General features: G+C 35.9%; 7 protein-coding genes across 37 annotated transcripts; 2 read left to right on the forward strand and 5 right to left on the reverse strand.

Moving 5' to 3' along the window:
- Positions 1-9,447: 9,447 nt before the first annotated feature.
- On the reverse strand, positions 9,448-14,299 carry CLPP5 (nuclear encoded CLP protease 5). The gene is made up of 8 exons (XM_086589301.1): positions 13,986-14,299; positions 13,821-13,920; positions 13,649-13,741; positions 11,449-11,494; positions 11,278-11,350; positions 10,219-10,253; positions 10,018-10,106; positions 9,448-9,861 (listed from the first exon to the last, which is right to left on the reverse strand). The coding sequence occupies exons 1-8, from the start codon at positions 14,180-14,182 to the stop codon at positions 9,658-9,660; spliced, it is 837 nt and encodes a 278-aa protein (XP_086445427.1). The 5' UTR covers positions 14,183-14,299; the 3' UTR covers positions 9,448-9,657.
- Positions 14,300-15,140: 841 nt separating this feature from the next.
- On the forward strand, positions 15,141-26,362 carry LOC147516821 (uncharacterized). 27 transcript variants are annotated; one of them, XR_015211194.1, is made up of 6 exons: positions 15,209-15,483; positions 15,592-16,044; positions 20,039-20,093; positions 20,219-21,185; positions 22,559-22,623; positions 25,676-26,362. XR_015211194.1 is itself a non-coding variant. In XM_086589303.1 (4 exons), the coding sequence occupies exons 2-4, from the start codon at positions 15,844-15,846 to the stop codon at positions 20,302-20,304; spliced, it is 342 nt and encodes a 113-aa protein (XP_086445429.1). In that variant the 5' UTR covers positions 15,209-15,483; positions 15,592-15,843; the 3' UTR covers positions 20,305-26,362. The 27 variants fall into 27 exon arrangements, 1 of the variants encoding a protein (XP_086445429.1); XR_015211196.1 differs by having other exon boundaries at positions 25,682-26,362; XR_015211195.1 differs by having other exon boundaries at positions 22,577-22,623.
- Positions 26,363-32,260: 5,898 nt separating this feature from the next.
- LOC147516822 (protein SEMI-ROLLED LEAF 2) lies at positions 32,261-45,145 on the reverse strand. Of its 3 annotated transcripts, none has more exons than XM_086589304.1 (20): positions 44,996-45,145; positions 44,675-44,811; positions 44,311-44,385; positions 44,111-44,226; positions 43,702-43,816; positions 42,951-43,079; positions 42,757-42,804; positions 42,481-42,674; positions 42,126-42,322; positions 40,462-40,745; positions 40,215-40,364; positions 39,671-40,081; positions 39,408-39,554; positions 38,376-38,451; positions 38,141-38,262; positions 34,767-34,958; positions 34,542-34,682; positions 33,595-33,732; positions 33,156-33,362; positions 32,261-32,782 (listed from the first exon to the last, which is right to left on the reverse strand). In XM_086589304.1, the coding sequence occupies exons 2-20, from the start codon at positions 44,807-44,809 to the stop codon at positions 32,627-32,629; spliced, it is 3,033 nt and encodes a 1,010-aa protein (XP_086445430.1). In that variant the 5' UTR covers positions 44,810-44,811; positions 44,996-45,145; the 3' UTR covers positions 32,261-32,626. The 3 variants fall into 3 exon arrangements, with proteins under 3 accessions (XP_086445430.1, XP_086445432.1, XP_086445433.1); XM_086589306.1 differs by having other exon boundaries at positions 44,941-45,080; XM_086589307.1 differs by lacking the exons at positions 44,311-44,385; positions 44,675-44,811; positions 44,996-45,145 and having other exon boundaries at positions 44,124-44,226.
- Positions 45,146-47,085: 1,940 nt separating this feature from the next.
- On the reverse strand, positions 47,086-53,077 carry LOC147516823 (uncharacterized). Of its 2 annotated transcripts, none has more exons than XM_086589309.1 (12): positions 52,922-53,077; positions 52,758-52,844; positions 52,599-52,649; positions 52,393-52,517; positions 51,673-51,794; positions 51,473-51,555; positions 50,042-50,125; positions 49,678-49,782; positions 48,983-49,165; positions 48,546-48,640; positions 48,364-48,461; positions 47,086-47,564 (listed from the first exon to the last, which is right to left on the reverse strand). In XM_086589309.1, exons 1-12 carry the CDS (start codon positions 52,952-52,954, stop codon positions 47,467-47,469), a joined length of 1,164 nt encoding a protein of 387 aa, XP_086445435.1. In that variant the 5' UTR covers positions 52,955-53,077; the 3' UTR covers positions 47,086-47,466. The 2 variants fall into 2 exon arrangements, with proteins under 2 accessions (XP_086445435.1, XP_086445434.1); XM_086589308.1 differs by having other exon boundaries at positions 52,599-52,679.
- A 578-nt stretch (positions 53,078-53,655) lies between these two features.
- On the reverse strand, positions 53,656-54,966 carry LOC147516824 (F-box protein At4g35733-like). Of its 2 annotated transcripts, XR_015211208.1 has the most exons (3): positions 54,829-54,966; positions 53,825-53,877; positions 53,656-53,709 (listed from the first exon to the last, which is right to left on the reverse strand). XR_015211208.1 is itself a non-coding variant. In XM_086589310.1 (2 exons), the coding sequence occupies exons 1-2, from the start codon at positions 54,725-54,727 to the stop codon at positions 53,668-53,670; spliced, it is 945 nt and encodes a 314-aa protein (XP_086445436.1). In that variant the 5' UTR covers positions 54,728-54,862; the 3' UTR covers positions 53,656-53,667. The 2 variants fall into 2 exon arrangements, 1 of the variants encoding a protein (XP_086445436.1); XM_086589310.1 differs by having other exon boundaries at positions 53,825-54,862.
- A 1,322-nt stretch (positions 54,967-56,288) lies between these two features.
- Positions 56,289-57,071, forward strand: LOC147516825 (importin subunit beta-3-like). Its single transcript, XM_086594632.1, has 3 exons — positions 56,289-56,373; positions 56,454-56,588; positions 56,714-57,071. The coding sequence occupies exons 2-3, from the start codon at positions 56,493-56,495 to the stop codon at positions 56,981-56,983; spliced, it is 366 nt and encodes a 121-aa protein (XP_086450758.1). The 5' UTR covers positions 56,289-56,373; positions 56,454-56,492; the 3' UTR covers positions 56,984-57,071.
- Positions 57,072-58,520: 1,449 nt separating this feature from the next.
- On the reverse strand, positions 58,521-62,054 carry LOC147516826 (uncharacterized). The gene is made up of 7 exons (XM_086589311.1): positions 61,762-62,054; positions 60,642-61,337; positions 59,696-60,371; positions 59,483-59,583; positions 59,311-59,400; positions 59,042-59,169; positions 58,521-58,852 (listed from the first exon to the last, which is right to left on the reverse strand). Exons 2-7 carry the CDS (start codon positions 61,257-61,259, stop codon positions 58,708-58,710), a joined length of 1,758 nt encoding a protein of 585 aa, XP_086445437.1. The 5' UTR covers positions 61,260-61,337; positions 61,762-62,054; the 3' UTR covers positions 58,521-58,707.
- Positions 62,055-70,708: the final 8,654 nt, after the last annotated feature.

Below are 70,708 nucleotides of genomic sequence, written 5' to 3' on the forward strand. Positions count from 1 at the left end.
GGGCCTGTGGTCAGCCACTACAAGTTCGCGGATGCTCTTGCTCTTCTTCTGTTCTTTGTGTGGTTCCATGATTTGGTACCTCATCATGATCTAACCGGTCATCTGGCAGATCGGACAACTCGAAGCTTAGTAGCTTGAACTTCTATAGACTTCTCACCACCATTCGCCGGCCTACTCGGGCTTATCGAAAGATAACACGGAAGTCTCATCAAAGGTAACATCTCTGCTGACCAGGAACTTGTGGTCTTCTAGACACCATAATCTGTATCCCTTTACCCCATTTGCGAAGCTTAAGAATATGACATTCTTAGCTCTAGGATCTAGCTTGTTTTCCCTCACATGGTAGTAAGCTGTCGATCCAAACACTCGCAAAATACTATAATTAGCTAGGTTACCTGACCACACCTCATAAGGTGTCCTACAATCTATAGCTGGTACTGGTGACCTATTGTACAGGTAACACACCATGGACACTGCATTTGCCCAATACTCTTTGCCTAGACTAGCATTAGACAACAAACATCTCGCTCTTTCAAGCAAAGTTCTATTCATCCTCTCTGCCATTCCATTCTCATTTGTGGCCCCTCCGATCACGGTTGTCGGCGTCGGCAATTCCCTGTTAGCGCCTTTAACTCTTGGAAAGGTCCATAAGTATGCTCAATACCATTGTCAGAACGTAATGTTTTTACCTTCCTATCTGTGCGATTCTCAACCCTTGCCTTCCACTTCTTAAATGTCTCAAACACTTCATCTTTCGATTTCATCATATACACCCACACATAGCGAGTATGATCATCAATGAATGAGACATAATAGCGGTTACCTCCCTTGGAAGCCACCCTGGAGGGTCCCCAAACATCTATATGCACATAGTCAAGGATGCCTGTTGTCGTGTGCTTGCTTGACTTGAACTTGACTCTGCGATCGCTTCCCATAGACCTTAATGCTCAAATTCTTCAAGAAACCCTCACCAGCTTTCGGACAAACCCTTTTCACTCATATGCCCTAAACGCATATGCCATATCTTAGTGCACTCATAATCATTACTACATGCACCCACTGCTACATCGCCTATCACTGTACTACCTATCAGAGTATACAAGGTTCCATGTTTTTTACCCTTCATAACAACTAAAGAGCCATTAACAATATTTAGGACTCCACCTTCGCCCACAAACTTGTGGCCTTTGGAATCCAAGGTACCAAGAGAAATAAGACTTTTCTTTAGCTCAGGAACATGTCTCACATCGTGTAAAGACTCAAATTCTTGTTAAGGGTATTTTAGTAAATTACATAGCAAACCTAGGGACATTTAGGTAATTGGTCGGTCGGGTTTACATTTCAAACTTACGTAACTTAATGAAACTTAACTCAGACTCATAATCCACGTTAGATAAGCAAATCATATGAGAAAAATTTGACAAAATGTCAGTTAGCGGCTTTCTGCATTCGAAGCTGACACGAGTTAACAGCTTACATGCATGAATGGGTTATCATTATAGCCTGCGGTGGGATAGAATGTAGGAGATTAAAGTAAGCTGGATGGGCCGAAAAATAATTTCGACGCTAAGTCAAATTAGTTAGGGGTTAGGAGTGAATTATGCTTTAGGCCTAATTTAAACAATTGGGCTTGGGCCTTAATAACTAAAACATCGCACGAAACAATATCGCACCCAAATTTTTTCCCCAATTTCGCAACCACTAAAACCTAAGAAAGAGAAAATTCAAATTCACCAAATTTCATCGATCCAAACCCAAAATTCAAACACCCATCTCTTGTAAACACTAGATTCAAGTGGGAAGATTCAAAAATTGATTTGAATTGCGTCGTATATCCGCGAAAGGTGAGTAATTTCGTTTCAAACAAATAGTTTAAACTCGATTTAGATGGAATTGGTTGTAGTTAATGAAAAATAATTGGAATGAGGTGTTTTAAATGTTGGCAGTAGCTAATTGGAGGGAGATATCTTAGCGGATTGGTGGAGAAGAAAACTAAAGGAGCTACTCGTACTGATTTGGTAAGAATTATGGTTTACCCATTCCATTTTGAGCAATTCATGTTGGGTTATAATTGTTTAAGAGTAGATTGAGTAATGAACGATTGATAAGGAGTACAACAGTAAATGTTGCAAGAATTAATGTAAATGGAAGGGTGTGGAAATTGTTGTAGTTGTAATTTGGAAGAGATATAATTGGTGTTGACGTGAGGTACAGCGCTAGAAATGGCATGTAGCTCTGTTAACTGTAGTTAGAGGAAAAATTTCCTGAAACCAAATTCGTAGCGTCGAGATTCTTCTCGACTTACGTTAGATAAGAATTCTCATTCGTTCGATAGCTTCTAATAGTCGACGTATATGTATATGATATTATAGGAGTCAAATAAGAGTGGATTCAGTTAAGCAGGCTCGATTCGGCTAAGTGGGTTTGAGGAGAACGGAGCTTGCTAAGGTAGGAACCTACATACTAATATATAGTCCGCTTATTTTCATGCATGATTTGAGTTGTTTAAAATGATAAGAGATAGTTTGCGTATCAACCATGCATGTATATGTGATATTCATGTTATACATTGTATTTCCTCGATATAAACTAAATATATGAATAGCTTTCGTGTGAAATGGTTTTGCGAAATTTAGGTAGCGGGGATTTATTTTCTTTGTTAAAAGAGCAAAACTGGTTTTGGGAAAGGTTCTCGTCTCTTGTCTCAGTAAGGAGACAGAGAGATGGATTTTGTAATGCGGATAAGGATTACCTGGTTGTTTGTAACTATATGTGAGGTTCTGGATTGTTCCACAGATGGTTCGTTGTTATTTACAATGATTCACCGTTTGGGAATCATCGGTTGTCATTTACTATGACTGGCCCGTTTGGGAGTCATAGGTTGCATTACTCGATTGTTGGAAATCCAGGAACTCACACATACAGAACCAACAGTTTTAAAAGAAAAACTAAATATGTAACTATAGTATTTTGAAATAATCGGTAATACGAGTATATATATTACTATGCTTATCACGAGAGGATTTGGAAAAAAATTGGTGAATTCCTATAAAGAATGAATTGTTGTCGCATTTCCGGAGACGGCAGTTCGCTCTAGGATTCCAACTGTGGTGTATACCTTTTGAGGTGGTGGGCCACCTTTAAAGGGATGTATCACAGGATGTAGTCTAGGAATTTTCTTTCTACTTTTCTAGATAACCATGCTTGTACGTGTCACACTGTATGGTGCTTAGCTTGTGTGAGGTTACATGTTACCTCGATGAGGTTTAGACGCGAGGAGTGAGAGTTTAGTCCACTCCTGGATGTGTGTCGAGGATCCGAAAGCGATCTGCGAATCGTCGAACGGTTGACCACCGTAAGTTAGGTGACAGCCCGTATGGGGGTCGTGGTCACAGGGCCCACTTGAGCCCTAAAAGCTTTGGAGATTTTGTGTGTACGAACACAACAATGGCATTTCAACTTCCTGCCGGTAAAATCAGGAAAACAACGGTGCATAGTTCACACTGGAAAGTACTGAACCGAGATTGCCACGTGGATCGGGCCGAAAAGTACCGGTCATTACCCTCACCATTCTAATAGGATGCAGCGGCCACAATAGTTGTTTGATGTTTGTGAAAACTATATTTTGAATATTAACGAAGCATGTTGAAATGATTTTTGCTAGTTAGTGATGTACTATATAGTCACGATATTTGGATATTATTATGGAAACCTGCATGTTTTAAATGTTTTACTATAAGTAGTCTATTTATTGGTTATGTGTGTTTCTACTGGGCATAATTGTTTTACTCATCCTACATTAACCTTTCAGCCGAGCCCGTTGCGGAGAAGACTTTCCCTACCACTGGGGATGATGGTTTTGGGGTTTCCCTTATGCTTGACGAGGGACAGAGTCGAGTGATTTTGGTTGTATAGAGAGAGACTAGTTTCTTTTGTTGTATATATAGAGAGCTAGGTCATTTTGATGTACTAAACGATATATTGGAGTAATAGTTACACTCAATCATTTTGTGGATATGTATATATATCTTTCTGTTGTTTAGAAAGTAGGTTTTATATGGAAATGGTTGTTGGAAGATTTTTTTTATGCGATGTCCAGGTTATGACAGGTTTTTCGTATACGAAATGTCGATTAAACAAAGGAGGTTCTGCCGAAATTTCGATAGAATCAGGATAGCGACCGCCTCGAGATTCATCTTCGTGTCCTCGGGATGTGTGTTGGGTCTCGGAGTGTGACACATCAGTTAAAGTCCTCACTACACCATCATACATCTTGACCCGTATAGTTCCAATTCCTACCGTCTTTACAAGCAACGTTATTACCCATTAAAATGGAACCACCATCAATGCTCTCATAAGAAGTAAACCACTTTCTATTCGGGCACATATGATAGGAACATCCGGAATCAAGAATCCACTTTTCGGTCATATAGTCTTGTGTGGACACACAGAGACTGAACTCATCCTCTTCGGAGCCTAAAGCATAACTTGCCTCAATTTTTGCCTTACCTTTCTTCTGACCATCTCTCTTGTTCTCTTTCTTCGGGTGAAGACAATTACTTGCGTAATGTCCCTTTTCATTGCAATTGTAGCACTGTACATGTTTTAAAGGCTTCTTTGACTTGGACCTAGAATTCTCATTACTTTAATAATTACGTTCATACTGAATTTCCTCTTGCCACTAGCCCTCGACTGCATCAATGTTATTCTCTACACGTGTCTTCTTCATCAACTCATAAGAAAGAAGTGCACTCGAACTTCGTCAAGATCGGCGACTTCTCTCGTTCATGAATGTAGTTATTAGATGCTCATAGCTTTTACGGCAAAGAGAATATTAAACATGCCGCTTTTGATCCTCATCATCCATCTTCATACCAACATTCAAATAATCCTAGGCGTCGACGAACTCACTAACGTGCGCTTGCATCGTTGAACCATCGACCATCATGTACCGATAAAGACGCTTCTTAAGGTACATCTTGTTCGTCATACTCTTGGTCATATACATAGACTCTAGTTTGAGCCAAATACCGGCAACGGTATTTTCTCCCATCACACTATACATGACCTCATTAGCAAGACATAACCGGATTGATGAACAAGCCTAAAGATCGAACTCTTCCCAATCATCATTACTAATATTCGTCGCCTTAGATTTAATCCCCTTTAAAGCCTTGTGCAAACCTTGTTGGATGAGGATGTCCTTTACTTGGACTTGCCAAATCCCAAAGTTATTCTTCCCATTAAACTTCTCTACTTCAAACTTTGCGTTTGACATCTTAGGAGCCATCTTTCAAGTTACACACAATAACCCAAAAAAAATAATAATTCACTTCGGAATTTAATCGGACACCTTGTCTACACAAATTTCGAACACTAAACTCAAAATCCTAGGTCGTATATCTACGCTCTGATACTAATTGTTGAGAATAAATAACTGCAGAAACAACGTTACCCACAACAAAACGGATTAATCCAATACAATGATCGATCTTTCTCAATAGACAAGACTTCAACACCCTCCAACCAATATCCCAACACTTCTCAATATCAAATAACAAGCACATAAAGAAAACAATTAATGTAAAGGAAGAACACGCCACAAGACGAGATATATCGTGGTTCGACAATTTGCCTACTTTCCACACTGCGAGTTCCAAGCTTTACTGGATGTCAGGAGTAACAGATTACAAGTCTCTCAATTCACTCACAATGAATGAACACTCAACTCACAAAGAATTGCTCTCTTATAATCTCTCTCTTTCTTGGTTTTGGAAAAGTTAGGTTTCTACAGAAAAAACCTATATTTATACTATTTCCAAAAACTTCTGAAAAGGGGCAAATTCGTGCTGAAATAACTCATGAGCACGGGTCGTGCCTTCGACCAGGCAAAGTGGAGCGCAGGTCCCGCTTAAAACACTGGAGGTCAAAATCTCATGGCTGGTCGGCGCCTTGCCCAAGTGGAAACGAAAGCAGCGGTCGCCTTCCTCTTCATGCCAGATAGAAAAAAACGGAGTTTAATTTCTCTACAATTCTCCACCTCGGTGAGGTTTTAACACATAAAACCAAGCCGAACACATCCAGCAATAACACATCCATCCAAACTTCGAAATCCATCCATCCGCTTTAAGGGCCATGCCCACAAAGGGCTCTATCAAGCATGTAGGATTTGGAGCAAGGCCAAACAGTGTTGGAACTTAACTCCGGTGACAACCTTAGTCAGCATATCAGCATGATTGTCATGGGTGTCCACTTTCTCAAGTATTACATCACCATCCTCAACGGAGTTTTCTCTGCATAACTAAAGGCTTATTTTTTGTAGAGATGACTTCCCTACCATAGATAGCATCTCCACAAAAAATCGGCTCAATTGGATGTCTCTAGTCTTGTCAAAAATGAGTATGTGTCGCGTAGCGAGTCCGATATATATATATATATATATATATATATATATATATATATATATATATATATATATATATATATATATATATATATATATATATATATATATATATAGGGAGGATAGAGGCACATTCTTATGCGCACATTATAGCCACATTGTAAATGAATCCAAGCAAAATCATGGACTTAAAAATTGAATTAAGGGCTGATTTTTTGTAGATATGATATCCCCACTATGGAGAACATGCTCACAAAAATTAAACTCATTCAAAGAAGTCTAACATTAAAACATGCCCACAAAACTTTTAGACCGTTAGATGAAAAGTTTAAAAATGAACACAAGTGAACACTAATTTTTACGTGGTTAGACATATCCTACTAGGGGTGAGAATTTGGCCCTAACAACCCTAACCCGACCCTGACCGAATCGACCCTAAGCCCTATAAAGTCCTCACAACTAAAGCCTTCACAAAGTTTAGGGCAGGACCAGCTCGGCCCTAATGCCTTCTAGGGCAGAGCTAGGGCTAAGGTTCTAAAACATATGCCCGACCCTAATTCAGCCCTCATTAGCCCGGTCCTAACCAAACCCTAACCCAGCCCTAACCCAGCCCTAACCGACCCTGTTTCACATTTTTACTATAAATACACATACCATAATTGTCTAACTCTTTGTTAAATATTTTTAATTAAAATAACATTGTCCTTTGTCATTTATCACTTACACCCAATGGTACTTCCAATAACTTGTCTTATATAACAAAAACTTGTCAACTTAGCAGCCATGAAGAACAATGAGCACTAGCCTAATAAAAAATAAGACTTTACTCCTTCGATCATCAAGTCAAAGTCCGGAACTTATTATTCTCAATTTCTTTTTCCACTTACTTCTTATAAGTTATATTTTTATTCACATCCAAGCCAAGTCTATAACTAAAGGTTTCCTTCCACACTATTAAAGCGAAATACAGAGCAGACATTTGTAATATAGAAACTAAAAAACAACCTTTGTCAGAAAAATGGCATTTGTAATCTCAAACCTTTCTCCGTCACTTGTTCAAAAGCCAATATTTTCATTTCCACATACAAAGCTTGAATCACTTTTAAATTAGAAGAAATGTAATATTATATTTGTTTGAATCTATTATGGAAACAATTTATGATATTGGAAACAGTTTAACAACTTCCCTGGCCTTTAACCAAAGCTATTCTGTTTCTTCTTTATATCTATTACTTCTTCCTTTAAAATTATAATATAATTATTTGTTTATGTATTTTAATGTTAAATGTATTTTTAGTGAGGTTTGAGTACAAGGAATAACAAATTCCGAACTCTCGATGTACTTCAGTTCATTAGATTGTGGATGTGCATTTTAAATTGTTGGACTTATCCAGGATTATTACTAGATTGGTGAGACTTTGAGTTTGTAGATCATTGTATATTTTTGTAATATAAATGAGTTTTAAAATAGTAAAAAAAATAAAATATATAAGTCCGACCCTAAAGCCTTTGAAGAGGGCTTAGAGTAGGGTCAGGGCTTAAGATTTAGACTTGTGACCGGCGACCGATCCTATGTCGACTTTGACTTTAGGGTCGGACCTAACTTTTAATATCTAAAAGGGCTTTAAATGTTTTAGGGTAGGCTAGCCAATCTTCCCCCATTGCCCAATTGAATTAAGGGTTGATATTTTGTAGATATGATCTCCCCACCATAAATAACATGCCCTCTAAATTTCGGATCATTCAAATATGTCTAAGCTAATCAAGTGTTATTATGAAATCGGAAAAGTCTAGACCGTTAGATAAACAGTCAAAATTGAACACTAGTTTTTGCAAAGTTTATATATTATATACTATGTTGCACGGACACTGACGCGGTGACTCGGTTATATCTCAAAAAAGTAGGACGCGGACGCGGCAAAGGACATAGAAATTAATTAATATTTATAATTTTATTTTATATAAATAGAACATTAAAAACTAAATTAAATATATCAATATTCATAAATTCAAAACTATTCAAGATAAATAGCCACAAGATTAAGTTTAATATTTTCTAATCAAACTTTAAAAACATGTCATAAGTCTTACAGTCTTACCAAAATAAAAACTTGAAAAATTAAGTTTTTTAGTATTATTTTGATTTATTTTATATTTTTTTGAGTCAAAATCCGCGTCCTAACTGGTGTCCGATTTAGTTAACCGAATCTTGACTGTGTTGACCGCGTCCGACGCGTGTCCATGTCGTATCCGACACGTGTCCGACGCAGACACAGCCCTTTGGTAGGTGCGTCTGTGCTTTAGAGATTATATATAAAGAGAGAAGGCCAATCTACAGTGCTAATTTCCTTTTTATCCCTAAGGTCTACCTATATTATTACGAATGTTATTTTTGCAACAAATTAGTTTATATAATGGGAGGGTAAAATCGTCTGACCAACATAATTTTTCAACTCCACAAACATTTCGTTTTCCGCTTTTGCCCCCACCCAGTTTTTGATATTACACTATCACAAGTAAATGTAATTCAGATTTAACTAATATATCTCATCTTAATTTAAAAAATAACTATTATATCTCATATCACATCTCAATGTCTCATATATGAAATTTCAAAAAAATTAAACTGAAATTCCGTGTGATATTGTCGATATTTAACATATTTATTTTACCTCACAAATTTAACATATTTATTTTTATATCCAGTACAAATAAATTTACGGTAAGATCCTTTTAAAGTATACATTGTCGATATATTCTAAAATTTGAAAATTATATATTTAAACACAACAAATATATAAAAAAAAAATGTTTACTTTAAAACTCAAAATTTCATGTTATTTTATTTATTTAGTTATTTTTTCCTTATAAGAGGTCCCACATATGAGTCCCACATTTTATATATATATTTTTTTGAATTAAATTAAAAAATGTGTATCATATATGGCCGTACATATCACGGTCATCTCGATGACCGTGCACAAAGGACTAGTACTAAATAAGAGAATGAGGAATGTACGCTCAAAGTTTAGTGTTGCACACGGTTACCAAATGGTTTCAACTTGATTTGATTCTCAAATTGTTATATAAATGTTACAGAGGAAACCAAAAATGATGAACGTTCTTGCAGATCACAGGGATTATCTATCATCAACTCTTAAAGAAAATCCAGTAGCATATCATGATCATTTGTTGCTGATCTCAGGTACAGACATGGATAGGAAATAAAATCTGAAATTGACAAACCAGACTTTCTACTGATCAGCAGTTGCTGGAAGCGGCTGGAGAGCCTTGAGGGGGTTTAGGATAACACCATCTATTAGTCCATATTCCTTCGCTTCTTTCGCACTCATAAAGAAGTCTCTATCTGTATCCTGATTGATCTTTTCAAGGGTTTGACCAGTGTGGTAAGAAAGATATCCATTCAGATTAGCCTTGTGATGCAACATTTCATTTGCCTGCGAAGTAACAAAAGAATAATAAAACATGACGTAGACCAAACAGATCTTCCATGACAGATAAAACCTTAAAAATCAACAACACATCAGGATGGCTACAAATGTAGGTATGTCTTGCTAAAGCCTTTTTAAGTAGACATGGACGGAATATAATACCTGGATGTCAATATCAGTTTGTCCTCCTTGAGCGCCACCAAGAGGTTGATGAATCATAATCCTTGAATTGGGTAAGCTGTATCTTTTTCCTACAAAGACAATTGTGAACCGGAATTCAGAAGAGCACATTCAGTCAAATCAAGAAAAACTTGTCGACTAAATGAAAATTTTCATACCAAATTTAGGAAGAAAATGGCTTACCCTTGGTTCCAGCACTAAGAAGGAAAGCCCCCATACTGTACACAAAAGACGTGTTAGCAAATGTAGTTAAATTAATGTGATATAGGGAATCAAAATGTACATACAAACAAAAAGTCAAAGTGAAACTGTAAACAAATAATGGCATCTTGAGTAAATAGCCATTACTACCACTAAAACCAAGGTACAGGCTTCAACATTTTAGTAATTCCATGCAGTGGAACTTCTCATCAAGTTACGCAAAAATAAGTAAAAGGCAAATATAATTTTCACAGCAGAGTACATCTTTAGTTCAAAATCCCAAATTAAAGAAGTTTCAAAACTCAAAACCAAAACTATTAGCGCTTGCCATGTACCCAAAAGCCAAAATATTACTCAAGTAATCCGCTCAAACAGGGTTGTTAAGTGAGTTACTCCATCAACCAATGCCAATCACTTCGAGGATAGCCATCCACTTCAACTATTCCTTGGCAAAAAACATTCTTAAGATCGTTAAATACTCTTCCCTCATTTTACCCCGTATATTGCTCTACTTCAAGTGTGTTAAGCATTGTCAACCAAGAAGCATGGAAGCATAATTTTAAAGAGCATAGTTAGTGGTTGCTGCCTGTTTTTATGCAGATAAAACAAAACAGAAGCATGACTCGAGTGACACTGCCCGTTCATATGAAAGCTCATTGTAAGTATTATTCTTTGCAACATCAAGAAACACTCCTATTACAAGGGAGAGAATACAATAGTTTAAGGAGTTATCTTGCCCCCACTTCCAAACTGTCACTCTACTCCGTTTGTCCAAATACTCACTGTACTTGATGATTACACTTAGTAAATAGCAATTCAGATAATAACATAAGATGATCCTTCAGCACAATTGGCGTATGGTCAACACATGGAGTCCAGGTAAACTGAAACAGTCCATTAGTATGTAATGCAAGTTTAAAGAGGTGCATTCTAATTGGACAAAGAACGGAGAAATAACTATCCAGAACCAAAGAAATATCAGAACATGCAAAGAAAAATAACATAAGCAACCAAAACAAATGCAAAAATCTAATTCCATACCTAGCTGCCAGACCGACGCATACAGTAGAAACATCAGGCCTAATATGCCTCATTGTATCAAATATAGCCATACCTAATGAGGTAAACACATGGGAGTCAGAAAAAAAGACAGATTCTGACATGAAACTCAATAAATTGATAATAGCACAATAACTAAAGGGATAGAATCACCAGCTGTAACAGATCCTCCAGGAGAGTTCACATACATAACAATATCCTGTTCATACAAGAAAATATGCATGGGTAAACATTGCTTATACTTTTTCTACACTAGTTAATGTACGTGTACACAAATAAAATAGAAAATTGGCAAGTTAAGAAAATCTGAAATGCAAACATTTGTGCTACGAATATGTATATATAGCGAGCATAAATTGCCAGGTTAAGCAAATCTGAAAAGCCAAAACTAGTGTTATTTATTAGTAAAAGTAAGAAATGATAAGAAAAGTCCCTAAAAGGGGCACTCACTCTTGGGTGCATGACATCAAACAAACACACTCCAATTGTTTAGTTAGTGCTTCTCAAATTGGACTCTTAGCCCCAATGTAATGAAATGCAACATAAGAATTGCTTTAGGTCTTTAGTTTTAACACTGGATATGCATCATATCTGCATATCATTTATAAGAGGATACCACAGCAAATTGAGGAATAAGAAGCATACTCGTTCCAGTAGCAAAACCAAGATAAAATATAATCCATTGCCAAAATTACCACAATACCTAAGGCTTCCACCACTTAAACAAACAGAAGTGGAGTAAGAATCTCTGTCCCTTTGAAAATTGAGTAGGAATACCATGAGTTCACGACAAACACCAACCAATACATTTCCAATAAGTGATAATAAAACTCTTGTCCACCTCCTCCTAATAACAAACGACCCGTTCTTTGAGGCATATAGACAAGGACGGAACTCAGCAATAATAGATCTTGGTAAAAACATCTAGACCAACATAGCAAGCAAATAAAATAGTTTTCCATGATGACTCATGAGTGATTCCCAAAAACTTGGTGCGTACACCCACCCAAGAACTCTCCTTGATAAATTAAAACCATTCGTCTATTGGACCCAACAGCCTTTCCAATTTAAGGCCAAGAACTTTTGCAATTACTATGTAAACACTGCTGAGGATGCTAACCAGCTAATGAAGGATATTACTTGAGCACAAAGCTTCTTTAAGTCTGAAAATAAAGTAACTAAATGTAGTATTTTTTTCTGGACACAGGATTTAATGATTAAAATCCTATCTGTATGGCTCCTTGGTCCTCAATCTTTTCCAGTAAGTAATATAATGAAACCATCGAATCTCAAGACTCTGTCCTCTTCCGTAATGTTATAAGCGTGTCCAACCTCCTCTTCCCCCATCCCTCTCTAGGGAAGCTGGTTGGTCCTCCAGTCTATAATTGGTTTCCACATTGCATATCAGTAACTTTGGATTATTCTACCATAAGTAGCTATACTAGTAGAGTATACCATTTGCTCCTACTCTCGGTATTGAAATAGAATCTAAAGAAAATTTAGACAATTGGTGGATTCAGCACTAAGTATCAAAGACTCGAGCTTTATTCAACCATCGAGGTCATTTCAGTAGACAAGCAGAGAGAAAGATGTATTTTGAATAGGGTATATAAAACCTTTAAAGGTATGTTACACAAATATTCTGAAGAGAATAGAGATTACCAGCTAGCTCCAGGCAATTGAGGTGCTCATATTGTCACAAATGATGAGATTATAAGCTCAAGGAAACGGACCGTGATGCAAATCGTTTTGAACAAAGATCCTTTTAAGCCATACAACAGTCAAATACTTTTCAAAACACAGCATAAGAAGCAGAGAATACCACAATCAAGCATATGTTTCGGTATGCCCAACCCATGATTCTTGTCTTTTTTCTTGTTTTTTGAAAAACTATATGGGTTTAAGCGGGTATATTAATCTTAGGAATTGAATTTCTTACACCCCAACCCATGATTCCGACAAAAGCAAAGATCATAGATTCCGACCTTAACAAGAAGCTTCCAGGGGAACATGTTAGGGACTGCAAAGGTAGGCACAGTACCTGTTGGTTAAAATGCATAGGTAACAAACAATCTTGTTCAAAATAAGAATGAGGTTTGGAAAGTAATAAGAATAAATTTATGCACGGGAGGTCTTCAAAGAGAAGAGAAACAAATGACAGCAAAGGAAATGAAACTTGAAAAAGGGGACTTTGCATCATTGGGTCAAGAATAGAACACAATACAAGATAGTAAATAGGAAATCTATGATTTTCAGCGTTTTCACTCTACAAGATTCCTAGAGGCAAAGCAATGTAACATAATAACATTTTCTTAAAAACCATATAAAGCATTAACCCCTAACATAAAATCACCTTGGTGGGGTCAACGGCATCGAGATAGAGAAGCTGAGCAACAATAATATTTGCCATGTCATCATCAACAGCTCCACCACAACGTATAATCCTCTAAAGAAACACATGAAAATTATTATTCATATAAAAAAGAAGAAGAAGAAGAAGAAGAAAGTTTCCCTTACTATCTTACATGCTGAAAGAGCTGACTAATAACACTCTGGAAACGTTCCTGAACCATAGGAGGTGGTCCTTGAGCTCCTTGTGCATAAAACGGTACTTGTATATCATCCCTATTAATTTAAACAAAAAGTTAACCCAATTATTAATAAATTAATAAATTAATAAAAAAAAATACCTAATAGACCATAGGCCTTGTCGATCTGGTGAATAAACTGCCTTGGTTGGAGAAACAGATGACTTTCTTAAGTTTGGACGAAAAAGAGGTTGGAAGGGGAGTGAGAGTTTGTTGGACTCAGTCGAGTTGGGTGTTGAACAACTGGAAGACAAAATCAGTGAGTTGAATCGGAGTGAGGAGACGCACGAGTGCGCCATTTCTTTGAAATTTTATTTAATTAATTAATTAATAATTCAGACTTCAGAGTGATGTATTGATAAGGTGGAGAGACGAGGGTAAAGACTAAAGAGTGAAGTTGTGAAATATCAATATCAATGTCAATGCATTAATGGTCCGGGTTTTTAATGAAGCCCCCCCCCCCCCCCCCCAACTCAAGTGGACTAAGAACGTTGGGTAACCCGACCAATATAAAAGCCCAGAATTTTTACATTGTTTTTTTGTTTTCACCTTCCGGCCCACGCCCCATTTGCATCCCAAAATTTTTACATTGTTTTTTTTTTTCTAAAGTCTTGAAACCCGTCCTTTGAGATCCATAGTTAGTATGATTTCTTTAGATTCTAATTGTAATTAGTAATTGGGAGGCTTATCTAATTTTATTTTATTTTTTAAAATTAAAATAATTATGTTTTTTAAATTCATTAGGGAGGTTTTTATAAATTTTATTAATAAAAGAGAACTTGTTTCTAATTTCGGTGAAGAAAATTGGGAATTATCTTTAGATATATATTATAGTTATACTCTCTTGGCTCAAGTCTTTATAGAGTCTCCAACTTTTTGTAAACTCTAATACTAAGGCTGAGTCCAATGGCTCTCTATCCCTTTAAAAGTAGTGTTAAAGTCGATAAAGTAGAAATTTTAAAAGTCGATAAAGTAACAAAAAATTTAAATTTAAAGTAAATTAAAAGTCGAAAAAAAGGAAATTTAAAAGTCAGCGTATTTAAATACGCTGACTTCTACATTTACTTTTTATCGACATAAAATAGAGTAAAATAGAGATAGAAAGTTAAATATGTTGACTTTTATCTTAACAAACTTTTAAAAAAAACTTTTATCGACTTTTAACACTACTTTTAAAAAGGAGATAAATGGACTCAACCTAATTGGTTTTTTTTTTTTCTGAGGTGGACACGTCAGCTTGGATAGAAAAAAAGGTAAATCCACGCGCGCATTTCAATTGTTCGTATGTCTGTGAATTAAAAATAAACCTAAAAACACAAAGTCAAAAAAACTTTTGTGCACCCTCCCAAACTCTCTCTTCCTATTATCTCCATATCAACAGAAACCAATCCATTCTCTACTGTGCACAATTTGTTAATAACTGGAAAAGAATTGGTATGTTCTCCATGTTTTTTGAGCTCATAATTCTTTAAATTCCCTCCATCTCCCCCAAACACTTATCCATATTCTCTTTTTTTTCTCTAAAACGATAAACCAAAAAATTGTAAAGCCCATTTTTAATGGCTATCAAATTGCACTCTTCAAGCTTCGTCTCTTCAAGGTATATATATTACCACCTCAATTTTCTCCATTTTGTCACGGAAAATTTTGCAAGTTGATTTCTTTATTACTTACTTTCTACATTGACCTTTTTTTTTCGTGTTTGCAGCTCTTCAAATCCATGCATTTCACACAGACCAATCAGAGTTCATTTTTTCTGTAACAAAGTGGTTGACTTAAACCACTTCCTACATGAATGGGGTTATCCAAGGAATAGATGTCGAATGAGGTGTAATGTAATGGTGTATGCCAAGTATAATCATAATCACAGGTGTAAAGTAGGAAGGGGATGGCGCCTCCCTCCATCAGCTTCTGCTGATGATGGCGTGACAGTCAATAACAAACCAGTTCCAGTAGTGATATGGAGGGATTGAGGGCCAAACTTAATCACTCACTGCAAAATGAAGATTACAGTGATGGGCTGGTCCAATCATTACACGATGCAACAAGGGTTTTTGAACTTTCAATTAAAGAGCAGAGCTCTTTATCCAAAGTTTATTGGTTTTCAACAGCATGGCTTGGTGTAGACAGAAATGCATGGGTGAAAGCATTATCTTATCAGGTTGTTTTCTAATCTTATCAGGATTTTACGTTAGATTTGATGTTCCTTTATTTGTCTGCCTACTCTACCAAGTAGTATTGGCACTACGAAGCCTCTAGATTATGTATAATGACAGACTACAAGATTGCTTTGAGCTTTGATTTTATATGTGAGGAAATAAACTTTGCATAGTTGGCTTCCTGAGATTCAGTTTGCTTTTTAGATTGATTTGGCAAGTTAATTCCTTCAAATAAGACTGAACATGAGCAGATAAGTCCCAAAATAATTTCTAGAGACAAATTACCTCAACTCGCTGAACACCATCTTTGTCAGTCCATTTCCTGTTTGGAATCTGTTGGCGAGCATGTCGGTTTCTACTTTCCTGACCATATCCCATAATAGGAGATCCAATTCTCGCTCTAACCTGTCAAGCATTGCAAGAAAGAGAATTATGTGAAATGGGGCGGAGATGTTCTCGATAGAAAAAAATTCAGGGCACAACATAAGATTACTGGAAAAAAAATCTGAAACAATCCCATCGAGATTTAAGGTATGAACCTCATCTTCTTCTTCTTAATCCTTAACAATATCTCTCTTTATGCTTTTATCAAAATAGTCATATGAAAAAAAAAAAAAAAAAAAAAAAAAAAACAAACAAACAAACAAACAAACAAACAAACATGCACGAGTCAGTTCAATCTTCTTCTATTGCCCCAGTGCCAGTAATTCGAAATGTTCATGGTAAAAGGTAAGTGTATCGTGTAGGTCTTTCATATCTATGTTCCTATTCTTGATTTTGGTTCTGATTGGGATCACATGATGTCAGTATACTCAATGGTTTACATATTATGCAAAAGGCTTCTACCATACGCCAATGTTTATATTTTTTTCATGACCACAGTGCAATCCAAATTTAGGTTGTCATTAAATTATTATCTTACATAATCACATTCATTCATATAGTACACGCAGTTTGAGGTTAGGATTGCTGAGGGTCTTGGGGCTGTTTTGACTGTGTATATATAGTCACTTGGTAATGGTGTTTATGGTGCTTATTTCACGGGTAATTCTCGGTTAGGTATTGGATCCATAATGAACCTGTACTAAAGTCATTTTGACTGCTATATCTAAAGCCATATTTCAGTTTTGACCCATTAATGTGTAGATAACAATGTGATAATGTTGATTTATCCCATTAAACATCCAAGCCCTTTGCCAAAAAAGACACATGACAACAAGAAAATATATAAACACTTGACATGGGAGAAAGTTTGTGCATTAGTTGTTGAGAAAGAGGTAGTATGTTCGAGTATTTCCTGAACTTTATTGAGCTGGAATAGAGTGGCAACATAGAATATAGTAGAAATTTTATCTCAGGATCTCTGGGTTTTTTTTTCATGAGCTGCAACTTTTGAATCTTTTGTTTCTGTGTTTTTATTTTTTGATATCTCAAGATCTTTGGTTCTTTTTTCATGAGCTGCAACTTTTGAATATTTTGTTTCTATGTTTTGATTTTGGGTAATATAAAAATTAGAAGCTTAATTATTGGTGTAACTTTACTTTACTGCATTATGGTTATGTTGTTATTTGCTTCCTGCACAGTTAGCACTCACAGGCCTCAAGAAACTTCACTGTAAAATTGATGGTTTTGCCATATCCTGATGCTTTGGACCTCAAATGTGTGGTCTACATTCAAAACTAAAACAGAAGATTCTTCTCATTTTATGTTGTACGCCTTCCGCTAATAAAATAATTGCTTATCCATTCTCTGTGATGGGCACACATGGTATGTACTATTAAAAGAAATTCAATGGAAAAATGTCCTTAGTTGTCCATTAAGTGAACAAGACTATTTAGCCTAAAAATTTGTCTATGCTTAGATCAGACCATCATTATCTGATGGTAGGAAAATGGGAAGACAGAGAAATTGTTATGCTAATTATGAAAAGGAAAAGTATACCCTAAAGGAGAAATAGTCAATAATTGTTTTACTTTAAGCATTAAGTTGTTTCCGTTACGTAGTTCCAGCAATTTTCACATATATGGTATTATAATATTTATACATGTATTTAGCAGGTATCGCTTCTTCATAAACATAGATTTTCTTTGTCACTAGAATGATATTTTTTTTTCTCAATATAGAATTGTTTTGACCTCACTATATTTTCGAGTTCTTTTTTGTCACTACGGTATTTTGTAAAATTGCTTCACAAAACTGACCCTCAACCTTTGGGACTATAGGTTTACCTTGATCTTACAACTCAAAATATCCCCCAACACCTAATCGATTTGTGTGATAAACTGGAACTTAATGGGCTGAATTTATATGGTTGGATTAGTATAGTTTCATTGTTGTATCTGTTTCCGGTGGATGTGTTTGTCAAGGGATCTCAATAGGTTGAAAGATATCACAGAGCAATCCAAGCTTCTAGAAATTCGTTGACATTGTATCTGTGGGTGATTTTGTCTGGGGTGTTTTACCAATCAGTCCTTACCAGGAGCCGCTAATGCTTCTTGTCTTTTTTGTTCTTGTTAAGATCAAGGTCACACATGGCTATCAATAGATCCTCTGCTATTATTCGATTAATGCTTTTAGTGAACTAAGTCCGTTCTACACATTGAGCTCTATTTTAACCAACAAAAAATTCTGTTTGGTTTTCGTATTAAATTAAAATGATTAGGGTGTGCCATCTATTTATCTTCATTCTATTTGATCAAAGGTTTATATGTGAATATATTTATTTCCTTCACAATTTGGTTTTATGAAGATGCCTTTTCGGTTAGACATTAATATATCACTATTATTGCTTAAAGGAATAAGAAAGTAGTATTATTCTATTGCCCTTATTATCATGTTTCTTTATTTGTGATATTAATATTTGGTGAACTCAATGATCTTGCTTAGTTTGATGGATAAACGGCATCCACGGTTATCATTACTATGTCGGGTCTTTAGGTTGGCACTTTTGTGCAATGTGTAAGTTTGTTTGCACTTTGCGGTGAAAGCGTGGCGTGGAGTCCTTCCCTTTCTATAGCTCTAAAAGTGAATCTAGCTTTAGGTAAATGCTAATTTTTCATCGCTCACAATGTCTGATTTCCAATATCGAGATTCTACTTTTGTGAGTAAAATTTCTACACCTCTATTATGTCAGATTTGATTTGTTACACCGAAATTTGTTTTTCTACAATATTGACATTCTCCACTACTGTCTCTCATTCTATTGTATCGAATCAATTTTCTAAAATTGATTTATTGTTTCTTTTTTCTTTTTCTTTTTTTTTTATAAATCTATTGTTAGTATTGAATGTAACAACACCATGTGAAGTGTTGAACAATTTCTAAACCGGGCTAGGAGTTTCTCTGCATCAATCCGCCAAAGTATGCTACTAAGAATAATTATTACATTATTTCTTACCCTTCTCTAACTAATTTATTAGACTTTTGGTTTCTTTTTATTAGGAATTGGTTTCTTTCAATGAGGAATTTGGATTATTTTGTTTTTGTCTATGTAGTGATTTAAAAGGTAGAGGTTAAATTCATGATTCGGAATGAAAAAATTTCATATGATGCATGTATTCGGCTTTAAATTCATGTTATAGTTGTACACGGAAATAGTGACCATTTACCATTTCTGGCCAACGGAAAATTGTAAGTACTGGTGTGTATATATAGTTGAATGTAAAGCAAACTTCGAAACGTTGTCTTATATAAGGTGAGTTTTGACAAGGGGTTATATATAGTTGTTTAATTAATGGATGTTTCTTTTGCTATTACATTAGTTATTTGCTAGGTACACAATCTTGATACACATAGACATTGCGTTGAGTTTGATCGACTCCCTAATAATTGTCGAAACATGAGATAAGAGTGTGTAATATATGTGAATGCTCAGTAGTATGCCTATTTTAGGATATACCAGTCATAAAGTTTTATAGGGCCGATGTCTGTCATTATAGCTTTGTTGATGGATCATTATAAATGCATTATGCTTTATTATCGAATTTGATAATGCAGTGCTACAAGATCTTTCTTGGCCTGGCCTTGAATGGGATGAAGGTCTGCTTTGAAGGTCAACTTTTCCACATTAACTGTTTTTCTAATCTATAACTGATTTTTATATTATAAACAAATGGGAGCTCTTTGCTTCATTTATTGTCAAGTGTGGTAGATGATTAAATCACATTGGTTGTGCAGATCCTTGTATTGGTGTGATCACATTTGTATATACTTCAGTTTTGTTCCTTGGTGGAACGAATTATCTGATGTGGCATTTCTATTAAGCCAAATATGAGAGATGCTTTGCTATTCTAGAGCAATTGGCTTGATTCTACTCTAGATACATCAAGTTTGCATTGGTAAGTTTTTTTGTTCAATTGTGAATACAAGATTTAAGAATTTTCTCATAGAACCGCTTCTTTTAAGTGGAAGCTCATCATCCATAAAATTGAAGCAGAGGACGACTAACAGAGGCTTTTGAAGCAAACATCTATTGATATCTTCAATTTTCAAGTACTTCATTAAATAAAATTTTGGATTTCTTTCAAATCTATCATATTTTTTGTTTTAATTATCAATTTTATGTTGTAGTTTTATGTCTCTCTTGATATCTCATGGTAATGAATGATGTAGTTTTATCTTCTCTATAGGTGTTGTATTACTTTTTTTCCTTCTTTTTTATTTTCATTGTTTTTTTTTTCTTTTGGTTTGATAAGTCACTAAGTTAGAAGAATTGATCGGATATTAACGAAACTATGGAAATAAACGACTAAATTCTAAATTTATATCGATTAATTAAACTTGTATTTGTTAAGCATTCACTCCAAACACAATAAACTTGGGCATTGTGTTCAACCCATTACAACTCTAAGATATTGGGTTCTAACTAGTATACTTCCAATAAATTAAGTTCGAGGCATTATGGTGGTGTCTTCCCCAGCAAATAGAAGTCCTTGCTACCACAAAGATGTTTTAATGGGTATGTTCACCTCCACTAGACTACTACTGTTGATGCTCGGTGAAAATGATCAAATTGATAGCAACAAACTGATGGAATACTTGGATTTTTAGGGCTGTTTTATTTGCACAACAACATGTAAGTACCTAATGCACAGATGCAAATCAACCTTTGAAGGAAGCTGACTTCACCAGTGAAAAGCTTCAGGTAATGCAGTTATTGTTTCATATTAAGTGAAAGTTTTATCATGAATTCTCATGCCATAACTAACTGCCATTTCAACTATTGCTTTTTAGCAAATGTCTAAACATGACATATTTGGAGTTTTTTTCCAACTTAAATATGTGCATTAAAACTAATGAAGAGAGGAAGTTGCTTTTTTGTTTCCCAACTTCTTTTTTCTACATACCAACATGCATGCTACGTTGTTTTTTATTTTTTATTTTTATTCATTTATTTTATTTATTTTTTCAGACTTTAAGAATCTAAGTTCAAGAAAATGGACCCCTTGTGGTTGTGGAAATAACTGGTGGATTGAAATTGAATAACATTATAATTATATGATTAGATAAAGTATTGATAAAACAAACTTGGTCAATGATAAAAATTACATTGGATTACTTTTGTGCGAGTATTTCATTTTTCGTGAGCATATGTGAATTGTTGGTGGGACATTTTTTGGGACTATCTAGGCATGTGAAATAATTACTTGGATTACGCTGTTGAGGTTTATAGAACTCTTAATCCCAAGGTTATTTTAGTTGTTCACAAATTCTTATGCCCGGAGTACTCTCGCTTTATTTTGTCTAATTGGGCAAGGCATAAGAAATTGGGGTTTGAGATAAATCAAGACCCGAGTCTGAAAATTGAAACACACAAACGCCAGATGGGTCATCATTAACACTTTTTGAGTCTCATATCTAGAGTGCAAGACCCACATGCTAACATTGTTCTACATGGAACTAATCAAAGTTGCAACATTAAGACTTTTAGTTCTATTAATGACCCTTCTAGATATATCATAGTGAATAAAAGGCCCAACTGAAGTTCCTCTTAAAAAGATCCCAAAGCTAACTTTTGGGGAGTCGTACAACTTTTCTAAATGAAGTCACACATTCAGTCATTACTGAACGGAAACCATGTGATGAATTCTAAGAAGTTAGGTTCTTGATAGAGAAGTCTTTCTAGGCTTTCAACACCCATTCAAAGGGGCTTTTTTTTAAACTTATTGAAGTGTATACGAACTACATGGAAACCACTTATGTGTTGTTTACACGAAATAGACATGACTTGATATTTTTTTGAGTAGCCTTTTAATTAATCTGAGATTTGTACGTGATGAATGCTAATATTGTTTTTGTAAGATTCAAAAAGCTATTCAGATTTTGTTTATATACAAGGATGGTATTGTCGCTAAACAGTGAGTTCAATGAGTAGCATGTTTATCAAATCTCGAAGAACTAACCTGAACTATAGGTTAACATCGTTTTTTTCATACATTTGAATTTTATTGTTTGCCATAGTATATTTTGTTAGCCGTGTCAAGTTGGTTTTAACTTTTGACTTTGTGGCTCATGGAGCTGGGGTTATTTGATTAGGAGTTTGGTACGGTTCAAGTTTTATGGAAAAATTTGAGTCGAAAGAGGTATGTCTTCATTCGAATTTGTTAATGATGGAAACCTTTTGATAGCTATGGGACTCGAAAGTATATATTTAATTTGTCTTTTCGGTAATGGCTTTGTACGAGGTGTTTGGATGATCTGGCATTAATCAAGACATTCAAGTTCTTTGATGTACTAAGTTCTAATGTTGTAGTGATCTCATTTTTTAAACTAGTTATTTAACTGCTCTGGCATTCGTCGAGACGGTTAAGTAGCTGGGTTAATTAATGAGAAGTATATTGTTTTAAATTTTCAGGTTATGACAGGTTTTATATTTATGAAATGTCAAAAATACAGAGGAGACTGTCGAAATTTTTCAGAAAAGTCACGTACTTTAGGTATATAGTTGTTCAAGTTTTAAGGTGTTAGACTCGAAAGTATATATTTAATGTGTTTTCGGTAATGACTTTGGATGATCTGGTATTAGTCAATACATTCAAGTTCTTTGTTGTACTAAGTCCTAATGTTGCAGTGATCTCATTTTTTAAACCAGTTATTTAACTGCTCTGGCATTCGTCGAGACGGTTAAGTATCTGGGTTAATTAATGAGAAATATATATGTACGAGGTGCTTGGATGATATGGCATTAGTCGAGACATTCAAGTTCTTTGCTGTACTAAGTCCTAATGTTGTAGTGATCTCATTTTTTTAACCAGTTATTTAACTGCTTTGGCATTCGTCGAGACGGTTAAGTGGCTGGGTTAATCAATGAGAAGTATTGTTTTAAATTTTCAGGTTATGACAGGTTTTATATTTATAAAATGTCGAAAATACAGAGGAGAGTCTGTTGAAATTTTTCAAAAAAATCGCGTACTTTAGGTATATAATTGTTTGAGTTTTGGGGCGTTGGACTCGAAAGTATATATTTAATATATGTTTTCGATAATGGCTTTGGCGAGGTGCTTGGATGATCTGGCATTAGTCAAGACATTCAAGTTCTTTGCTGTACTAAGTCCTAATGTTACAGTGATCTCATTTTTTAAACCAGTTATTTAACTATTCAGGCATTTATCGAGACGGTTAAGTAGCTGGGTTAATCAATAAGAAGTATATTTGTACGAGGTGCTTGGATGATATGTCATTAGTCGAGACATTCAAGTTCTTTACTGTACTAAGTCCTAATGTTGTAGTGATCTCATTTTTTAAACCAGTTATTTAACTACTTTGGCATTCGTTGAGACGGTTAAGTAGCTGGGTTAATCAATGAAAATTATATTGTTTTAAATTTTTAGGTTACGACAGGTTTTATATTTATGAAATGTCGAAAATACAGAGAATACTGTATCAAAAGTTTCTAGAAAAATCACGTACTTTAGGTATATAATTGTATATTCGTAGTTTCTAATAGTTGCATGGTGTGAATCCCTTACTAATATGAATCGATAGCATATTGTGTATAGCATTTTGGTTTTACGGAGAATCGATAGCATATTGTGTATAACATTTTGGTGATGTAGGAAGATTTAATTCACTTCAAGGGGAAGATTGAGAAGTGTGGAGCAAGGTTGCATATTGATTTTTAGGGCAATGAATTCAACACCCATAGCTGAAAAGTGATATATAGGGTTGTCTTTAGATATTTCTTTTTATACTATGTTGGGGTTTAGTACGTTTATTTTTCTTTATGAACTATAGTAACTACTATCACAATACAACTCATTGCACAAAACTATATGCACCTTTCAGTTGAAGCGTTGCAATGCAACGTTCGACAAGTGCTCATCTTCGTTAGGGCTCTATTCTTATGGGTCTATAACTTTCCAACAACTTATTTTTATACCAAAAATTTGGTTGTCTGCAAAGTTCAAACATAAAGTCTCTATTTGTTCAAACTCTCTTAGGAAAATTCAAATTCTCAAAATATCATAATCAAATGACAGATCATTCTCACAAAAAATTATAAACAACTTCGGAACCTAATGACAGATCATCCAAGCAGCTTGTACAAATATACTTTTTATTGATTAACCCAGCTACTTAACCGTCTCGATGAATGCCTGAACAGTTAAATAACTGGTTTAAAAAATGAGATTACTGTAACATTAGGACTTAGTACAGCAAAGAACTTGAATGTCTCGACTAATGCTAGATCATCCAAGCACCTCGCCAAAGCCATTATCGAAAACACATATTAAATATATACTTTCGAGTCCAACGCCCCAAAACTCAAACAATTATATACCTAAAGTACGCGACTTTTTTGAAAAATTTCGACAGAATTTCCTCTGTATTTTCGACATTTTATAAATATAAAATCTGACATAACCTGAAAATTTAAAATAATATACTTCTCATTGATTAACCCAACTACTTAACCGTCTCGACGAATGTCAGAGCAGTTAAATAACTGGTTAAAAAATGAGATCACTACAACATTAGGACTTAGTACAGCAAAGAACTTGAATGTCTCGACTAATGTCAGATCATCCAAGCACCTTGTACAAATATATATATAGCAGTCTAACTATTCACATATTATACAGTCCAACCATTCACATATTAAATTTCAAGTAACATATAGCAGCAAGCCAGTAACAATGTAGTAATTTGAAAAAAAATATATTATATTATAAGCTTGAGATGGTTGAACTGTATGTATTCCTGCTTTTGTTATGCATTGCGAATTATTATAATATATTTTTTTTCAAATTACTACATTGTTACTGGCTTGTTGCTATATTTTACTTGAAATTTAATATGTGAATGGTTGGGCTGTCTTAGTCTTAGCGGAATGAATGTATATGAACGTGCACACTGATCTTGACTCATGTAAAGGGCGGTAATAGATGAAGACCAATGAATGCTGCTATATAACATGTTTATTCTTATGTAGAACTTGATTTCTTGATAATAGTATATGGAGATCAACTCATCTTATAGATAGATAGATAATTAAAGAAAAAGTCAAACTCATAGTGTTTTTTTACTATTGAAGTTTCACATTCATAATTTGATTGCTTTAGCTTTTGTATTTTGACACGCGACTTTGGTGACTTGGTGTTCTAAATTTGTACATTTCATTGTATTGCTGTGGAGATGAAGAAATATTGCGAAGTTTCATTTCTAGTTGAAAGTGTAGTTCGTGGTTATGGTGGAGGCAAACACTAAGCACAACAAGAAACTTGAGTGCATTATATCAAATAGCGAGAATGCCGAGAAGTTACCACAAACTATAGATTGGTGAGGCTCTTTGAGACACAAATCATTGTGTTTTAATATTTTATCAAGTTTGTTTGAAACCAACATGTGTTTGAGAACTAATGTAAATAATATGCTATGCTTTTTTTTAGGGTGCAATGCTCACAACCAATACTAAAAAATGGTGGGTTGTAATTACTAAATAGAAGAGAACATCAAAGATTAAAATAATATAAAATAATGCAAACACGGGGATGGGCAAAGTTTCATTAATAACGAAACTCTTCAATTCCCTCTTTTTCTTCTTTATTTTTTTCATCTAAAAAAAGTAATATTTCTTCTCCAAAAATGGGAGGCTGATCCTAAAAGTAAATAAATAATTTACGAAGAATAATGGAGGTTCGCAAGTAGAATGTAGCAAACGTTCCAAGGTAAGCTTTTTTCTTTCTTTTTATCTCTTTTTGATTATTCCATTAGTTGGATTTGTAATAGATTTGTTTTTTATTTGTTCGGTGATTGTTTGTAATTGAATCTGCTTTTGAATGATTTCATATTATTGTTTAAATAAAGCAGCTGATTTTTTCATTGTTTAGTAAAAGTCACTATATAGACAATTTTAATTGTTATGCAGTTAGTTTGTATTCAAAAGTTGGTTTGTAAACCAACCATAGAGAGTAAGTAGCATAGTGAAGGAGATGGCAAACATTTGTGTGGTGCAAATGTGACTTATCTTAGCCCAATCCAGTCTCGAAAATAACTGCCTCAAGGACAAACTCTTAAAGTTGCATCTACTTCGAAAGACTATAATTCAGTTGTCATGTATAACAGTTTCCTGAAGTAGTCCTAAGTACAAGGAATTGATGGAGCAAATGTCAATCTCCAAAGCAGGTAACTTGAATGATCAAATTGACTTGGGAATCTAAAGAAATTACATTTTTTTTGTGATAACTATTATTTGTCTTAATACTTCAATATTGCAAATGGTGCAATATGGTGTACAAACAAACATTCATTGTCACCTACATTATGATATTCATCTAGATTTGAAATTGACACCGATTTGTCTTTCGCTGCTGCTGATGCATCAGCCAGAAAAAATTTATGCATTACACTTACTAGATCAAGGTTTGAGAGCTTGCAATCTCTTTTAAAAAAATAGAAAAACATAAATCCTTCAAACAAAGTATGCAATGAATCATTAGCTATCAATATACGTATATTATTTATTAAAGTGAACTTTAGGCTTTTGAGTCATTAACTATCTATGTAGCAAGTCCAGCCATAGGCCGGGCCAAATGGCTAGTTTATTATAGTTATACCCTCACCAATCTATTTTTTGGAACACTCACAGAGACTCTAGTTTTTTCTAAACTATATTACTAATTATGAAAAAGTATGATATAAATAAAGAAACAATTCTATCTAGAGTTTCATAGAGTCTCTAACTTTTCCTAAAAAATATAGCTAATTACAAAAATAAAATAAATAAAAATAAATAAATTGCAAAAAACAATTTTTTTACAACCCTTACGTCATAAAGAATAATTTCCACACTAATCTCAGGTGAAGTTTAACATAACAAAGTTTCTTTTTAGAAAATGATAATGAAACTATAAAAGAACAAAGGAAAAAATGAATTGAGTTGCTTGAACATTTACTTTATCCATTTGTTAACCACACATGTGATTGGGAAAAAAGGAAAAAAAGTAAACTAATCATAAAATAAGTAATAGTGTACACCCAAAACAAATAAAAATTGTATTGTATGCACTATATATATGAGCATAATAAATAAAGTTGGATCAATTTGAGGTGTCATCTACTGTGGGATTTAGATATTTAGTCATAGTTAAGGATTTCAAAAGCCACAGGCCACAATAATTACGACATATTCTAATTAAATTTTTGAATTTTATAATTTCCAATTTTAGCGGAATAACGAGATTCAGTTAAAACAGACGTTGGCTTAAATAAATTATATAACTATTAATTTAGTTAGAGTGGACGTTGGGCTTAAATAAATTATATACCAAACCAAACCAAAACAAATTACATGTGGAAAATTAAATTATACAAAAAATAACATCACAAAATATATAATAGCAAATGGGGAAAAAAAAAACCCCAATAATGACAAATATTTTAAAATATATATAATACTGCATGAAACTATCGTCAAATAACAATTAATTAGAAACAGAAAACTAGATGCAAATGCATCGAACTAACCTCAAATAATATTTATTGATACAATCGGAAATTGGATATTAAAAATTAATTAATGGACAATCGGAATATTGATACAACTACATTAAACTAAACTCAAAAAATAATTAACGAAAAATCAAAACTTGGATCTACATCGAACTAACACCAAAAAATAATTGTCGGGAAATCGGAAACTGGATGCAAATGCATTGAACTAACCTTCAGAGATTAAATTAACGGGAAATCGAAAATTGGATGCAACTGTATTGAATTAACCTAAAAAAAATAACTATAAATTGGAAACAAAATGCAAATGCGTGAAACTAATCTTTAAAAATAATTAACGAGAAATCGGAAACCGGATGCAACTACACTGAACTAATTTCAAAAAATAAATTTGATGCAAATGTATTAAACTAACCTCAAAAAATAATTAATGGAAAATCGGAAACTGAATGCAAATTCATTGAACTAACCTCAAACAATAATTAACGAGAAATCAGAAACTAGATGCAAATGCAACCTTATCGAATAATAAATGAGAAGTCAGAAACTGGATGCAAATGTATTAAACTAATCTCAAAAAATGATTAACGGAAAATCAGAAACTAGATGCAAATGCATTGAACTGAGCTCAAAGAACAATTAGTAGGAAATTTGAAATTGGATGCAAATGCATTAAACTAACTGCAAATAATAATTAACAAGAAATCGGAAACTGGGTGCAACTGCATTGAACTAACCTCCAAAAATAAATAACAAAAAATCAAAAACTGGATGCAAATGCATTAAACTAACTTCAAATTATAGTTGTGTTATATGTTGTGGGAATGTCTCGATAAGTATAGTTTTGTATTTAAAACGGTATTTATCTTATATTTTTTCGTATAATTAGGAACACTTTGCTATTCAAATAGCTTCAATATGAACTTCGTCTTATTAGACAATCTCACAAAACTTCAATTATTAAACAACAAATGAAGTTGAAGGGTTTTATCAATGGTGAGTTTTTTTTTAATAGAGAGTACGTGGGGTGTTCATGTTATAAAAAATTTGGATGATTGATCAATATAATATTTGTATATAATAGATATGCATATATAGTTGTATATATTTTTTAGAATAATTAATATGACATAACCCGTTCGTAGATAATCTTTGAAGATCCCATATAGTGAGTTAAGTATAATTTAAAGAATAATTATCGGAAAATCGGGAACTAGATAGTCTTTGATGATCCCATATAGTAAATCAATCATAATTTATTTTTATGTCATGTTTGCAAGGACACTACAGATGGATAAGTATAAAATTGGTATTACACACCACATTGGATAATTAAAAGGAAATCGGAAACTGGATTCAAATACATTGAACTGAGTTCAAAGAGTAATTAACGGGAAATCAGAAACTTTATGCAAATGTAATAAACTAAACTAAAAAATTAATTAACTAGAAATCGGAAACTGGATGCAACTGCATTAAACTAACGTCAAATAATAACTAACAGGAAATTAGAAATTGGATGCAAATCCTTGAAAAATATTTAACGGGAAATCAGAAACGGTATGCAAAAATGCATCAAACAAACCTCAAATAATAATTAACGGTGAATCAGAAACTGGATGCAAATGCATTGAACTAACCTCAAAATATAATTAACAGGAAATCAAAAACCAAATGCAACTGCATTGAACTAACCTCATAGAATAATTGATGGGAAATCAGAAACTAGATGCAAATGCATTGAAATAACCTCAAAGAATACTTAACGGGAAATCAGAAACCGGATGAAATTGCATCAAACTAACCTCAAAACATAAATAATCAAAAATCATAAACTAGATGCAGATGTATTGAACTAATAACCTCAAAGAGTTATTAATGAGAAATTGGAAACTGGATGCAAATGCAATGAACTAATCTAAAGACTAATTAACTAATATAGAAACATCAAAAAATAGATGCAACTGCACTGAACTGACCTCAATAAAGAATTAACGGGAAATCATAAATTTGATGCAATTGCATTGAACAAACTTCAAAAAATAATTAACGGGAAATCGAAAACTTGCTGCAAATACATTAAACTAACCTCAAAACATAATTAATTAGAAATCGGAAATTGAATGCAACTGCATTGAACTAACCTCAAAGAATAATTAATTGAAAATCGAAAACTAGATGCAACTGCATTAAACTAAAATCATAGATTAACTAACAGGCCGAGAAATCAGAAATTAGATGCAATATCATTGATGAATATTTAACGAAAAATAGAAAACTTGATACAAATGCATTGAAATAACCTCAAAGAATAGTTAACTAGAAATCGGAAACCGGATACAACTACATCAAACTACCCTCAAAGCATAAATAACTGAAAATTGGAAACTAGATGCGAACTAACCTCGAAAAATAATTAACAGGAAATCAGAAACTGGATGCAGATGTATTAAACTAACTTCAAAGAATAATTAACAGGAAATTGGAACCTTGATGCAAATGCAATTAACTAATCTCAAAGAGTAATTAACAAAATATTGAAAACTAGATGGAACTGCACTGAATTAACCTTAATGAATAATAACTAACGAAATCGAAACTGGTGCAAACCGTGACCGAACTAACCTCAAAGAATAATTAACGGGAAATCAGAAACTTGATACAACTACATTTAATTAACTTCAAAGAATAATTAATATAAAATTGGAAACTAGATCCAACTACATTGAACTAGCCTCAATGAATAATTAACGTAAATCGAAAATTTGATGCAAATGCATTGAACTAACCTCGAAACATAATTGTATTATATATAGGGAGAATATAATATCTCGACAAGTATATTTTTACATTTTAAGTAGTGTTTATTATAATTATTTTATTATTATTGGGAATGTCTTGCTATTTAAGTTGCTTCAATATTATCTTCGCCACATTAGACATTTTCATAAAATTTCAATCAAACCTATATTATTAAACATAACAACAAAATAAATCGATGGGTTTTACTAAGGTTGGGTGTTTTCTTTTTATAGAGAGTGGTGCAAGAAATTTGAATAAGTGATTAATATAATTTTCATATCTCATAGCTATGAATAGTTGTTAATATTTTTTAGAATAATTTAATATAACAACCCCCGTTCGTAAGACGGGTTCGAAAGCTACTTATTATATTATATATATACATTAGAGAGATTCTTTAAAATTATTAATATGGGGGGGGGGGTGTGTTTCTAAATTGAACAAATAGATAGATCACAAATTGCCTACTTGATAGTGGAGAGGGGATTCCTAAAAACCCAGTTATCATATATAGTGTAGAGATTTGAAACTAACTTTTTCGGATTGTGTAACTAGGGTTTATAACGTATGAAATCAGATGAAAAAACAGCAAAAAATCATTAATAGCCTTTTTCTGTGTTTGGACGGTGTGTAATACAGACATACGCTAATACTATCTAGTGGCAAAGAGATGAATGGAAGACTGATGATCGTTGTGTAGCAATTACTCCTGATAAAATTGTAACGAAAACAAGCAGGCAATTGGGGGCTCCACTCTGTGGGCACATCCATTCAAGCTCTCTTCAGGCTGTATATCCTTTATTTGCAATTTTATTTTAGTTAAACTACTGATTATCGGAAAAAATAGAAATACAACTCAATTTATACCATTTTTTTTTTCCTATTACTTAACCCCAAGGCCCAAAATATCAATATCGATCAATATATCGGTGTACTCAAAAACCAATATATATCGGATATATCCATTATTTTGGTGACTATTCCAAAGTATTTAAAATATCAGAAATATCAGATATATCGGACATATAATATCAAAAATATCAAAAATATATCGAAAATATATTGGAAATATTAGATTTATATTAAAAAATAGTCAAAAAATCAACCGATATATATCATAAATATCACATATATCAATTATATCGGCAATATAAAGTTTTATATAAAAAATTCCAATATATATCGAAAAAAAAGAGTTTTATATTCGGTAGATATATATCAAAAATATCAATATCGGTATACCAAAATACCAATATATATCAGCAATATATCAGATATATCGGCAACATTTTGGTCCATGCTTAACCCTACCGCAAACGAGTACTTCTAACCCTTTAAAAGACGGAATTCCAAAAGCTGGAACTCAACCATTTATAAGAACATGATCGAAGTCATTATGATTATTCCAAACTATCACTTTTCGTGTGCTTCATGATCTTCAATACACCAATGCTGTTGCCCGACAAATAGTGCACCAATAGCTTTTCATTCCCCATTTTTAGCCAGAAAATGTTTGTGAAACTAACTCAGTGAACCGCAATAGGCTCATAGCTATTAGAAGAGGAATAGAACATATCATCTACACAGCAACATCAGTCTAAATCTACCTACAAACTTAATAGTACATTACACCAACTGCTTAACTGGTCAGGTGATTAAAGGGGGTTACAAACCACAGGGTGCTAAGTTCCTAATCACTGCCTATCACAACCTCCACGACTTACAGAAGCAGTTGGGAGATATGATAGCCCTTACAACAACCGCTTAACTGGTCTGGGGATTAAAGGGGTACAAACAACAAAGTGCTAAGTTCCTAGTCACTGTCTATAACCTTCACGACTTGCAGAAAGAGCTGGGAGACATGATAGCCCCTTGTCTGTTAACAGCTCTTAGAAAATTGTCAAATGGACTTGCAGGAGGCAACCTCATTGCTGACCATGGTTCTGTTGATAAACCACCTTCTTGCCGAGGTCCAATGTCACTGCTTATCTGCACACCACCAAAGGACATCATAAAGATGAGATATAGAATACAAGAAAAGGAATAACAACAAGACTGGGATAAAGTTTCAGTCAAACTAAATTGAGATTTGGAAGGTGACCTAGAACTCTAGAAGTCAACGACTAACAATCAATCATGTTTTAGTTAAAACACTTGTGCTTATATTAATATTTTCTGAAGCCATTTTATAGTCTATTTCACAAAAGCTATAAATTAGTACACATTCCTTTAAAAGAATGAAAATAAGAATACATAAATAAATTTTCAAAATCAAATAACTTGGTTACAAGTAAACCTAACGCGGGACTTCCAGCAGAGCAATCAAGTAAAAGATCAACAGTAAACAAACTTAGAAGCTTACCTTCCTGATTACTGACCGTCCATCAGAAGGTAAAGTCAGTAAAAGCTTGTCAGCTGATTTCGAGTCATGAGCTCCATGGTCCAACCAGTTGGACAATGTTTTCCTTGTGCATGTGCCAAGGACCTCACACTGCCTAGTCATTGCACTGTATGGTAGGGGCGAGGTAGACACAGCTGTTCCAGCAGCCTGACCAGCTTTCTCAAGTGTCTGAATCCATATATGCAAGATCAGAAATGGAATAAAAACAAGACACGAAGATGCTAACTTTTGATTGATGAGAAAAATACAAGATACAACACCCTATTCTTAGATGAACGGCATACAACCTTGGAAATACGTACCTATCACGCATATAACACAAAGATTTCCTCATATGGGCATGTAATTACATACAAAAAGCATGTGATTAAAAGTAGGGAATAGAAAAAAGGAGAATTACTGATTCAAGCAGCTGCCCAACACTGATAACGTGGGATGGGGCCGGGGAGGTAGATATTTTGGGTATGAAGCAAGACAAGTCTGCAACAGATGATTCACTAACTGCATCATCCTCAATGGTCCCAATTGCCGAAAAATCCTGTAACATCAGAAACTTGATTGGATCTCACATGAATAAAATATAAAAATTCATATTGTGGTAAGGCTTGATATAATAGGTTGTAGCAAAGTGCAAATGGAGCTTAGGTGCACAGTGGAAAACTTCATGTGATATGGCCATAATACAGGGATCTTCTCAGGTTGATGACATTGCATGTAACCACATAATGTGAAAACCGAAGCAATGAAAATATGCAAAGCATAATTCATGTGTGGATAAAAGCGAATGTTGCTTTTCTCTTTCTTTCTTTTCTATTGGTACAGGTCGGAGCGAGAGAAACTGTTATACCATTGAACTCCATTAAATTATTAGATTTCATAACTATTGTAACACAATACCAATCAAAACAAATAAAAATGCTATTTTAACACAATTCAGACTTGTGTATACTAATGGAAAGATTTTAAAAGAGTTAAATTACGCAGCAAACTAAACCAATAATATTGAAATGGATAAATCTGGCTTTTTGATACCAAAGGCACATGCTGTGTTGATCATGCTAGACTGCCAGAGGCACACCATATTTCCTTATGGTATGATTATCGAACGCGAGTAAGCATGTCAGAAGCAATCCAACAAGTACCAAATTAACAAGGGTAGATATGACGGGGAGTTCTTATACCTACTTTCAAGCCCCAGATGTGCCTATACCAGAACTTATCAACTAGGATCAAGAGGGGCTTAAAATATGAGGATGTTCCAAAATTAGTATATACTGTAAGATGAAAACCAGCATTCACGCCTTAAAATTTAAGCAACGAGATCAGTCCAGGACATAAAGCGTGTACCCCATCAAAAGATAAAGATTCCTTTGGAATGGAAAGTGACTGCAGGTGGTCTCCCTTGTGCCACGGTGGTGGACCAAACAAGAATCCATCATCAGGCCTGAATGCCTCTGAGAGTTGCGTGGCAAGTTGACCCATGTCCAGCTTAAAAGAACAAACAAGTAAACTAGGATTCAGATAGGTTAATGGAAGGGACAAAACGTACATACGACTAAGAAGACAGCATACCTCCATTACACTGGAGAGGCTTCGAACTAAGATGTCTAGTATAACTTTGTCTGAGTCAAGGAGACCCTCTCTTAACTCAGTGAGTGAGTACAAAGCTGCTTGATGGTCAGTGGTAGATCCATATTCCTTAACATCTGCCTGAGGCTTCACGTATAATTGTTGATCGTCGCCTATGCCCAGATATGGATCAACCTGATTTTGATAGATATATTTATATATTGGATATAACAATTTATGGCGGTAATATACATTCTACTCATGCATGTTACTCAAGATACCGGAAAACAAGATGATCAGTGAAATACTAGCCTGCCACAAAATTCCAAAAACTTGTGTCGGAGAACATACACAAATGCCTAACTACTATGTGAGATAAATGCAGTAAACATAGAAGAAAAAGGTCCTGTGTCGATCTATGACACAATCAAGTGTTAACCCTCATTTTATCCATTTTCCTGTTGACTGCATCCTAAACCCTTTTTGTTCTAAGTTATCTTTATTATTAAGAGGTGCAAAAACACAAAAAGTACATAGCAGTGAGCGAGGGCCTCACAAGCCATTAAAGAGGCTTATAATTATACTATACCACCACTTCTAAAGGATCCCCTAACAATCTGAGGCCAATTCAGCACCATGTATTTGAAGCAGTAATTGCTTCTATGGGTAGATGCCGACAATAGAGTCCCTTTCACTTCCATAACAGATTTGTGAACTGACAGTACCATTGCCCAGAATATGTGATTATTTCTTGTCTTCCATAGTACCCAAATGGTAGCATAAGGTAGTAAACTCCATACTTCGCTCGAAACAACCTCCACCCTTTCTCAGCCAATTTTGTTCGCAAGTAAATCTTGTAAAGATTCAGCACAAGCAAGCGTTGGAAAAGCTCGCGCCATTGGTTGCATAAGCAGTGACCAAAGTTCTAGTGCATAGGAGCAGTGCAAGAACAAATGGGTTATATTTTCATCAATCATGTCGCACAAAGAGCAAGTGAGGGAAACGACAGTGCCTCCATATATGAGAGTATCAGCAGTCAAGATGGAGCCAAGAGTAGCTTCCCAAAAAAAGACTCACTTTAAGAGGTATACGCACTTTCCAGACCAACTTCATAGGGTAAGGTACAGGTGTTAACTGTTAAATCCGTGTTGTGTTCTTCATTGGCTAGAGCTCCATAAAACGAATTAACTGTGAAAGTAACGTTGTTTTCCCAGCAACATAAACACTTATCTTCCTGATCCGTCTACATCAAAGGGTCAAGAACATAACCATATCCGCATACTGCTGAACTTCCCAGTCATTACCACACCTTCTCAAGGACAAATACCAATATAATATCCTGTATGACCAATAAGAGCACCTTTCCATAGGTCTACAACAGTAAAATTGTGAAGTCGTCCTAGGCCAGCAACTGTTATCATGAAACCCATACTTAGCCTCAATGACATCACACCACAATGATCCATCATCTGTCATATATCTCCATAACCATCTACCAAGAAGAGCTTGGTTCATGACTTTCAATCTCCGAATGCCAAGACCACCTAACTCTTTTGGAAAACACACTTTATCCCATCCAAACAAGTGATATTTCCTGTGATCCTCAGTAGATCCCCACAAAAAAGTCTCAAATAAGCTGCTCAATAACTTCAGCAACACCACTTGGAATAGTAAATAAGGACATGAACTAAATAGGTAAGCTCGAGAGTACACTATCTACCAAGATCAGTCTCCTCCATTTCAACATAAGCTTCTATTTTCATCCACCGAGTCTTCTTTGTACCGTCTCAATTACCAGCTCCCACACCTTGTTCTTGTAATTGGCACCTAGTGGCAGTCCCAAATAGTGGCATCCTAAACCCTATTTATAAAGTTAGATTATAGTCGCAGGATATTAATCCCCCCTCCCCATTCTGGCCAACGTCAAACTAGATTGATCCTAAACCGTATCCATTTGTATTTAAAGTTAAATCGTTGTCACTTGTACTACTCCTACATATGAAGAGAACCAAAGTTAAAGAACGAGATCACAAAACAGTCCACTAATCTTTAAGATTTCTATATCAAATAATCAAACTATGACTTTAAGAACTTCTATTTCTTTTAGATTCTCTAAAACTTTTTTTCAATAAAGCTGTGGTGTTCCCTTTTCTCCTTAAACTCAAAATAAAAACTAATTGAGATAATGGCACAACCTAACAATCAGGATGGTTCAACATTAGACAATTAATGCCCACACAATCGGAGCCACGTGTTTTGTATATGGTAAAAATGGGAACAAAATTTTAATCAACATGAAGGAAAATAAGGAGGGAGGGAGGGAGGGTTGACAGAAAGGTGGACCAGAAACCTATGTAACATGGACACTTCATATTCTTCAAAAAAATTCGTGTCCAACACATGGACACATTCGTGTTGGGCATACGGGCACGTTATGCAAACTACTACAAAACAGGGTTTCTATTAAACCCTAAAAGACTAAGAACATAACCTATTAGAAGTCTTACAAATGATATGCCACTTTCATAGTTATTTATCGAGGCATTTTGTAAGGTCTTGAGCCCAAGAATTAGTTGTGTGACTAAAGAATAGTAATAGTTTTCTTTCTAATTAGTTGTGTCCCATGTCCTACTTCATGAGGGTCGCCGTGTCGGACACTTCGTAATCTGTATCCATGTCGGACGCTGGCATGTGTATCCATGTCAATGTGACTTGGTTATACATGAACCCTTGAAGAAAAGTTCGAGGTGTATAACTGCCATACCAAGTTGTCCTCATACAGATGGGAAGACATTTTGACTTGAGACCGTTGTGTTTTGTTTCTTGTGTACATTTGTTGTTCTTTCTTTCAGCTGTTATCGTACCTCATCCTACTATTTCTATGTTTTTATATTTTTATATCAATGAAATATCTATTTACTGATCAAAAAAAAAAGTTGCCTTCATACAGTCAGACTTCTGGCAGATTCAGGGTAGTCCTAAGCAGAACAGGTACTTTCACCCATCTGATTCACAGACTGCAAACAAAGTTTCTGTGTTTCTATTGGTATTGTTTGTCTTGAAAAAAACATTTCGAGCATTTGCCTAAGATAAATACCAAACTGAATTTTGAAAAGTTCGTCGAACTTTTCAACTACCATGCCATTACAATCAATATAGTGTAAAAGCGCTGGGATTTTTCCTTACTATAGCCACAATGGCTCTCTTCAAACATAAATTAGAATCAACAGGCTGAATATAACTTAAAATTTTCACTTATAAACCCCATCCCACTTAGTCAACTAAGAAAATTATGCATTGGTGTTCCAGTTATCTAGTATAACTACATGATAATAAGAAGAAAGGAAATGAGAATATTGCATGTTGAGAGAACTTACATCACAAGAAACTGATGTCAGAAATTCCAAGAGATCAGGAATACAATAAAACTTTGCTGTCGACATCAACATGGCTGTTGCTAACACAAAAAGTGATCTTTGGCATGATGGGGGCAACATACCTGTCAAGGTGATATGACAAACAAATGAATAGTCCTGTATTCCACACATTTATTTTGAAATTCAAAAGAATTATTTCTATTTCTAATTATATAATAGAAATACAACTCCTTACCATTATTAGGGTCCAAAGATATGTCTCTCAGAGACAATGGAAGCTGAAGGAAGTGAACAACATTCTCATTCGGTATCTGCAACATAAAAGACTATGAAAATGAAACACAAAAGAAGAGACAATGCTTGTTATATTTTCATATGTAAAACAAGAAATTGTGATCGCATTCACCAATTGCAATTTGTGAATCAGTTCTGATAAAAACTTTGTCAAATTAGCACGGTCCTAGTTCAAAGTTCAAACCATCGTTTAGTGGTTTTAATTGGTCAACAGTTTAAGAGGGCCTCGTGGTTTAAGTCTAATAACAGATCAAGCAGGTCAATCCAGTTAACACTATACACGAATCCATCTATCCCATCCCAGGGTGAAAGTCCATCAAAACATCATTAGTAGAACCTTAGGACGATGTATGATTCCGATCCAAATTTCTGAGATGGGTGACTCTTTTTGTGTATCATTCGAGACCAGTTAACACTATACACGAATCCATCTATCCCATCCCAGGGTGAAAGTCCATCAAAACATCATTAGTAGAACCTTAGGACGATGTATGATTCCGCTCCAAATTTCTGAGATGGGTGACTCTTTTTGTGTATCATTCGAGACCAGATGATTGCAACATATAATTTGTGTTAAAGAAATATAGATGAAGTTTTTCCATGAATATGCGGATGTCTTATTTATTTTTTTACTGTAAATCTTAATTTTAAAGGAGCCTCAACAGAATTAAGGAGTTTTTTTTGGTGAGGATGTTCTCTCCACCATGGAGATTATCCTCATGAAAAAAAACAGCCCTTTTTTGGATATTTCCAACATGGTCAAAAAATGGAGGGGAGAAAAGGTCCCAGAATTTCTCCACTTCCTGCAACCCTCTTTTAACCAAATTAGAAACTTTCAAATGAACTGATTGTTTGTAAGGATAATCTCCATGGCTGCGAGGTGCCGAGGTGCAGTCCACAAAACTTCAGCCTTTAATTCATCTTGTAATTACACACGAGAGGGGATGCAAAATGCATCTCCCCGAGATCTCACCTTAAGTTGTGAAGAAGTAAGGGTTAATCTGAATGAAAAATATATAGCTTCAAAATTTGAAGGCGTATTATCTGAAAGACGGGCTTGCATCCAGAAGCCAGAAAGAAGCTGAGTTGTTTGATCCTCATCTAATTTAATATTAGGTTCCTGCATGAAGTTATCAAATCAACTCATTAGACTGCACCAAGAGTGATCCACAAATAAGTTCAATCTTGATATTTTAAAATGTCTCACTACTTGACAAAAGATTTGACAGGACTTACTTTCCCTGTTGACACAGTCGACCCAGCAGTCCTGTCTATAGTAGAACTTATCTTATACACATTAGATGAGTTGTTTTGGACCCATCCCTGCCTCCACTCCTCTCGAAGAGTCCCTTTTTCCTTAAAATCATACTGGGGATCATTTCCATGCCTTTCCACCTTCAGACCATCCTTTTCTCTGCGGAGCTTTTCGAGCAAAACACGAGCAGAAGCAAACCCAGGTGCACTTTTGGATTGTGACCTCTTTGGTTCATATGGATAACCAGAGTTAATTGAAACCGATTCATGTCTGGGATAATCACAAGTCGGTACAAGGAGAACAGAAAAAATCTGGTGAGCTACGATACGCGCTTCTACATCTCGATGGATCATGGTCTTCAAAAGTTGGAGAAGAAGTGCTTCTGGGATAGCCTGTTAAAACAGTAAATCCAAGAGAACTTAGATACAAGATAGAGTATGCTGGAATATCAACATCTGAAAATCTTTAAAGTTTGGGGCAGCAAAAGTAAAATGGAAAGGCCAGGTATTGAGAAATACTGATCACCTGCTGTGAATGTGAGCTGGAAGTTGCTGAAGAAATTATATAAGCAAGAATGAGCATGGATCCAACTGTCGCACTGGCAGCAACTCCGACAGGTATAGGCTTCTCTAATGTTATGGCCATCATGTCAAACAAAGGTTGTGCATCACCAACCTGTTCAAAGTTAATTTAATTAGAAAAAAAAGGTGTGGCAAAAGATCAAGTGAGACAGTGAATAAGAGTAATTAATGATAAAATGCAACAAATATACCCCTTTAATGATTTCAAGTAGGCAATCTTTGATAGAGTTTTGCAGTAACACGTTCAAATTGTTCTCTTTCTCTCCAGTTAATGCAAATGTCGCTTGAAGACTTTTCCTCAAATGCCTGCACAAATCATCAACAATTCCACTTTCCACAGCTACGGCTATTGATCTGAACTGATGAGCCAGAGTAGCAGCAATGCAAATGATATTGGATTTAACTTGGGGATCATGTGCCACATTCTTATGGTCCAGATGTCGGATGATAGAAGATAAAATTGAATGCTCACTTCCTGGAAGGAACGAGAATAAAACAATATTAAGACTTCCACAATGGGCAGGCCCGAGAACAAAGTTCTAGGGCCGCTAAATTAAAATGAACAAAATTAAACTAGATTGAGAACAAAACATGAAGCAGCATCAGGGAAAAGGAACAATTTTGACATTTGAAGACGCCAAGGACTTAAAGAACGAACAACCCAAGGGTTAACACTTAAACAGAAATGATAGCGCCACAGTCCCAGATAATGCTCAAACCCATTCCTCTGGTATTTTAATTATTCTCTCCAATTGAACACCTAGCTCTACTGTCACATGATGAACAGAGGTCAGGGGGAACCCCATATTCTGATCATAACTTGATAGGTCATAAAATATTGAAAATGGTGATGGTATATAGCACATCTGCTGTGACGATCATGTCAACCCTCAGGGTGCAAGATTGTGTTAAGGAGACTCCTAGAACTTCTTTAAAACGGTTTCTTTAAAAATAGGAGACCGATAACATCAGGACGGAGAAGCACCCAACTGATATAACTTGCTTTCGAAACACATAAGATAACTTTTTTATTTATATGGTAAAACAAATATATTATATTAATCCTACTAAGATGAAGTAGTAGGAGGAGATATCCACTGTACAGAGCAAAATGTACATTTCGAGGGCAGATTGCTATCTTTGGAGGAGGTAATCATTCAATTAAAGAGTTGGTCTAGATTTGGGAGGAGTGGAAGGATACATAACTTTGCGTTCTGATCCTTGATGGGTACTGCATAGTTGTGGCTTGTTGAGTTCTAGTATTCCCATTGCCTTTGTCTATTTTTTGTGCTTTCTTCCTAGATTGTTCTGTTACCATACTGTATGATAGAGTTCTAAGGTACATCTCCCGAATTTTGTTGGATATTTCTATTATGCAAACCTTAATATTTCTTATATATAGGTGTGCGAGAGAAAACCGAAACTAGTTGTGGCTGTAATATCTTTTCTCTGTTCTTCTCCAGACTTTCTTCTTCTCTTATTCGAGGCCTCTTACAGATGACCTCTCATAGAAGTTACGTCCGAAACCAGTCAAGGCGGTAGAGTTCTTATTCAAGGTCTTTCTTTTGGTCGAAACACTCAACTATATACTATAAGACCCCTCTTACAAGATACTGCAGCAAGAAATGCCCTACGGGTCTCCTTCTGCCGGCCTTGAATAAGACATAAAAGAAGAAGAAAAAGTTTGGAGAAGAAAGAAAAGATTATACGGCTTTAATTAGTTTCAGCCTTCTCTCTCAAAAGTCAAAACTACATAAAAGAAAATAGTAGGGTTTACATAATAGAAATATCCTACGAAATTCCCAATGTAATGTGTGGACTAAATCAAAATACAAATAATGTTATGCCATATTACCTGAGCCCTCCACGAAATAAAACATGTCAGAGAGAACAACCATAGCCAAACCCTCTCGAGGAACCCAATGCCTTCTAATGTCGAAGTAGATAAAGATTGGATCCAACACTCGACGCATTGTTGTACTCTCCTTTGCTAGTTCAGCCATTTTCTGGACACAAATTTGAGCCCAGACTTTTGGTGTCTCAATCTCTTCTCTGTGCCGTGCACAAAGTATTAGCCACATGCGTATAAAAGTCTATTAACATTCTGTTACCAACTAAAAAAGAATATATTATTAATCAATAAATAAAGTGTAGATTAAGGAAAGGACTGCTTGATGTCTGCTTTCACGTTTCGGTTTCCAAAATGTTACCTTGTTAAAAGAGAGAGATCTTTCCTTTCTGGGCGTGCCCTGATTATCATATAGCTTGGGCTAACAGCACCTGGAGCACCTCTAGTTTCGCTTCTGACTACTTCAGCAACCCAATTATGATGTGCCTCCCCACTTTCAGCATCATCCATGACACGTGTATCTGGCTCATAGTTGTCTAATATGACATGCACAATCTGTGTAAACAGTACATCCACAAGTCAAAAAAACTAAACCACATTTTTCTGAAAATATATTTCCAATATGTTTAGCACTTACTTCATCAAAACCAGTACAAATGTGCGAAAATTCAGACATGAACCAGACCTGCAATGAGACAGATAAGTTACATAAGCGCACATATCAAGCATATAATTACAATATACCCAACAGTAGCAACAATATAAATTTATGAACAAGTAAATGTAAGCACAGTTGTTGAACTGAATTACAAAATAAGAGAAAGCCAGTACCATAGATGATATACATTGCAGGCCTGATGCTCTTAAGCAGCGCTTGCTAGGTTCCTCCCCAGCCTCACGAGCAATTGTACATACTTTAGGAACCAAAACTTCAATGTTGTGTGCATAAGTGCCATCAGCCTGTTCAGGTACAAGGTCAGATACAGATGTAGTCAAAAGAGGATGTAAATCATGTCAGTGAATTCACTCTTTAAATATTGTTTGGTCGATGCAAACATCTACGATCAACCTACTCGGGTAGTCTCGGAAAGCATGATCAAATAAGCACAAACTCAGCAAAAGCATTCAAAGTCCAGTCAACACAAAGCCGTTAACCATAAAACTACACAAGAAAGCACTTCTCCCACAGGATAATCCACAAGATACTATTTGAGTTTGAGTTTATCCTCAAAGTACATTTTTTGACACCAGCAAAAAAGTCACAAACACGTTGTCGCAATAAAATATCAATAAGCAACAAAAGATGGTTTTACGTAAATGCTTTTGTTGAAGCGTTGTACATAGTTAGTCTTAACCTAAAATTTCTAAGTACATTAGCGATCATTAGTTTGTGTATGTGACAAATTTATACATGTGCCTGGAACCCTTCCCATATGGATTTCTCCATTTCCTGTTTTTCGTTTTTCCAGTTACAAACTTACTTTTTTCCCGAAGGACAATATATACAAATTTACATCCCAGACGCAAGGCAAGTTCTTTATTGGCTCAAAATAACTTACTGTAAATATCTGAGCAAACTCACCTGACTGTAAATGAATCTGGTCAATGTTTGGCATCCCAGAATCCGCAGGTTGTCTTGCTTTGTGTTATCCAAAAGTTCAACAACAACATTCAATAGACTAGCAGCGTAGTACGGCCTGAAGGTGAATAAATAAGAAAAAAGAAGCTCGGATATCAGTTAAGTACAATTTTTTTTTTAAATATAAGAACAAATAAAGGACAATTGATCCACTGAAATCTCAACATTATGTAAATTGATAAAATTCAAAGGGGGGGGGGGGGAATTGGGTTAAAATCAATCAAAAAAAATTCTTCCAAATGAAATATATCTGACGATTACGGGAAACGAGTCGTGTCCATAGAAAAATGAGTCATGTTTGCAATATTATGTGAGTTAAATACGAAAATGAAAAATATCCGTCCTTGCTTACATCTGTTGCTTACACATGGAAAGAAATTTATTGTAGGCCTCCATAGCAACAGTAATGATTTTGATGTGTTCGTTTCGTAGTTCTTTGTAAATCCTTTGTTCAAGATGCTTGGCAATCTACAAGAAAAAACAAAACGAGCAACAGATACAATTGGTCAAAACAGTTATTCTTAGTAAATAATTAACTTGTAGATGTATTACCTTAGGAATGCGGAAAGGATTCTTGGCAGCATATTCACATAACTTAACAATTTTCCGTTCATTCGGAGAACCATCCTGAAAATTTACATTCAAGTCAGTACCTTTTTTCTAATTCTATGGATAATAATTCCAAAAATGAAAAAAGTTGAAATTGCTCTTTTTGTTGATAAGTATAACCAAGCCATATAGTTTCCATTTGGTTACAAAACTCAACTTTCAGAAGAGACATCACCACCTACATACTTTTTGTTTAATAGGTGAGACGCAGCACACTTCAACTATCAGTTTACTTTGCATCCAACCGCAAATTGAATACAACAGGTATGAGGTATCTAACTAAACAAATAAACTTTGGAACACTTACAGGAGATTTAGGGAAGATCTCAGCAAGTAGTTTCTTGTAACGCTTAACGGGTTGCCGTGATCTTGTCCTTAAAGCCGGGCAGCACACACACATATTCCCACATACAGGAAGTACCTTTCTCGACATAAAACCCATTTCTGCACAAAATAAACAAACAAGGAACTCAAACTAAGCTACAGCCCCACTGTTCTTACTTCTTAAATAAAATGCCCCAACACTTCAAAATGTACTGCTACTTAAAACTCAACATATTCCCACATACTTACTTGGGAGTAAAGAGTCACAGTGGAGAAAGAATGCGTGTTTGAAGTTTGAACAAACCTTGGAAAGTCTCAGAGAGAGAGAGAAGTGCGTATCACGTGATTCTGCAGGTCACTCTTTTGCAGAGGCCTGCCTTTTTTCTTTTTGCTCAAAAACCGAGGCCACTCGTCAAACATCAAAAACTCTTGTTTCATTTTTCAAGTTTCAACTAAACTTTTTTGTTTAGAGTTGATTAATTATTTAAGTTCTGAAGAAGAAGAAAAGATAACTCGTCGAAATAGAATCAGTTTAAATATTGTTACTCAACTTATAAAAATATGCGTTTTGTGTTTGGGTCCATTTTCGGACCGTACTATGGTGAGTGGGTGACATATATATAATTGTAAATTGCAGTATTGTAAGAATTTTATATGGTACTAGTAATTATGCACGCATGTTACGGCGTATTTGATAATTTAATTTTTTTTGTTTGTGTTTTTATTTTTTTCTGTTTTGAGTACACTATTTATTAATATCGCTTAGAGTAAGTTTAATAGTAGGCTATATGAGTTGTTAAAGAAAAATATAACACTCCAACTACAAAAATGTCATTCTAATGGAACTGTTAAAAGAGTTTTAAATTTAGAAGAAGTCAAAAATCCAACCCAAAATTAAGACTTTCGCTAGCAGCTGTTATAATAAGTTCAGAAGACGAACGACATAGTTTATGCCTTCTGTGTGTTAAATTTTGATGGAAACTGTGCCGTCTGTTTAAAAAAATTAAACTTAAGTTACAAAATAATAGACAGAAGACATAAACTATGTTGTCCGTATCATTTAGCACTTCAAAACAGAAAAACACGATTGGATTGGTTTATTGATTTTAGGGTGCCAAATTTGGCTGGACAAGCTAAAAAACCTATGTGGCACTTTTTAACAGCCCAATTTAACAGCTCTCTATTGGACCTGCTCTTAGAATAACAGTAGTATTGCATTTTCTTCTATGATAATTAAATCTCCATATGGGGTTGGCATACTTAGATTAGATTGTATTTATTAATCGGGGATTTTAGGATGAACAATGAAAAGGGAAACTCTAGAGCGGTGTAGTAGCGAATAGAATCAGGTTTTATCGTGTCTTCCAAAAAAAAGAAATTTGGAGAGCTAAATTCATATTTTTACGTGAAAGTCAAAAAGTTTTTTCTTTCTGAGTTCGACTACTCTTTGTAATTTGATCCGTCACTGTCCGGAGTATATGATTGAGGTTGAGATACAGCTCCGTACAAGTACACTGCAGAATGCCGTATTGGCTCGTAAAAATGAGATAATGGGACCGCGGAAAGCCACACACAAAATGCATCAAATCTCAACAACCACCTTGAATATTTGCTTACATGCAGTAGCCCTACCAGGGAGAAGTATGAAATATAATCCTTTGCTGCCCGCTCTTTGCTCCATCTTTTCTTTTCTGTTTTATTTATTGACACCTTCTTTGAACTCTATCACTTGGTCCACCTAAATGCCCCAAATCATCCACCATTGACCATACTGATGTCCAACTGGTGAGTTCTTAAATTTCATTCCACGTTAGAACGCTTGAATGATGATGAAGGTAGTAGACAGACAACCATTTTCAGGTTTCAATAGGAGTTTGGGACCATCTTCCCATAAATAGAAACTACAGGGTCATTCAACTTTCTTATTTCTATCAACTTTTATTGTTGTGAGATCACCAACTCGATTTGAAAGCAACAAGAAAATAAGTAATACCTGATCAAAATGCAGTTATAGCTAACATGCCGACCTTAAGATTAAAATACAGCTAGCTACCACACTTGCAATTTACAACAGATTGGTGGTCTATCTCACGCTTGAGTCCTACAATACCAAATCCAACATCAGGACATCGCACAAACACGTAAACGGTGGGTCTACTCAGGTCACCTCAAGAACAACTGTTTAACAAATGCAACTGAACCAGTAGCGTGGGATTTCTGCTTGACTGCACTACAAGTTTCATGTTTGTTAATAATGTGCGTTAAACGTAAAAACTGACTGTCAACGAGTTATATACAGCGATTTAGTAAACTGTGAATGTCCACGACTCCATGAGCATTCGAAAAAATTGTAAAAACATCTAGATTCAGAAAAAAAAAAAAAAAAACTAAAAATCGTTCAACTTGTAGAATTTCCTATTAACGTATTGAGTACGTTTTCAAGAGTTTCAAGAGGATAGAATTTGCTATTCAGAAAAGGCTAGCTATGCAACTTGTAGCGCCCTTGCCCCCTGCAACTTGTGTATATTTTCCGATCTTCAATAAAATACATATTTGGTTAAAAACAGAGAATAGAGAAAAGAAATGAAAAAAACAACTTTCTTTTAGTTCACAGCAGGAACCTGACTGCAACTGTAAACTGAAAAGGCAACAATTAGCTTCCACATCTTGTTTATAAGCCAATAAAAAGACTTTTCAGGCCGCTAAGCCAACGAACTATCATAAGAATCGTCCAACCAGGCCTTAGAAATCCTCCACCGCACCCATCCACTACCCTCAAAGACAGTACTTCATACGCAGTTTACCAAGGGTCTCCACAAACTCAACCGGAAGTTCATTACTGAGAAAGTTTTCCTCCCACATCCTATGAAGATCTGTTTGGAAGGGTGGGCCAGTAAGTCACATAAATTTCTAGTAAAATTTCCACATTCAACATGCAAGACCGTAACTGTGACAAACAATAACCTAAAGAACAGTGTATAAGATCTTAGAGCACAAAATGTTGGGCTCGATTTCTTTAACAACATTCAATAGTTCACTTTCATTCATGTGTTCTGCAAACGATCATACTCAAGCTCCATTATTGCTTAAAGAAGAACAATAGCTCACAGTATCTGGACACCAAAACTCTTACTGTTGTTTCAGAAGGTTTCCTCAATTAATTATTGCTTGTTTATCTTGTTATGAATATTTATGAACTATTCTTTCTTAAAAGTAAATGACTGTGAACTGCTATATAAAAAACTATGTTTCTAAGTTCTAACTAAAGCTTAGGAAAGCAACAACCTTTGAGTATCATATTAACCATGTGAACAGAACTTATTTGTAAGACGTTATATATGATGACATGCTTCCTGACATCCTAACTATTCCGCTCCATAAGGGTATGTCCACTCTCAAATACCAATGCAGTGAGTTAGTGAGCAAAAGACTCGAGCAAGCTCCTTGTCTCTCCTTACAAACTACTCTCATCTGGGGGTACTTTCAAGTGAGGCCCATTCACTCTGAAATTTTTTCTGACAGTGTCTCAACTCTTGACACAATGAAACAGTGTTCCTACTGGTCCAAACAACATTGTAGTAAGCAAACATGTGAATTTTATTGAAGACTTTAGAAGTATCCAACTTTGATAACACGGTATATGCATCACTCAAAACATTCCTGCCTACATACCAGATTTGTCCGTAGCAGAGAGACACATGATGAGCAAGTCAAATCGTGGGACCTTGGCCAAATTATCCAAGTATCTGACAGCTAGCTCAGTTTCTTCCCTATAGAAAGACCATCAAACAAAGTCAAAAGTTTTGTTAACAATCCTGAACAGCAAAAGGGGAGCAAAAAAAAACAAAACTAACCTGAAAAAGGTAGCTATGCACTTGATAATGTCAATCAGCAATGCCGCAGACAAGGAATTTTTGAACAAGTGTGGCAAGGAAGGAGGAGATATAGCCTAACCAAGTAAAAGTGAAAATTTGTTAAATTCTCGTTAGTTGAAACATCGTGTATTTACTCGTTAGTTGAAACATCATGTATTTCAAACCACAAACAGGTGCTCATACAGGTGCATCCAATCAATTTAAGATAACACGGTTTATGCCTAAAAATACTTAATCCAAAAGATTCTAACAATGCAAAATACCAAATAATAGTTCTATGCCAACTTTTTCCAAGTATTGCCAACTACTCGAGATAATAAGGCTTGGCCAATCCAAGAACAAACAAAAACATTTCATGCTCAGAGACATATCCATCAATTACGTTGAAAAGCAAGATACAACAAGTACTGTGTAACCTTTAGCAAACGAGCTTGTAATGCAACATCACCAGAAACACCCCTCCAAGAAATCTCAAACTGATAAGCTGACTTTGGTGATGTGATGGACTTTCCGGCTTCAGCCATAGCTCGAGCTGCTGCACGTGAAGCCAGCTCTTGCACAGACATCCTAACTTCTTGCTTCTTCATACCATGAACATTCTGTGTACAATTCAACCATTAGTAATTGTAATAGTCATCTCTAAAGAATTGAGAACAGACATTATTCAGTTCAAAAGTGGAAATTTTCTTTCTTCATTTTTTTTTTTTCTGAAACCAAATAAGACAAATCGGACAGGTACCCCAACACAAGTCCTAAATGCAAGGAGGTCGAAGTCATATAGGTTGACTAACACATGCATAATGCAAAACAAACAGGACATGTACAAACTACAATACTGCAATGTTGACATCTATGTGGAGCAGTATTGTGCATGGGCAGCACAAGACGAGTGATAGGAAACCTGGAGTTCACAATCACTGATCCACTCGCAGACTGCTAGATCAGGAAATCACATAAAGCAAAATAAATCAAATTGTCCAAAGACGGTTCACAGCGGATCACAGTGCCTGACTAGAAGACTTGGCCTTAAAAGACAGAAAGCATGTGGTTCAGAGCATGTTTATTATACATAAAGGCGTAAAGCATGAATAAAGAAAAGGCACAACAAGACCTTGGAAATGTCTGCAATAGGTTTTAATGTTGCACCTTCCTGAGATCCATTTGAGTCTTCTCTTAGGCTTCTGTTACCAGCATTTGCAGATCTACCGACCACTTCCTATACAATGACCAAACACTTGTTAGGAACCTTATCATGTTTGTTCACCGGAAAGAAAACACCCAGTAGGTTAAACATTACTAATGTGTGTAACAAGTTACACATATAACGAGATTTTCATTTCTATTGGTAAAGGGAAACTGAAGTACCTCAATGATTTCTATGAATATTAATTGCTGGTCTGGTGTACCAAGAGCCCAGATGGATATCATATTCTAAAAAATACAAGCAGTTATTAGGAAGGCCATGTTATTTATACCTTAATGCGGTTTTCATTCCCAATGACCCTCTGCGCTCCTTGAGTGGAACTTTTCATTGTCTCCGACGCCTTCTTAAGAAGCTCCTGGAGAAGAAATCCCAAATATGGTGGTACAATCAACAACGTAATAGAGAAGTATGCAAACTGATATCAAGATCAAAGGCAATAACGCCTTTCTCATTAATATTGATAACTGAACTCGAATACACAAGTGAAGACTAAATTGTAAAAACAAGGTGATATTCTGGTATGCTAACATCCCAATGTCTTATCAATATACGCTTAAAATGCAACATGGACCAAAACTTTTAATTGAACAAAAAAACCAGTACAAGTTTTCAACTAAGTGATTGAATCGAACTGACTGAAACACTAAGTTTTCCATTTGATGACTAAGGTGAGGTATAGAACAGAAACACTGTGAAAGCTTGTAAAACTGAGGGAGAAGAAGAGATAAGGGGATAGGATTATTGAATGAAGGGAGTGTGGTATGACTGGCATCTAGTCTAAGCTTTACACTGAACCGTTTGAGTTTTAACTGCAGGTGATCAGCTGCCCCCAGAGGCCCAGACATATGTTTACGCAATTTGGGGCGAGATGGAGTGGACTGATTACCAAATTGTCATGCTTCTTGCCATCTTTTTATCATGTCCATCAGGGTTACTTCTTACTATTTGAAAAGCTCAAGAGGTACTAGACATGATATATTCTATTATTTATTTTGGTAAGTGAATTGTTCAGAGAAAGTTTCAAGACTCAGCACCTACAGGCTGTACGGATAGGATTTTCTGACAAACAAAAGGATGCTGCAAGGATTTCAAGTAGGAATCCTCCAGAAGACTCCAAAAACAGGATCTGACCCCTCTACTCAATTGATTGAATCCTCAGAAGCATCTACAGTGGCAATTGACCTCCCAACTGCCCACACCTGAACAGCCCAGCAAATAGCTAAACTTCTAAGTAGTCACACTTATACAGAGCATAGGAAGCAGCAAACTCTAAGCAATCTACTAAAAGCTCTCCTAGTCTTGATTCCTCTGACTGTGGCTATCCATCCCAAGCACCAATCTATGCAATCTTTGATGCTTTTGAGGTAATTTCTACACAGATTCAAAAACCACTGGATCTTTGAATCTGTGTAGACATATTTTTTTTATTTTGATAACTTCTGTAAAGTAATCAGTACAGGTTGCTAGATGGGGTGATCGAATAGAAAAAAAGACACTTTTTTTTTATTGAATCAAAAAAGTTCATTGGCCTTAGCATCTCTCATATGAAGACGATTGAATGGTGGTCCAAACTTCAAGCACATACATCAACTATGAGTGTTGTTTACATTTAAAGGTCATCCCCTACACTAACCATAGCGATAAACACATTTGAAACATCCAAAGCAAAACTTAACAGCAAAATTTCTTGGGGATTCCTTACCTTGTCATACATCGCCTTTGCTTCCGCATGCTGCTTCTTAAGTTCTTGGTTCTGAGGTTCTAACCTCAGAGAAAACTCAGAATCTGTAGATAGTTGCATATATTAAATGTATGAAAATAACCATTATTACTGGAAAAGTACTGGTAAGTTCTAATCTAATCAATTTTTTGTAAAACGACGTAATTAAGGGCACCATATACCTTCAAGGGATGCTTTTAGTTTCCCAAGTTCTTTCCTAGCAGTTGCACGTCGTGAGTACGCTTTGGTGTAGCGGTCATCCAAATTTAAAGCCTCTGTACAATCATTTTCAGCCTCTTCGAATCTAACAAACAAGAAAGACAAAAGGTAAAAATAAAATAAAACACACATCCCATATGCCTCTTTGATTCAAGTATATAAATAGCTCACCTTTTAGAACTATATAACAAGTTCTTACTTCTTACTAGTCATGAAGAAACAGAAAACAAATATGCCATGGAGACGAAAGATCAAGGGTCAAAATTTGGAAAGATAAAGTTTATAGAAATTGTCTTAATAAAGCCTTTCTGGAAACTTCATTCGGTACAATACCTAATTCATGCTGCTGATATGGAGGATACATGTTCACAAATTCCAACAAGATACTGGAAATAACTTAGGATGGTTTTAGAGGGAAAACCAAAATTTATTAGTTTATAGAGCAATATGTTCTCTTCTATTTCTATTCGACAGTCGTTTAGCATGTTCAAATACTCAAACCGTCACAATAGTGATCTCTATATAGTGTAACAAAAATTGTTCACATCATTGGAAATAACTCAACAACATATATCCCTCCAAGCCAAACAACACCATATTGGAACTTTTAATATATTGATACAAATGGCAAACCAAAAAGGCCAACTCAAAGAACACGTAATGCAGCTCACTAGTAAACTTACCTCTTGATTTTAAGGTACGCCATGGCTCTATTTGCAAAAGCCACTGCTGTTGGTGATAAAGCAATGCTTCTTGAATAACAATCAATCGCTTCGTTATACTTTTTCTGCTTAAAACACTCATTTCCCTGTACACACCAAACAACATTACTAAATTCTACACTAACTAACTAAATTTTACGCAATGGGAAAGTGTACATGGTTCATACCAAATCTTTTTCCGTACCAGCAGTTGGAGAACTTTCTTGAGTTAACAAGTCCTGATAAATTGTTTGTAATGAGGATGTACCCTAATACATTTAGTTAAAAATGTTTGTATATTAGGAAATGAGCCTAAGGTATAATAAATATGGTAATTTAATATTTACCACGTGTTTATCTTGTTTTAACTTTTTGTCTTTTTCTTTGAGTGAAAGCTCCCAGTCTTGTAAATTATTTATAAGCCCTTGAAAATCCTGAAAAAAAGATAATTATAAAAACCCTAATAATATAACGGAAGTCATAATTTAGAAGAGAGAGAAGAATTAGTTACGAGATTGTGTTTGTTCCTAGCAGCAGCAGCCATAGCAGTCAGTCAGTCAGAGAACAGCTCGAATTTCAGTGCGCGCGCGAGATGGTTCTAGAATTTAGAGACATCTTTGCTGCTTAGTCATGTTAAAGTTTATTGAGAAAGTACTAAAGTACCCCTATTATGTTTCACTCCTTGTCCTTTTTTACTCGGGGTACCGTCCAAATTCACCAATTTTCTACAAGGAAGCCTTCTGGGACCGTGGTACTCAATTGAGTTTTAAAAAATAGCAGTCCTAGAGTAGGCCTGCGCACCGGTACGCATGGACGTGGACCTCTTGCCGTGATGAGTGGCCTTGATTCTGGCGCACACCTACAGTCTGCGTACAGTAGATTTTCTCTTTAAAAAATGGAGAATCTGAAATTTGGTCACTTTCCTGGCGTCCCAAAGTAAGGATTTGGTCAGAGTATCTATATTCTAGTGAATGTGTTTGTTGAGTTGAACGAACACCGTTAGACATAGTGCTAATGGTACTCACCCCATGGTACTTCATAGTATGCCTTTAAATTGCCAGTGTTTAACGATGAGGAATAGCATTTAGCAAATTGCAATACGAGGATTAGCAATTAGCATCCTGGTGCTTGCTAGCACGAGAAACATTTCAAAACCAGCAAGCTCAACTGTAGTTATTGAGTTGAATTTGATAGCGGTTACTTAGCTACTTAAATTGGAAGTGGTAATGATAAAGAAGGCCGATGGAAATACAAAGTTCAATTGAGGGGAGAGTTAAACAATAACAATGTCAATGCTACCTGCAAATTAGAAAACCAAAATGGCATTTAAATTAGAACTAGTCATACATTATAAAATATTTTGAGAGCATCTCTACAGTAAGCTCTACCAAAGGGAAGGTGTAACCCAAACGACCTGTGGCAACCTTTCGTTTATGACGAAATTCCCAGGGTCTGAAAATTTAAATCCTGCAGAAAAGAAAGATGAGGGTTCTAAGCATTGGTTCTCTATATCGAAGATGTCACATATGTAATCAGAGCTAGTGTCTGTAAAGTAGATGCAATTTCTTTTCAGTCCGGGATAGTTAGAAGCCAGGATAGACAATGAATTAAAAGGACCTACAAACAACGTTGCGTCCCCAATATTCTTCACCTCCATCCACTCCTTGCTATCTTGACCCAACTTAAAAATGCTAAATCCCATCGGGTATTCAGAGTTCTTATATCTGAAAGGACGAAGTCTCGGAATGATAAACAAGAGTTCTCCAGATAATTCAACCAGACGGGCATACTCGGTGTAGAGTTGATGGTACGAGTTCATTGTAGCAAATTGTTTAGTTCCCGGATAAGGAGGGCCGACATCACAAACCACAACTCTAGAGGGCCGATCTGCTACATAGAATTGCCCGTCGCGATACCTAATGTCTCTACATACAGTTATCATACTCCTGTTAGGTGTTTCCTTGTTATCTACTATTGTTGTCCACTTATTGTCTCCTGGAGTGCAAAATGCAAATTGGCGCACCAAGCCACTTAACAGAAGCACGACACAACGATCGCCTTCCATGCTAGACAGTGTCGGATGTGAAGACAACTCAGCTCTCAATTTCAGATTCCAAGTAACTTGCCTAGAAGGGATGAACAAGTAGTCGTGGACAACACCACCCAGATACTCAAATAACTCAACGGCATATTCTGCATCAATTCTGGAGGGCTGGTAGTCCACCAACCAGGATATTTCCGTAGCAGGTGGTAGAAAGATCTTTGCCTCTGTGAGTGGATTCAACAGAAACATGGATGGACTGTTTTTACCTATCATAATTACTCAGCCATGGTTCGACCCAATGCATTCATGAGTGTGTGGATTTGGTGTTTTAAGCCATATTCTTCTATTTAGGGAGGGACTGAAGAAACATGTACCTAAATTCTCGTCGTTGATCAGCAGCCAAGGGATTTGAGGAGGTAACTTCCTGGGGGGCTTAATTGCCACGAAAACTGACCACCATAACTTCCAAACTACACCGAAACGAACGTAATCTGTAACATCGGTCATCAAACACAAAGCTATTAATTCTAACAGTTCCTTTGGAAGACTAGCCCAGCAAGCATCCATCGTGAAGAAAACGACCAAGTGAAGCGTAAAGGGTTTTGGTGTAGCATAAGAAGAATCAGATCTAATAAATTTCCAAAAATATTATGGGCCTGTTGTTTCGGCCCAAGCTTTCTGTTCTGGGCACTATAGTCCATACTTGGCCCTCGGTAACGTATCTATCTAATAAAACACAACTGTGTGGGGCCCAAATTCTTTTTCAGCAATTTATGACTTGGCAGAAACAACGATGCTACTTTCATCCATAGCGTATGGATCCATGAGATTAGATTTTCTTTTCTAATCTCTCTTCCAACATCTGCCCTGACCGCCGCATCAGTCCCTCCCACTCCCACGCCCACTCCCACCCCTACAGTCTCCCTCTATAGTCTACCTCCAATACGAGTTCTTGCCATTTTCCTTTCCTGTAAACCCAAGTCCAACATAAGGGGAATCAACTTATAAGCTCCTTAATATTATATGTTGATCCAGGAACTGAAGTAACTCACTAATGAACTGCGCTCCGATGTATCTTTAACGTCTCCAAGACTGGTAGCTACCTCGGTTCAAGGCTCGGCGTGGTTGAACTCACTGTGGCTATTCATTATGTCTTCAATGTTCCACAAGACAAGTTTCTTTTTGGAATTTGCTTTGTAGGTGAGATTTCTAGAATTCATTAGAGCATCCCTGAGAACGTATCAAGGCAATGCCTTGCGAACGGTGAGGAGGATGTTGCTGCAATTGCTTTTGAAATTTTTGATGAGCTAATTGAATCTCTTGCAGTTTGTTCAAGTCAAAATTTGGAATCTAATACACGCCATCAGGTTGGAAATGTCAAATGCATCAATTCTCTTTTATCTATGAATTGATTATTTCAACATATTAATTTTATAGCTATGCTCATGTCCCACAATCTACGTTCTCTGCTTCCACATCGGGCTATTCATATAATCTCATGGCTTGCAAAGTTATGTTCCCCTTCACTTGTAGAAGCAAGCTGAAGGAGTTGAATTGGATGATCTTGCGGATCGATCGAGCATTCTTTGAAGTCATCGATACAATGGCTATAAACCTTCCCAAGCTTGTCTTTCCACCGGTTTTGGAGTTTGCTTCATTGAAAGCGATCAAAATGTGAACCCCGCCGGCGGCTTTAGGTGTTGTTTGAAGGTTGTTTTAATCGATGAAAGAAAAAATGGAACCCATCCTTCATATCATTTTGGGAACTCTAAGGTATCAAGAACAAATGGTAAGAGGAGCGACATCATTTGCATTAGGCTAATTTCTTTGAGCATTTTGCGACTGAAATTACATCTCACTATGAAATCGTTCTTCCATGCATTTTAAATGCCCTTGAGGATGTGTCTGATGAAGTGAAGGTAAGTATTGGATGGAGGTTAAATGCTTCATGGTTTATTTATGTACACCACATGCATAATGGTATTACCTGCTTCTACAGGAAAAATCATATTATGCACTGGCTGCATTTTGTGATAACATGGGTGAGGAAATACTTCCTTTTCTTGATCCCTTGATGGGGAGATTACTCACAGCACTCCAGAATAGCTCCCGAAATTTACAGGAGACATGCATGGTATACTTGCCATCTGATTTTTGCTTTTTTGTGATAAGTTTTAAACTTTTAATTTTTAAATACCGGTTTAGTGTTTTTTATTTTAAGTAATTTTTTTCTTCTAAAACGCGATGATGCTTGCACAGTCTACAATTGGTTCTGTAGCCACTGCAGCAGAACAAGCCTTTGTTCCATATGCTGAAAGGGTTTTGGAGCTGATGAAAATTTTTATGGTGCTCACAAATGATGAGGACCTTTGTTCACAAGCTAGGGCTACTGATATTGGATCAACACTTGCAGCGTTCGAGATTGAAGCAATACGAACATGGTGGCATGTGAGGGAAGGGGAGGGAATGTATGAAGATGAGTTTGCTAAGGCGAATAAAGTTGTCGGCATGGTAGGCATGACAACTTGATGAGCTATTCCTGTTTTGATGGTCAATATATTGTGAAAAATGCCACTATTTTTCGTGTTTGAAATATTTTCTTCAAATGGTAGTTGCATCAGGCATCAGCTTTTTCATATTGTTACTATTGGATTTTATAGGGGGTTCCGGTTACGGTCATTTCTCTGAATGAAAGGGGACTAGGAGGTGCTTTTTAAGTGAATACCTTGAAGTGTACTAGGGCAGTATGCGATATTTAGTGCTTTATGTCACAATATCTAATCATCCATGGTCTTATTATGAATATTTTCTTGATGTTCTGCACAAAGAATGAAGGCTGGACTTGATTTGTTTAGGAGTAGTTTTACCCAATAAAAGGCAATTCTGAATGGTTACATTTCGTCATGTTTTCTTCGTAAGTGGAAGTTTTTCTTGTGATTGTTGCTGAAACAAAGGTTGAGTAGGTGCTTCTCTAGAAGTTAAAGTGCAGGGGATGGCATTTATTGGTGTCTCTGTGATTATACAAGTTTTGATAAGAATTCCAAAACTTATGGTATATTATTGTAGTATATTGATTTCTTACTATGAGTTTGTCTTAATCTGGATGTTAAAAGTGTCAAGCCCCAGGGGTTGGATTAGAAGGGTTGGATTAGAAATGGTTTGGCAGAATGTTTAGTATAATGGTGGTGGTTATTGTATCATGGATTCTATGTTATTCGCAATATTGATCTTTAGTGTAGGGGATGTTTTCTGTGGATGCTTCGGAAAATGAAGGTCAGAATAAAATGACGGTACTTGACTGTCGCTGTCAGAAACATGTCTTCAGACTTTGTATCTTAAATGTAGTTTTTAGAAAAATTACAGTTAAGATGGAATCGCGTTCACTTTGCAGGAAATGTATGATCAAGAGCATGCTACGAAAGAACCCATATAGACCGACCGTAACGCATGTCGAGCGTCAAGGTAGCGCCGCAGGCACAACGACGCCTCGCGGGCCGTAGGCACGGGCATACCCTAGTCTTGGACAAAATGAGGGATGGAATATTGGAATCTCATCGTTGGTGCTAGTGTGGATAAGTTTGATGTTTCAGTTAACAATTTAGTGTTTTAAAACCCACCATCTCCAGGAATTACTTGTAAGCTGGTTTACAGAAGAAAACAGCTTACAAGGTTCGTTCCCATGAGTATAGTAAATTGGTCTTGCAAAATCTTCAGACACCTGTTGAATCCATTTCACCAGTAATAACGCCTTCCCCAAAATGCAAATCTAGTTCCTCAAGAACTTCAATAAGAAGCAAATGCTAACATTGTCCATACTCCATACAAATCCTAGTGGATTTTTATTTTTTAAGTTTGTTTTTTTTTTTTTATGATGAAGTACAAATCCTTGCGGAAATAGAGTAAGATAATAAGATGTCTAGGATTCATCTTACGCACTGAACGTGAGTCAAGCTTCAACACTCGTCTCAAACAGCATTCTTTCCTCCTCAAAAGGTGCATACAGTTTTTGGATGTCAACGAGCTTCCATGAAAAAAAAAATACTGAAAAGTACCATTTGCGATCAAATTGCCCAATGCAACAAAGAAAGTTTCTTATAGACATATCTTTCATAAGCATTCTTACATTCAATGGATTGTCAGACCCGACTCTAAAGCTCTTTGAGTCGAACTCTCAACAACTACCTATATCTAATATAAAGAACATTAAAATGCATTAGCACCTTTACAAACTCCGGTTACTTATCAATTGTGGATCAACAGGTTGATACAGGCTGCATCTGGTCGTTTACTGCCTTGTAACACTGGAGACTGCACAGTGGGAGCTTTGACTTTGAATCCCGATATTTATATGCATTAGTGCATGAAGGACCAGCACATTTCTCACGGGGAGGAGGATAACTGCAACACCATAAAAAGAACCTCAGAAAACAAACAGTAGACGGTAAAAATAAATTCCATGTATAGGTAGGTAACCTTAAAATTCATACAAGATCTAAACATGTAAGGTGTACAAATTTTAGAAATAAAAATGGGGTCATTGAAAACTCTCAAGTTAGAACTTTGTAAGAAAAATGAAAAGTCTCTAACCTGCAGGGCTTGGAACAGAATATAGTTGGCAATCCTATGTCTTGAGGAAATGTAACCACTGTCCCAGTAGGACTCATGACCCACCGGATTGTATTTGGTGGAAGCGTCAAAGCATTTGCAGCTTTCTCCTGTGTGAAACAAAGTTAATGACAATATCAGAAAACTCAATGGCCTGAACGTAATTCACCAAAGTGAAAAAAGTAAAAAGAAAAAAACCAAATAATATGCAAATTGGACAGTATTCATAATCAATAAAAAAAAATTAGCACCTGTGCTATCTCATCCCGGCGTTTCTTCAATTTGTCTTCCCTCTTTTTCCTACTGGAATCTTGACCAAGAATTTTCCTGATTGCCTCGGCCTAGTTGTATGAAACCAATAGGCATGTTTTACATTTGAATATCCTAACCACCAAGGAAAAAAAAAGAAATGAAAAAGCAAACCTCAGACTCCCGATTCGCCTTCTCCACTTGCATTCTACGTCTTTGAGCAGCTTCGGCTTTCTTTAGTTGCTGCTCCACTTCAGAGAGCTTCTCCTTTTGCTCTGCCACCATATAAGACCCAGAAAAATCAATGTAGGTCCAAAATAAAAAGGAAAATGCTAAACAAATATTATAAAATGAAAGGATAAACATAATATGACAATGTGTGCTCACTTCTAGATGGTGCTGGGGGTAGCCCATCTGGGAACTCAATTAGACTGCCACCAGATCCAGTCGTGGTGTCTCTACCCGACTGCATAGCCCTCTGTCGTGTTGTAAGTGACGCTTCCTTTTTACCTTCCACCAATGAGTCAAGAGATTCCTTCTTTTGCTTCTTTCTCTGGATTTCGGACTCGACATCTGAACCCAGCTCTTCCTCACCAACATAATCTGTATCTTCAATTAGCTTATCTGATCTTGATTTCCTTTTACCATCTCTCCCTGAGCGTGATGAATTATATCCCACATCTTCATCATAGACCCCATCCACCAACCTACTCTTCGAAACACTAGAAATCCTCCGCTTTCTCTTGCTATCATCTTCATCCTCAACAGCATGATCTGCTGAGAACTTCGGCGTTTTGAATTTTTCAAGGTAACGGATCTCCGCATCTTCCTCACCATCACCAATCCCACCATCTAGGACACGGGGCTTGGGGACTCGTTTGCTCTTTCTAACCGGCTCAATTTTGTCTATTTGCTTCCCAGAGACACTTTCTTCAGGCATCTTGGCGCTTGCAGTATCATCCTTCTTTCCAAGACCATAACCACATCTGGAGAAATCTTTCCATGGGACTCCCTGCAGCCCAGCCTTCTTACCTGGAGGAGATTGATCATCATCAGAATTGTCCTGCAGCACCAAAAATTCAGCACAATGGTTTCACATAATCTCAGCACTTATTTCAATCCTACCTATCATTTTTCGTCTTCTATCAATTATACACTAGCCTCAAATTTATTAAATAGGAAGGGAATTATGCATAAGCTACCATGCTATAAAGTCAAGTTAAGATGATTTAATGTCCCATAAACTTGCATAAAACACATTTGAAAACGATAATCATATGACACCATTTCAAACCTGTACTCTCATAAGCTTGCAAAAAGAATGATGAACTACCTGGAGAATCAGTTTTGGCCTTGGCCGAGAGATGTCAGATAGGCGTGAAGACTTCAAGGATGAATCGCCAACATCTGAAGAGGGCTTAGGATGTATTGTTCGAGTTACACCCCCTACTTTGAGCTTGACTTTTCTAAGCTTGTTTTCATTTCCCAAACCGTCAGTAACTAAAGCTGAGTGCCCAGAGTTCTGACTTGATTGGAGATTGCTTTCACTAACCTTGCTTGTGCTTTTCCAATTAGCAGGGGCAAGAGCTCCTTCACTGCTCCTTGTGAAATTTGACCCACCACGTCCATGCTCATTAATGCCTCTAGAATTACCATTATGAGATCCATCAAATCCTCCAACTCTACTATCATCCTTCCGAGACTTCCTGCGGAAACTTTCGCCTTCAACATCATTTAGATTATATTCTTTCCTCCGGGAACTCTTTCCATAACCGTTGTTCTCATCACTGGAAACCTTAGAAACATTTTCCGACGCAGGTGTTGACGAAGGAGGTGAAATATCAGGGCCGTCTATAAGTGCCTGTGAATCAGGTCTTGGCCTACGAGAAGTATTACTTCTTTTCTTTCTCACACCAACAGCATCAAATGCAGAAACTCCAAATCCTTCCATGACGTAAATCTAAATGTTAATCAGTGTGTCACGTTTCACAAATGCGTAAAATTTGGTTGTTTCTGCTTTCCTGAAAACCTGGGGAAAAAAAGGAACATAGTACGAATAAGTACCTCCAGGATTGAGTAAACAAAAGACCCCCTCAACTCACATTACATTATTCATGAGATTGCAAGAAAAAAAAACACACAACAAAACAAACAAAATTCTCACAGCAGCACTAGAGAACTAATCACAAGAGAAAATCCATTAATTGATGAGCACTGAAAAAACCATTTCCAAGTAAACAGGAAATCTATAGAAAAAACATTACAAATAAATAACTAGTTAAGATTCGGCCTTGACCAGCAACCACTTACTATTTCATTAAAAGCATAAATCAAGACATCCAAATATAATAAAAAATAGAAATTGGAGATACCCAAATCGGGGGGGGGAAAAAACAAGATGCCCCGATAGAGAAAACAAGAGAAACTAGTAGAATGGTTGAGAAAGTTTTTACCTTTCGCAATTGTCTGAGACGGGAGGCGTAAAGAAAAGTGGAAGGAGAGAAGGAAAGGAGAAGAAGGGTGTGAAAGAAATAAGAAAAAAAGAGGTTGGGTTTGTGTGTAGGGTTAGAAGAAGAAGAGGAGAACGAGTAATGTTAATGTACTCCCGATGTTGTTGTTGTGGTCTACTAGTACTAATCTTCTCTTCCATTTTTATTTTTTTTCGTCTCTCGTTCTTCTCTTTCTAATCTTTTCCTGCCGTGTGTGTCTAATAGAAAAAAAAAATCCGTCTATTTGCACCCCGTATTTCCTTTCGAGGCCTTTTTCTGGGTTATGTCTAAAGTTCAAACTAATGTGATGCCAAAAAAAAAAAATTTTGTGTCAAAAGCAGGCATCCTCACATTTGCCTAATTGATTGGACACTGTTTTTAAGAACGAATAGCCACTTTTTCTTTCCAGTGTCTCACTTTTTATGTTTTGGTTTGGAGAACTTTTTGTCTAAAAATCGGAATTCACACCCGAATTTTAAATTTTTCGTTGATATTGTGAATAATGGAAGTTATGGTGATTATGTTAATTGGATCTCTTTGGTTTATGATATTTTTTTCTACAGTATACCGACGAAATATAAGCCCTATCTATACTCTATAGTCAACTTGAACTCGTTAAACAACTCTTCGCAAGAATACACGCGCTGAGTTTTAAACCATTTCATCAACAAGTCGTTGACCAGATGTGATGAGGAATCGAGTTCTTCTAAGCAATCTAGGAATCCATGCTGATTTTAGGAGTGAAAGCATCACGGAATGCAAGTGGTTCAAGCCTGAAAGTGGCACTGTTAAACTCAATACAGTCATACAGATGGCTCTTTAACTTCTACATCTGTGGGATTTGAAGGGACTATTAGGGCTTATTAGTTTATAGGCCCGTCCGTACATACGCACTGGCTCTTTTGAAAACATATAGATATTTTTTAGAAAATTGGGACTACCGTTTTAGTCGCTAATCCGTTTTAATTTTTTAACAAATTATTTTTAATGAAGTTTTAATTAAATTTTAAAAACCCGTTTTTTCAATTGGGAGAGACATTATATTTTAATAGGAGAAAGATTCTCGTTTTAATTAAAAGTACTAGAATTTGTTTTAATAGAAAAATAATTTCCGTTATAATATGAGAGAAATTCTCATTATAAAAAAGAGTTCCGTTTTCAAATAGGAGAGAAATTTATGTTTTAATAAAAAATGACGTAGAATTTTAATAGAGCTCGAAAAATACCTCTTGTGGGAGCTTTAATATTAAGATATAGATGAGAGAGTGGTTCTCATGGCCTACACAGGGACCAAATAGCAACCGCCACAATTCAGTACTCTTTCGAGAGTTGAGAGCTATTGATGCAGGCATAGTACAAAATATTAGGATATGGCAATATCTGATTTATGGATATGTATCGTAGATATATGATCCTATATGGGGATATTTTCCATTGGGGCGTCTGCAAATATCGTGATATATCTACAAATATCAACAAATTATGTGTGGGTATTTTTTACTACATATGTCGTGGATATATCACAATATATAAACAAATATCATCAATATTTTTGTTAAATGCGATGATAGTTTTAATATGAACAACTCTAGTGCTAAAAAATACTAACAAATTTATTTGCACATATTTAGAATTGTTATATACATAATGAAATCATGTTTTGAGATCCGAATACAAGTTCAAATATAAGCTCGGGATTCATGGTGCTCTTAGAATTGGGAGAAAAATAAAATTAATGTCTTTGTCTTTGCAAGAATTTGAGTTTGGAACATTAGTATTTATCTCTGTAATGTAATCAGACCCAACCCAGACCTCAACTCGACAAAGAGATAGGGTTACTGGGTTGAACGGTACAAATTAATAGATATACAATAATAGATTGGTCAATGAATATTAATGTTGTTCATTCTCTAGTAGTTAGTGGGGCTACCATTTTCGGAAGAAACCTAGGTTTAATAATCTCTCCCACAAAACTTAATTGTTATTAAAAAAATGGGTTAATTTGTCCAAACCCCCCACATTTGTCACTAGTTTATAATAAACCTCCACATTTGTAAACATCACGATTTCCCTTCGCGTTGTCTGACTTCCATCCCAGTTCCGTTGGTATTTCACATAATATCAAAAGTACCCCTCAAAAAGAGCAATTATAAAACAACCACAGGATCTTAAAAGTTTAAAGGCTGAAAGATTGCCACATGTCAAGTCAAAATGGTTGAATCCTTTGCTGACTAATTCAGCTCGAGCCAAGCCAAGCCAAGTGTAGTAAATCCACACACTTGTCCCACCACTCAGTTTGGTGCAGGAGTCTTCTTTCTTCTCTCTTTTCTTGTCACTTTTCACTTAAAAAAAGTGGCGATGCAAGCAACACAACCAACAATCGGCAACTGATCATAGATCACAAAGAAGTTTCACAACTCATTTTTTTTACCTCATCAATATTAATTACTAGATTGTACAGAGAAATCATCAAACTCTAATTACAGTTACTCAATCACCCTTTTATTTTCATCTTTTTATTGATTTTAGGAACCCATTTTTTTGGTCAGGCCTATATAAAGTATAAACACGCCCTTTGTCAAAATCTCATGAAAACTCAAAAGAACAAGTTAAATAACTTATGAAAAGAGGGGGCATGAGAAAAATAGAGATTGGTATATGGTTTTATTCTGTGCTCATTGATTTTGTAGGAGTGTGGGTGGTGATGAGGTTGCCTGACATGGCTTTGAAGTGCCCGAATTTTTGTTGTGTAGTGAAGAAGACAAATAGACTGCCCATTTAAGTTTTGCAAGAGATATGAATGTTGAGAAGATTGGAAGAATATGTTCAAGTTGAGTTAATGAAATATGGGAAGAGGAAGAAAGAAGAAGACTTCAGTACCAAAGTGAGAGGTGGGACAGGTGTGTGGATTTATATCACTTGCCTTGGCTTGAGCTGAATTAGAAAACAAGAGATTCACCATTTTGGCTCAACATGTGGCAATCTTTCAGCCTTTAAACTTTTAAGATCCTGTGGTTATTTGATAACGGCTCTTTTTGAGGGGTACTTTTGGTATTAGGTGAAATACCAACGGAACTAGGATGGAAGTCAATGGCGCGGGGGGAAATCATGATGTTTACAAATGTGGGGGGTTTGGACAAATTAGCCTAAAAATTATATTTTATTAAGTTTAATTTCCACACACTTTATGAATAATTTGAGAGGCAACATTTATATAACAAGTTGGTTGCACTGGTGGTAGGCATGTTAGTGCTCAACTTGAGTAGACAAGGTTTGACTCCACACCCGAGCAAAACAAATTTACCTTTAGAAAAGTGTACAATAAGTAGATTCGGTTGATATATCGTCAATATATTATAATAAACTCAACTGTTTGGTGATATATTGACATATTTTTCATATCACGATATATCAATAAATATCATTGATATATATAGTTGAATATGTCGACGACTATATTGTTATAATTATATATCTTTTCTTGATTTATTGATATTTATTCCGAAATATTGCGATTTTTGTACAACGGATGTAGGTCTTTTTTTTTTCGATAATACCTTATATATTAATAATCAATCATTAAACCATTACAGGGATAACCTTGTCTATCAGGATACATTGTGGTAGCTGATCCATTTGATGCTGATGGGAAGCCCATTTTGCCAACAAATGTGCCTCTCCATTAGATCTCCTGTTAATCCACTTAAACTTACAAAAAGCAAAAGCAGAGCTTAAATTAACTACATAATATCTCAAGCTCTCATACATCCATGAGCAAGTATGGCTATTAAGTGCCTTAATAACCTCTATGCAGTCCCCTTCTACATACACAACATTCCACCCAGAGGCAAGAGCAAGCCCTATTGCCACCTCAACAGCCACCATCTCTGCTTCCTCTGTTGACCTGGCTTGGAACCTTCTGGTTCCTGCCCCTACTACTCTACCTTCAAAATCCCAAGCTATTGTTCCAGCTGCTGCCTCTCCTGAAGTAACCTAAAATGAAGCATCAAACCTAATGTTAATACAATCATTATGAATAACTGGAAACTTAGAATCTAAATCAAAGTTGGATTGATCAAAAGTAGACTCCGAGTGTGTTAGAAGTTTCATTCTGTAGGTTGCTTGCTGCCAGTTCATTATAACATTTGCAAGCCTCCACCTCACTTCTTCTGAGAGTTCTTTCTCTGTTTGGTAACCTATGTTCAAACTTTGCTTCATTTCTTGTTTTCCAAATGTTGTATAACAGATAGCAAGCCTGAACCCCTGCCTGGGATATGTGTTGGCTCTTGCTATTGCTCCAACTAAGAAATTTAGTAACCCATTCTCTGACATTATTCCTGCCCTGACTCTCCATTCTCAGACCCAAGCCTGAGGAGAACCACAATGTTCCGGACCATTCACAGTCAAAGAACAGATGGCTATCTATTTCCAAACTTTTGTAACACAATGGGAAAGAGAAATCCCCCAACATTTCCTAAAAGCCAACCTATCCCCCATTGGCAAAGCATACATGTATACTTTCCAAATGAACATCTGGATATTGGCTGGCAATCTAGCTTTCCAAAGGAGCTTAACAGTTTGGGTAGTAAAGCTAGAACTTTGCCCTACAACAATATCCTTAGATAGATACTTGTAGGCAGATTTCACTGTAAATCTCCCAGAATTCTCCCCACTCCAAACCATCATGTCCTTTCCAAGACCCAAAGGTCTGATCATAACCTCCTTTATTCTTGTAACTAGGAAAGGAGGGAAGAAGGCTGTAAGCTTAGCCTCATCCCATCCAGTCCTATCCTCATGAAACAAGTCAACCACATGGAGCTCTTCAAGTCTGGGATCCTCCATCCCTAATTCTCTTAGGGTCTTAGGTTTCCCATTACAGATCACCCAAAGGTCATCCAAGACAGATGTGGAAGTACCACTATGAATCCCCCAGACCAACCCTCCACTAATGAGATTGAAAGTTATGTGTATGCCTTTCCAAAAGAAGGAGGCATACCCAGGTGGTTTCCAAACATCTCCAATCCAGTTTTTTCCATATATACTAGCAAGGGTTTTTGTCCATATAGATTCAATATCAGTAGCAGCTTTCCAAGGAAGCTTGGCTAGCATAGCTACATTTAAGTCTCTCATCTTCCTGAACCCCAATCCTCCTTCAGACTTGGGTTTACATAAGTTGTCCCACCCAATAGTGTGGACACTTTTTGAATTTTCAGAACCATGCCAAAAAAAGTCTCTACATGCTTTGTCTATTTTGTTACAGGTAGACATAGAAAGCATATAAGTAGACATATCATATAAAAAGGTGGCATGTACCACAGACTGGATCAAGGTAGCCCTTCCAGCCTGTGAGAGTACCTTAGCCTTCGAGCCTTTAATCTTATTATGGATCTTGTCCACTAAGAAGTCAAAATCATCTACCTTCTTTTGAGAAAGCATGATAAGGATGCCCAAATATTTATCTTTTGGGTCAAACATTCTCATCTTCCAGAACTTTTTCAACTTGATTTTGTTTCTAAAGTTGATATTTCTACTAAAAAACATGCTTGATTTGTCAAAATTGATCAATTGACTAGAAGCAGCATAGTAATCTTGAAGGATGTCCATGAGGTGACCCCCATCCTCAAGATTACCTCTGGTGAACAGAATCAAATCATCAGCATAGAGAAGGTGGGAGATAAGGGGAGAGGCTCTCCTGATCTTAATCCCATGGACTTTCTCTTCAGCCTCAGCTTTAGCAATCACCCTAGATAGGGCCTCAGACATAATGATAAACAGGTAAGGTGATAGTGGATCACCCTATCTGAGGCCTCTTTCAGGGATGATCTTATTAAGAGGGCTCCCATTCAATAAAACTTGGAAAGATACAGTGGATATACATTGCTTGATCAGGGTTCTCTACTTTTGGCTGAACCCCAGTCTCTCAAAGATGTTATCTACCAAGGACCATTCAACCCTATCATAAGCTTTTGCCATATCTATCTTTAAAGCAACCCACCCATGATGCTTATCTTTCATGTTTTTCATGTGATGAAATAGCTCACATGCCAACCCAGTATTGTCTCCTATGTTTCTCCCTTTAATGAAAGCCCCTTAAAAGGGTGAGACAATTTTATTCAGATGACTCTTAAGCCTATTGGCTAATTTTTTTTGAAATAACTTTATAACAGAAGTTACATAGACTGATAGGCTTAAAATTTGCCACAGTCTCAGGATTATTGATCTTGGGAATAAGAGCTATATAGGTTTCATTAAAGGTGGGGTTTAGCTTCCCCTTAGTAAAAAAAATCCTTCACAAAGGCAACAATACTACTGCCCACTATGTCCCAGGTGTCTGATAAAAATACCCTTGGAACCCATCAGGTCCAGGAGCGTTTAGGCTGCCCATCTTTCTGACCACTCTCCAAATATCTGTAGGAACCGTTATTTCAGAATGACTATTTCTACAAACTGCGAACACCACGCGCAGCGGAATTAATGGGTGTCCACGATTTGTGATTGGAAAACATACCTTTGAATCCGATTTAGATAACTCTGAGAATCCAAGCTTTATCAAATCCGAAATCAACAATCAGCCCCTTGATCTTCTGTTGTATTCCTTTATAATAGATTGGACGTTGTGTGGACAACGATCTACCTTCTTTCTCTCAAGGTCATAAACGAATTCAGATCTATTTTTCTTGCGTCTTTTTCATAACCAGTGAATAGTGAATTTTGGCCAGAGAGAAAGAGTATTTTATTTATAGGCTACAACAGGGACAATGAGGAGAAATTAGGGTTGGGCCTCCTGACGGGCTTGGGCTTCCCATGTTCACCCTGAACACACGGCCCAAGTCCGTCAACAAATGGTTTATTCCACTAAAGGCCATTGTTGCACTACCGCCCTAATCCCAAATTACATGTCAGTGTTTATGGGCCCCATATTATATGCTTGTTGATCTCCCCGTGTTTAAGATATCGAATGTCCGTTGATTAAGTCAAGTTACTGACAACTACATTAATCAACTTCTTATGTCCTTGAGTAGTACCACTCAACCTCATTGTCATGTCGGAATAAATCCACCTGTAGGTTTACATGACAATCTTTTTGAGCTCCTCAAGGGGACATCATCAACCTGACTTCTTGCGGGACACAGATTCCTTCTATAATCAACAGCACACCTTACATACAATGTCATTACCAAATCCATCGAGTTTGTTGATTCACCAATGAATCTCACTCATTGATGATTTAAAGTAATGTACAATGCACGTAAGTGCCCGTTATTATATCCAGATTAGGAGGACAAACATCCATAATAACAGAGGTGTTTGTTCTCTTATATAGTCAGTATAAGGAGAAACAACCTCACTTGGTCCTGTTCAATACACACAAAGTGTACTACTGTAATCCTATAGTCAAGATAGACTAATACCATATTATACTACAACCGTACCAATGGTTTGTCCAAATCCATCTAGGTTGTGAAGGATTACTTATACTTTATAAGGTACTGATGATATGACCTTCTGTGTGTCCACACCATATCATCCACAACATAAAGTATTAGACACATGCATATAACTAATAACATATATAATATACATAACATTTGCCCATATGATTCTCATTCAAAATATAAAGAATTAGAGTTAATACAAAAGTAATACTTTTATATATAACCCTATCAATATCCTCGTAAGTAAGAATGGCAGTCAGAATCTCATTTTCCTTAGCTGTAATACAGGGTTGAAACAAATTGTGAATACTATCATTTTTTTGGGGATGATCAGAGTTGAAGAGGGTTCTGAAGTAGGAATTAATGTTATCCCCCACTTCAGCTCTCCCCACACTCCATCCTCCCCCTTGCTTCTGTAGCTTCTTAATGTTGTTCTTTCTTCTTCTAAAGATGGTTGAAAGATGGAAAAATCTTTTGTTTTTCCCACCATCTTTCAACCAATGATTAGTGGATTTCTGTTTCCAGAAACTCTCTTCCTTAACCAACCAATCAAACATCTCAGTTTTTAAACCCTTAGCTTTTTCATAGTTGGTTAGGGAGAAAGGTTTTTTCAATACATCCTCCAGCTCTTTATTCACTTTTTAATATTAGTGAAGATGTTGCCAAACACCTTCTTATTCCAAATAGAGAGGTGTTGTTGTGTTATCTTATGCTTTAGGATAACATTAATATCATGCATACCATGAGATATATAATTCCAAGCAGTATCTATCATAGGCATGCATGAATTATTAGAGAACCACATATTGTAGAATCTAAAAGGTTTGTCATGCTCAGCTCTATTGTCTTCCTTAGCATTGAGATTTATCATAATAAACAGGTGATCAGAACTAGCATTAACAACATTATTCACATGCATGTTAGGAAAGAGGATAACCCAGGCATCAGTAGCCATAGCTCTATCTAATCTCTCTATGATATGATTATGTGGGGCTCTGTTATTGCTCTAAGTATACTTAGGACCCTTGAAACCCTAGATCAATCAGCCCAAGGTCATTAATTAACCCATTAAAGTCAACTATACTCTTATAAAAAATACTCCTACCACCTATTTTTTCATCTAGAGATGTAATGGCGTTGAAATCTCCAAATAGACACCAAGGTCCAGTTATCAGGGTGGCAACATTCCTGAGCTCAGTCCAAACTTTATGTCTATTACATGCTAATGGTTCCCCATAAACAAAAGAAAAGAACCAAGACTCATTGCAAAAGTAATTATTAAGTTTACTTGTCACTTGGTTCCGAGTTGCCCCCAAGATTTCCAGGTCCACCCCTTCTTTCTAGAGAATTGCAAGCCCCCCACTCAGACCCACAGCTGGAACACATAAACAACCCCTATACTTAACCATCCTACTAATCCCTTGCATCCTATCACTTCCAACCTTAGTTTCAGACATACATATAGTATCAGGGTC

Source organism: Coptis chinensis, chromosome 2 (assembly GCF_015680905.1).
Source record: "Coptis chinensis isolate HL-2020 chromosome 2, ASM1568090v1, whole genome shotgun sequence".
NCBI classification, from domain to species: domain Eukaryota; kingdom Viridiplantae; phylum Streptophyta; class Magnoliopsida; order Ranunculales; family Ranunculaceae; genus Coptis; species Coptis chinensis.

Coding starts and splice junctions, on each gene's coding strand:
- LOC147516826 (XM_086589311.1), bottom strand. CDS start 61,259: ATGGAAGGATTTGGAGTTTCTGCATTTGATGCTGTTGGTGTGAGAAAG. Junction 60,372..60,641: donor GGCCAAAACTGATTCTCCAG/GTAGTTCATCAT, acceptor TTGGTGCTGCAG/GACAATTCTGATGATGATCA. Junction 59,170..59,310: donor GCCGGGATGAGATAGCACAG/GTGCTAATTTTT, acceptor TGTTTCACACAG/GAGAAAGCTGCAAATGCTTT.
- LOC147516823 (XM_086589308.1), bottom strand. CDS start 52,954: ATGGCTGCTGCTGCTAGGAACAAACACAATCTC. Junction 52,845..52,921: donor CTAGGAACAAACACAATCTC/GTAACTAATTCT, acceptor TCTTTTTTTCAG/GATTTTCAAGGGCTTATAAA. Junction 52,518..52,598: donor CTGGTACGGAAAAAGATTTG/GTATGAACCATG, acceptor TGGTGTGTACAG/GGAAATGAGTGTTTTAAGCA.
- CLPP5 (XM_086589301.1), bottom strand. CDS start 14,182: ATGGCGCACTCGTGCGTCTCCTCACTCCGATTCAACTCACTGATTTTG. Junction 10,254..11,277: donor TGCGTCGGTCTGGCAGCTAG/GTATGGAATTAG, acceptor TTTTGTGTACAG/TATGGGGGCTTTCCTTCTTA. Junction 10,107..10,218: donor TCTTAGTGCTGGAACCAAGG/GTAAGCCATTTT, acceptor TTGTCTTTGTAG/GAAAAAGATACAGCTTACCC.
- LOC147516821 (XM_086589303.1), top strand. CDS start 15,844: ATGGAGGGATTGAGGGCCAAACTTAATCACTCACTGCAAAATGAAGAT. Junction 16,045..20,038: donor TGAAAGCATTATCTTATCAG/GTTGTTTTCTAA, acceptor TTGATAATGCAG/TGCTACAAGATCTTTCTTGG. Junction 20,094..20,218: donor GATGAAGGTCTGCTTTGAAG/GTCAACTTTTCC, acceptor TTGGTTGTGCAG/ATCCTTGTATTGGTGTGATC.
- LOC147516825 (XM_086594632.1), top strand. CDS start 56,493: ATGGGTGAGGAAATACTTCCTTTTCTTGATCCCTTGATGGGGAGATTA. Junction 56,589..56,713: donor ATTTACAGGAGACATGCATG/GTATACTTGCCA, acceptor ATGCTTGCACAG/TCTACAATTGGTTCTGTAGC.
- LOC147516824 (XM_086589310.1), bottom strand. CDS start 54,727: ATGATAGGTAAAAACAGTCCATCCATGTTTCTGTTGAATCCACTCACA. Junction 53,710..53,824: donor TAAACGAAAGGTTGCCACAG/GTCGTTTGGGTT, acceptor TCTAATTTGCAG/GTAGCATTGACATTGTTATT.
- LOC147516822 (XM_086589304.1), bottom strand. CDS start 44,809: ATGGGTTTTATGTCGAGAAAGGTACTTCCTGTATGTGGGAATATGTGT. Junction 40,365..40,461: donor TACTTGAAATCATTAAAGGG/GTATATTTGTTG, acceptor AACTTTGAACAG/GTTGGTGATGCACAACCTTT. Junction 34,959..38,140: donor TGACATCAGTTTCTTGTGAT/GTAAGTTCTCTC, acceptor TATCAAAATCAG/GTTGATCCATATCTGGGCAT.